This window comes from Pteronotus mesoamericanus, unplaced genomic scaffold (genome assembly GCF_021234165.1).
Source record: "Pteronotus mesoamericanus isolate MK-2021 breed Mesoamerican mustached bat unplaced genomic scaffold, CSHL_Meso_final contig_84, whole genome shotgun sequence".
NCBI lineage: Eukaryota > Metazoa > Chordata > Mammalia > Chiroptera > Mormoopidae > Pteronotus > Pteronotus mesoamericanus.
Genome location: NW_026555267.1, coordinates 6,166,252 through 6,237,367, shown reverse-complemented (window position 1 = coordinate 6,237,367; position 71,116 = coordinate 6,166,252). Strand labels below are relative to the sequence as shown.

The 71,116-nt window shown below is 42.7% G+C and overlaps 2 protein-coding genes and 2 pseudogenes across 7 annotated transcripts; 1 reads left to right on the top strand and 3 right to left on the bottom strand.

Annotated features, from left to right (window-relative positions):
- Positions 1-11,947: 11,947 nt before the first annotated feature.
- DGKE (diacylglycerol kinase epsilon) lies at positions 11,948-37,136 on the bottom strand. Of its 6 annotated transcripts, XR_008530160.1 has the most exons (14): positions 37,026-37,136; positions 35,980-36,455; positions 28,359-28,518; positions 26,650-26,769; positions 24,073-24,216; positions 23,646-23,803; positions 23,219-23,270; positions 20,808-20,921; positions 19,696-19,767; positions 18,460-18,587; positions 18,128-18,239; positions 17,319-17,542; positions 13,085-13,735; positions 11,948-12,735 (listed from the first exon to the last, which is right to left on the bottom strand). XR_008530160.1 is itself a non-coding variant. In XM_054585439.1 (13 exons), exons 2-12 carry the CDS (start codon positions 36,432-36,434, stop codon positions 17,363-17,365), a joined length of 1,695 nt encoding a protein of 564 aa, XP_054441414.1. In that variant the 5' UTR covers positions 36,435-36,452; positions 37,026-37,136; the 3' UTR covers positions 11,948-13,735; positions 17,319-17,362. The 6 variants fall into 6 exon arrangements, 5 of the variants coding, with proteins under 5 accessions (XP_054441414.1, XP_054441417.1, XP_054441418.1 ...); XM_054585439.1 differs by having other exon boundaries at positions 11,948-13,735; positions 35,980-36,452; XM_054585438.1 differs by having other exon boundaries at positions 11,949-13,735.
- On the bottom strand, positions 21,748-22,800 carry LOC129080165 (RNA transcription, translation and transport factor protein-like; annotated as a pseudogene).
- Positions 37,137-49,497: 12,361 nt separating the features above from the next.
- CUNH17orf67 (chromosome unknown C17orf67 homolog) lies at positions 49,498-66,655 on the top strand. The gene is made up of 4 exons (XM_054585536.1): positions 49,498-49,552; positions 50,386-50,486; positions 64,258-64,395; positions 66,616-66,655. Exons 1-3 carry the CDS (start codon positions 49,498-49,500, stop codon positions 64,372-64,374), a joined length of 273 nt encoding a protein of 90 aa, XP_054441511.1. The 3' UTR covers positions 64,375-64,395; positions 66,616-66,655.
- Positions 66,656-69,756: 3,101 nt separating this feature from the next.
- LOC129080240 (ferritin light chain-like) lies at positions 69,757-70,264 on the bottom strand (annotated as a pseudogene).
- Positions 70,265-71,116: the final 852 nt, after the last annotated feature.

Sequence of the window (71,116 nt, the reverse complement as noted above, 5' to 3'; positions counted from 1 at the left end):
CGGTCCTTGGATATTCTATTCTGTATTTTTTTCTCTTCTGTCTTTGTCCTCTTTGCTTTTTACTTCTTGGGGATTCCACTGATATATTCTCTAGCTCAGAGATGTTTTCCTCAGCCATGCCCAGTCTACTAATAAGCCCATCAAAGTCATTCTTTATTTCCACTACAGTGTGTTTAATCTCCAGCATTCCTTTTCAATGCCTCCATAGCACTGCTTCCGTTTCCCATCTGTCCCTGCATGCCATCTACTTTATCCATTGAAGCTCTTAGCATATTAATCATCGTTGTTTTAAATTCCCAGCCTGATAATTCCAACTTCCCTGCCATGTCTGGTTCTGATGCTCTGTCTCTTCATATTGCATGTTTTGCCTTTTTGTATGCCTTGTAATTTTTTCAGTTGGCGGGTTGGCCCTCTATCCACTGAGCCACAACCAGCCAGGGCCTGTTTTCTTGCTAGTCATACTTAATGTATTGGGCAAAAGGAAGTGCTGTAAATAGGCCTTTGGTAATGTGGTTGTGAGGTGTGTGTGGGGCGGGTGCTCTCTTCCGCCCTATGATTAGGTCTCAGTCCTTTGGTGATCCTATGCTTCCGGAGGGGGACTTTCACAGCTGTTTCCCAGTGTTTTTCCTCCCCTCCCTCAAGTGGGGGCAGGATGGCTAGAGTGGGCTAGAACTGGGCATTTCCTTCCCCCCAGGACCATCAGGCTCTGATATAACCCCAGCAGGCTAGCCCTGGCCAGTGTGCCTCACTTCGTTGGAGGGTCATCCCATAACAAAGAGTTTGCGGGTTTGATTCCCTGTTGGAACACATAACCTAAGTGGCAAGTTGGGTCCCCAGTCAGAGCACCTATGATCCCAGGCGTATCTGAGAGGCAACCAATTGATGCGTCTCTCTCGTATCGATGTTTTGCTCTCTCCCTTCCTCTCTCTCTAAAAAGCAGCAGAAAAAACACCCCCAGCAGGCCAGGCTCCGGTGAATTAGTTTTTCCTGAAAGCAGGCCTTGTTAAGAAGAACAGAGTGCTTGGGCATATTTCAAGATGGTTTCTTTTCCCCTCCCACTGCTGGAAGCTTGAGGGGATTTTCCCCTAATATTTATTGTGGTAACCTAGGGAGCTCTTGGAGGTAAACCTCACAATATGGTGGGGGTCCCCTGTCACTGGGCCTCAGCAATTTCTCCATCAAGACTCAGGTGTTCTACCCTGGCAATGGTTCCAGAAATGATTTCAGCTCTCGTCTGTGGTGAGTCTCTGCTCCAGAGAATCTCCTGATTCCCTCTGTTGTCTGTCTCTTTCTCCAATCTTGGGAGCAGCAGTTTGCCCTGTGTCCTTCTCTTGCTTACAAATCCATGAAGAGTTGTTGATTTTTCAGTCTGTTCAGCTTTTTACCTATTGTTAGGATGGAGTGGCAACTTCCAAGCTTCTTACTTGCTCAGCTGGGAACTGGATATCCATGATTTCATTTTTCATTCCGTTAAAAATTCTTTCTGTCTCATGTATTTCTATTTTAGCCTATTGGTTATTTATTTATTATTTTTCAATTACAGTTTACATTTAATTTTATTTTATATTAGTTTCAGGTGTGCAACATAGTGGTTAGATGATAATATAATTTATGAAATGATCCCCCCAATAATTTTAGTATCCATGTGACACCATACATAGTTACTACAATATTATTGACTGTATTTCCTATGATATACTTATATCCTCACTCATCAGTTATTTAGAAATGTTTAGTTTCCCATATTTGGGGATTTTCCAGATATCTTTTTGTTGTTAGTTTAAAATTTAATTCCACTGTGGTCTGAGACTATACTTTGCATGATTTGAATTGTTTTAAATTGATCAAGTTTTGTTTTATGACTCAGGATGTGATCTAGCATGGAAAATATTATACATGTATTTGAAAATATGTGTATGCTGCTACCATCACATTCTGTAAATGTCAGTTGATCAAATGGGTTGATAGTGTTGTTCAAGGCTTTTCTATCTTTACTCATTTATGTCTATTTGGATCAATTATTATGAGAAGGGTGTTTAAATTTCTGACCAACATTGTGGAGGTGCCTATTTCTCTTTGAAGTTTCACCAGTCTTTGTTTTATGGAAATTGAAGCTCTCTTATTATTAAGTGCATATATATTTAGGATATTTATGTCCTCTTGGCAAACTGACCTCTTTATCATTATGAAGTAACTCTTTTTATCTCTGGTAACAGTCTTTGCTCTGAAAACTACTTTGTCTGATATTAATGTAGACATACTAGTGTGCTTTTTAAAATTTATTTATTTATTTATTTTTAGAGAGATGGGCAGGGAGGGAGAAAGAGAGGGAGAGAAACACTGTTCGGTTGCCTCTCTTATGTGCCCTGACCAGGGACTGAACCCGCCATCCAGGTGTGTGCCCTGACCAGGAATTGAACAGGCGACCACCACTTCACTTTGTGCGATGACGTCCAACCAATTGAGCCACACCAGTCAGGACCATACTAGCTTTTTTTTTTTTTTTTTTTTTTTTTTTTTAATTAAAGTTACCATTAATGCTATTTCTTTCTCCACCCCTTTGGCTTTTAACCTGTGTCATATATTTAAAATGTACGGTATTTCTGATAGACAGCACATATTTGGGTCTTGCTTCTTTATGCAATCTAATGATCTATTTTAAATGAGTTAGCTTATACCCTTACATTTAATGTAGCTGGAGGGGGACAGAACAGGCCTCCCCAAGATGTGCTACATTGGCATGTGTATTATTTTCTTAAATTATATTTTATTGATTATGCTATTACAATTGTCCTGATTTCCCCCCTTGACCCAGCACCTTCCACTCCCTCAAGCAAGCCCTCCACCATTGTTCATATCCGTGGGTCACATGTATAAGTTTTTTGGCTACTCCATTTCCTATGCTGTACTTTACATCCCCATGGCTATTCTGTAACTACCTATTTGTACTTCTTAATCTCCTCACCTCTTCACCTGTTCCCCCACGCCCCTCTTTCATCTGGCAACCATCAAAACACTCTCTATATCCATGATTCTGTCTCTGTTCTTGTTTGCTTAGTTTGTTTTTTAGATTCAATTGTTGATGGATATGTATTTTTTGCCATTTTATTGTTCACAGTTTTGACCTTCTTTTTCTTAAATAAGACCCTCTAACATTTCATATAATAATGGCTTGGTGACGATGAACTCTTTTAGTTTTTTCTTGTCTGGGAGACTCTTTATCTGCCCTTCAATTCTAAATGATATCTTTGCTGGGTATAGCAGTCTTGACTGTGGACCCCCACTTTTTATGACTTTGAATATTTCTTGCCAGTCCCTTCCAGTCTGCAAAGTTTCTTTTGAGGAATCAGCTGACAGTCTTATGGGAACTCCCCTGTAGGTAAATAACTTCTTTTCTCTTGCTACTTTTAGGATTCTCTCTCTCTCTCTTTAACCTCTGGCATTTTAATTATGATGTGTCTTGGAGGGGGCCTCTTTGCATCCATCTGTTTGGGACTCTGTGCTTCTTGGATATTCATGTCTATTTCCTTCACCAAATTAGGGAAGTTTTCTTTCATTATTTTTCAAGTAAATTACCAGTCTTTGTTTCCAATTTCTTGCTCTTTCTCTCCTCCTTCTAGCACCCCTATGATACAAATGTTGGAATGCTTAAAGTTGTCCCAGAGGCTGCTTATACTATCCTCTTTTTTTGGATTCTTTTTTCTTCTTGTTTTTCTGATTGGTTGTTTTTTGCTTCCTTGTGTTCCGTATCATTGATTTGAATCTCAGCTTCATCTACTTTACTGTTGTTTCCCTGTGAATTGTTCTTTATTTTCAATTACTCTATCCTTCATTTCTGACTGGATCTTTTTTTATACTGCTGAGGTCCTTACTAAGTTCCTCGATCATCCTTATAACCAATGTTTTGAATTCTGCCTCTGATAGGTTGCTTATCTCCATTTCATTTAGCTATTTTTCTGGAGTTTTGATCTGTTCTTTCATTTTAGACAATGTTTCTTTGTCTCCTTGTTTTGGCAGCCTCCCTTTGTTTGTTTCTATATATTAAGTAGAGCTGCTTTGACTCCCTGTCTCGGTAGTGTGGCCTAATGTAGTAGGTGTCCTATAGGGACCAGTGGCACAACCTCCTCTATCACCCAAGCTGGGTACTCAAGGTGCAGCGTCCATGTGGGCTGAGTACACCTTCCTCTTGTAGCTGAGCCTTGGTTGCTGTTGACAGAAAATGGGAGGGATTTACCCAGGCCGGTCAGCTGTGAGGATTAGCTGTGACCACTTACCACCAACCTCCACCCTCTGTGGAGGATCAGCTGTGTAGAGGCAGGGTGGGGGTGTTCCAACATGGTCTGTAGCTGTTCACTGGGTACACTGGCCCTGGGGTTTCCCAGGTGGTATAGGCCAAGTTCAGCCCCCACCTGTGTTTTGCCCGGGAGCACACTGCCTGAGCTATAAACCAATCTGAGATAGCTGCTATTTGTGCTGGGCTTGGAGATTCCCAGGTGAAGCCAAGCTGTGAATCTAGGCTGGCTGCTGCTAATGACGGGCCTGTGGCTCACTGAGGCCAGCTGTTGATTGTTGGACACCACTTGGGAAGGTGTGAAGCATGAGCCAAGACCAGCCATTCATATAGGAAAGCAGCTTGGATTGGCCTGTCAATTGGGTGGGACACAGTCTCTTGGGATATCTGAGGCAGGTAAAACAGTGTTAACCAGGTTGATGGAGTCTCAGATATGGCACCAGCTTGCTGGCTGTGTGTGCGTGTGCATGTGCATGTGCGTGTGTGTGTTGCGGGGCGGGGGTGGTGGTGGTCGTTAGAATAGGGACAATGGCCTCTGCTTGCCTTGATGCCAGACACATGTTTCTCCCCTTGTGCCACTGGTGTCTTTCAAGCTGCTATCCCTGTGTTGGAGCTCAGAGGGAATGAGTCTGAATAGGTGAGTCTGTGTGTGGGTTCTTTAAGAGGACCTGCTTGGAGCTCCAGCAGTTTCTTCCACTGACTCAACCCCTAGTGGTTTTTGTAGCCAGAAGTTGTGGGAACTTATATTCCTGGCACTGGAACCCTGGGGTGGTGGCCTGTTGTGGGGCTGGGACTCCTCGCTCCTGAGATATCCCTCCTGAACTTTTATCCATCCTACATGGGTGAGGGACAAGCCCATTCTGTGTCTGTGCCCTTCCTACCAGTCTGGATGGATGTGATTTCTTTAGTTCTGTAGTGGTCAGACTTCCATTCAACTTGATTCCTGATGGTTCTACGTGATGGTTGTTCTATATTGTAGTTGTAATTTTGATATGGTTGTGCAGAGAGATAAGCCACATCTGCCTATGATGCCATTGTGACCAGAAGTTGGCATGTGCATAATTTTGAACTGAAGGCAATTGATACCCTGCAGGTTCATAAGAGACTTTCATTGCTCCCTTAAAGAATTTAAATTGGGGGCCTTGCCCATAAAAACTTTTTATGACCTAGTTATAGGGCAGGGCAAACATCTAATTACTGAACATTTGCTCATCTTACCTTCCTGTGAATGACCTTCCTATCTTTAAAGTCCCAAGGCATCTGGCCTCATCCTTACTTCTGATTGCCATATATAACTCATTTTAACTTTCTGTCTCTGAACCTGCCATATATATGGAATCCTCTGATTCTCATGTATGTGGAGTTCCCATATTACATATGAAATTAAATTTGGTTATTTTCTCTTGTTCATCAGTCTTGTGTCAATTTGATTATTAGATCAGCTGAAAAAACCTAGAAGGGTAGAGGACAATTTCTCCCTCTCCCACGTAACTAAGCATGTAGAACAGGAAATAAAACTATGGTAATATATGGAAAACAATATGCCATGATTCTCTCAGTCTTTATTTCACCCTTGAACACTTACTTACCAATTTCAGATTGGCTAGCATCTACGTTAATTTACTGTTGTTCTGTGAAATTACTGTTGTTTTACTCTTGAGGATTGGGGAATGTTCATATGAAAAAAGCTACTCAGTTTGCTCAATTTAACATTCATCTTTATCTCTCTGTGTAAAAGATTCATGGGCATACAAAAATAGCATTTGAACTTCAGTGCCAGTGTCCATGAATAATATTGGATCATTAACCACCTGATGCTACTGGGACTACCAGATGCAATAACCTTTGAAAAGACACAAGGAGTGGTGTTACTTGTTTAGAGCCCAGAAACTAAATTCTTAAAATGCCAAACCAAAGAAATGCTCCTTTAACATAAATTGCTTCTTATAAAAAAAATCTCAGAAACTTATTCCCACTTTATAAAGCTTTCATTGCTTATCTGAGAAGTGATACCTAGAAGTGATACTTCTTTAAGCCATACCTAAAGAAAAGGCTCCAAATGCAAACTGTGCTGTTTCCTTTCTGGGAAGTTTTAAAATAGAAATCTAAATTTATTAATGATATAGGAAGTGCCAACTCTTTTCAGTTAGAAGTAGGTGCCAGCCATGTAATCTTAAAAAACTTCTGTGAAATGTAAACAACAAGCTCCTGCATTTATTTCCCTGTTGTGGGTTCCTGCACAAGTCTGCACTATTCTAGGAAAAGCCCTTTGCTTCTAATAGAAACCCCACCTGTTAGGCGGGGTGGTTTCTGTTCTGCTTTTTTACACCGTAATGAGTCACAATGAGACACTGCTCATTGTGTCTAACCTCTTAATATATCTCAAGTAGGGTTTCTTTAGTCCACTCTCACAGTGACTCACAGTGACCTTTCATCTGTCACCTGCCTGGAAGGGACTCAATAACCAGAAATGAAATACAGTAGTGCTAGGCACTGTTGCACACTTTTGGAAAACGACAAAGGGAGGGAGCACGCAAAGGGATCATGCTTCACCTGATGGCAAGACAGGGAATAAAAGAAGGTGCAAAGTAGATGCTGGAATTCTGTTCCACAGTTGTCTCTTTAGTATTTTTGATCTTTCCCTTTCTACGAGGTAGTTCCTTTCTCCTGTGCTGCCAATTATGCCCCTGTGTTCCTTAAAAAAGTAACAATATTTAGTAATAAAAAGCCCCCAAACCTCACCAGCCTGCTTCATCTGGTGTAGCCCAAGGTACTGTCTCCCCAGGTTATGGGTCATCTTCTATAGATCTATGTAGGATGACTGCTCTGCTGCGTGACTTGTCCTGTCTCCCTGTCTCCCCGTGTTAGTATGTGCAGACCCAGGGAAGGGTCCCAGGACTGAAAACACGCCTCCATAAGTGGAGGACAGGGAAAGACTAAAGAAAAAGGCTGGCCACTCCATTCTGGTAATTAATAGAGTTTTTAAAGGGAAACTTACATATAACGTATATCTTGGGTGATTAGAAGATGAAATGGATCCCTGTGCTTCTAGGCAGGTGCCAAAGAATTATACATAGGGTAAAAGGTGGAAATCGTGTGGGTAAGTCGTACGTGAATGCTAGCAGGTACATACAGGAAATTACATGCTCAGTCAGGTCAAGGCAACAGCCTCTTCCCGGAGCCAGCATGTAGTGGGAGGCAGTGGAAGGGCACTGACTTACTCAGAATGAACATTATGATCAGATAGTCTCTAAGGGTGGCTTTACTGGCAAGCTATCTCTGTTCTGATCCAGGTCCAGCAGCGGTTACGTCATGGAACATTTTCTCCTTCACAGCGTCTCAAACTATCTGTGGTGAAGAATGAGGTGTTTTGTTTCATTTTTTAAAAATGTCCAATACATACATCATGTATTGATATTTTTAAAAATACAGAAGAAAATGATGTGAAAAAGACATACAAGTCGCATTTTACTATGATTAGATTCAATAGTTTACTGTCACTATAGCTATAAAAATTTCTGAACTCTTACTCTCTATTTGTGCACTTATTTCCTGGTGGATTGAAAGCAAACAGTTCCTGGGCCATACGTTGAGCAGCGCAGCCATAAAGGATACCCGGAAAGTGAGACCCAGTGGGATTGATGGGCTTCTTGGGACCAATCAGCCACAAGGGAGGAATGATCACAAAGTATGAACATGCCCCTTTGTTGGAGTCTTTGGTTGGGGACACTTTCCAGAGAATGAGCCATGAGATATAGGCAGGCACCCTCTAGGAGCACACAGCTTTGCTGTTTGTATGGCCCCCCTATGGCTGCAGTGCCTCAACGACTTTATTTGTTCAGACTGCTGAGTGTCCCCCGCCATTCCCCTAGGCTGGAGATTGGAGGCTGAGAGTAACTATTGCAGAGCTAGTGTTCCATGACACACAGAACAGGATCTTCGCCAAAAAAATTTGAAATGCTCGTTAATTGAATGCAAAGATGAACAAGGTAAGCTCTCTGTCCTCAAGAGTTCAGTGTTTAGAGCTTTTTCATAGATTAATGTACTTTTCTGTCTACTTACATGAGAAAAACGCTGTGTATTTCCTAGTCCAAAACTCTATCAAAAAATTAAAAATGGCAATTTGTAACACACTCAGCCAATCAAAAATCTCTGAATTCCTTCCAGAAGTAATTTATCGGTGCATGATCAGTTTCCTCGTGTGGGGAGTCTCTTTGAGGGCTATATCATAAACCCTAGCACTCCTAGTGCCCAGCTTAATGGCATGCCTGCCTGCATTCAACATTGGTTTTTTAAAAGATTGTATTTATTTAGAGAGAGGGGAGGGGAGGGAGGAAGAGAGGGATAGAAACACCCATGTGTGAGATACATCTATTGGTTGCCTCCTGCATGCCCCCGACTGGGTGACCCCCAACCCAGGCATGTGCCCTGGCTGGGAACTGAACTGGAGATCTGTTGGTTCGCAGGCCAGGACTCAATCCACAGAGCCACACCAGCCAAGGCTCAACATTTTTTTTTTATACTGTGGGTGGTGGCTGTGTGGATGAAGAAGCAGCAGCAGTGATGAGCAGCTGTGGTCAACATTTAGCTCCTAGTTACCAATCTATAAAATGGAGTTTATAATGCTTACCTCGTGGAACTATATACTCTAAGAGATAAAAGTAAGTAAAAGCAGCTGGCACAACACTCAAGTGCTCACTAAGTGTGTGTTGAAGCTGCTTAAGAGGTCAGAACATGGAATTGTCAGGCGGTTGCTTAGGTAATAAGAGAGCTTTCCTTGACTTTATCACAGTCGAGCACGATGATTCATGTTTAAAATTATTGATCAGGAAAAGGTGCATTATGGTTGGCATCATTTTAAAAATAAAGCAGGAAGGTGAGCAATGAACTTTAAGTTATTTCAAAAAATTTGTAAAACTGGACTTCTGGGTAAAGATGACAGAATGAGGCTGGACCACAGAATCTCCTTCCTCTAATACCTAATGAGATGAATGAGAACATTTATACGCTGTAAAATGTTATGTGAAATCCAGATCACAGAGGATAAGACCCTAACGATTTATAAAAATTCAAACGGAAGGAAATGCACATTTTTTGCTAGATATATTAAGATGCCTTCATTCCTCCCCCTATCTCCAACTAAAATTACCATGTAACCCATGGAAGACTACAGGTAATCAGTTGTTGCCAAGCAATATATAAAAATTAGATGACAAAAGTCTAAGTTTCTATCTTTTTTTAAAGTATATTTTACTGGTTAGGCTAATACAGTTGTCCCAATTTTTTCTCCCTTTTCTCCCCCTCTGCTCTGTATCCCCACACCCTCCAGCATTCTGTCCCCGCTTAGTTCATGTCCATGGGTTGTAGATGTAACTTCTTTGGCTTCTCCATTGACTATGCTATTCTTAAACTCCCCCTGGTCTATTTTGTGCCTACCAATTAAGCTTCTTATTCCCTGTACCTTCCCCGCTCCCTCCCCGCCCCCTGCCATTCTTCCCCTCCCTGCTGATAACCCTCCATGTGACCTCCATTTCTGCGATTCTGTTCCAGTTCCAGTTGATTGCTTAGTTTTTGTTTTTGTTTTTAGGTTCGGTTTTTGATAGTTGTGAGTTTGTTGTCATTTTACTGTTCATAGTTTAGATCTTCTTTTTCTTAGCTAATACCTTTAACATTTCATATAAGCACTTGGTGATGATGAGTTCCTTTAACTTGACCTTGTCTGGGAAGCACTTTATCTGCCCTTTCATTCTAAATGATACCTTTGCTGGATAGAGTAATCTAAGTTGTAGGTCCTTGCCTTCCATGAGTTTGAATACTTCTTTCCAGCCTCTTGCATGTAAGGTTTCTTTTGAGAACAGTTGATAGGCTTATGGGAACTCCTTTGTAGGTAAATGTCTCCTTTCTTCTTGCTGCTTTTAAGATTCTCTCCTTATCTTTAATCTTGGTCACTTACTTATGATATGTCTTGGTGTGTTCCTCCTTGGGTCCAATTTCTTTGGAACTCTCTGAGCTTCCTAGACTTCCTGGAAGTCGATATCCTTTGCTAGATTGGGGAAGTTTTCTTTCATCATTTTTTCAAATAAGTCTTCAATTTCTTGCTCTTCCTCTTCTCTTTCTGGCACCCGTATGATTCAGATGTTGGAACATGTAAAGTTGTCCCAGAGGTTCCTAAGCCTCTCCTCAGTTTTTTGAATTCTTGTTTCTTCATTCTGTTCTGGTTAGATGTTTATTTCTTCCTTCAGTTCCAAATTGTTGCTTTGAGTCCCAGTTTCCTTCCCTTCACTGTTGGTTCCCTGTGTATTTTCCTGTATTTCACTTTATAAAGCCTTCATTTCACTTTGTATAGCCTTCATTTCTTCCTTTATTTTGTGTCTGTACTCAATCATTTCTGTGAGAATCCTGATTACCAGTGTTTTGAACTGTGCCTCTGATAGGTTGTCTGTCTCCTCGTCGCTTAGTTCTTTTTCTGGAGTTTTGATCTGTTCTTTCATTTGGGCCGTATTTCGTCGTCTCAGTGCACCTGTTACATTGTAAGGGGTGGAGCCTTAGGTATTCACCAGGGCAGGGCAACCCACGTGGCTACCTTGTGGCACTGTGTGTGAGGGAGCGGGGTCAGAGAGGAAACAGTGCTGCTTACTCAGCTCTGGGCAGGCTTTCAGTTATTTCCCCCGCTTTCCACTAGTGAATTGGGCCCTTCTGGTGCCGATTCCTGGGTGGGTGGGTTTGTGTACATTCTAGGACCCTGTGGGCCTCTCCAATGAACTCTCCTGTGAGGCTGGGAGTCTCTCCAGCCACTGCAACACCCACAGATTTTTACAGCCAGAGGTTTTGAGACTTTAGTTTCCCGTGCTGGGACCTTGGTTTGATGGTTTGTCTGTCTTGCTCCCCAGTTGTTCCTCCCAGGTTACCCACATGTGAAATGTGGGAAATCCCATCTGCCAGCTGCTGACTCACCACGTGTCCTCTCTGCCCCAGCTGCCTGTCTCTACCCCTCCTACCAGTCTGGATGAATGTTTTTTCTTTAACTCCTTGGTTGTTGGAGTTCCATGCAATTTGATTTTCAGGCAGTCTTGTTGTTTTTTGTTCTTAAATTGGTTAACCTTCTTTTGGTTTTGCGAGGAAGTGAAGTTTCTACCTATGCCTCTAACTTGGCTGGAACTTGTTTCTGTCTTTTCTGGAAGGATTAGTTCTGTTCACACTGCCCCTGCTTTCCTGTCGTCTGTGGGTCTCCACACTCCTCCTGCCTTGTTCATCTAAGCATTGGAGTTTGCAGCCCCTAGGTGGGCATTAACTTTGAGTTTATAAAGAAAATTGAGGCTCAGGCAGAACAAGTAACTTGCCCAATGTGAAATAGTGGCAGAGGCTGGGTTTTCAACCTGGATATTTCAAATAAATTCTGTACTCTTTTCACTGTACTGACTGAAAAGGAGATGAATTTACCTCATTTATTTCACTCCACTTCTTTGCTGTGCCATGAGCCAGTCTTTAAGTGTGGGAATGTATGTTTCTCCCATGTATCACTCGTGTGTATATGCTCTGTGCCCCCTAGGCTACAAAAGCCATACAAATTATATTCTCCTTTCTGTCCAAAAGTATCTGATCCAGAATGTGCTGCATATTGTATGTTTGTCCAAGGACCATATTCTGTGAATCTAACTCAAAGCCACTTATTTTCTCATTGTTGTGTCCCAAAACAACACTGAATCATATTTTTTTAAGTGCTGCATTTTTAATTTTATTAAGAAACAAGCAAACACCTTCAACATATCAAATGCTTTAATTCACATTTCTGTCTGTAGGCAATGACCACAATATGGACCCAACACAACAAAAGCAATTAACACAGGATAATTACATGGTAGGTACAGAGCTCTGTGGCCAGAGGGATATGAAGTGCAAGAGGCCGGCTGGCTTCTTAAGTGGAGCCTTACAAATATCTTCAGTACTGTAGGATCAGAGATCTGATTCAGTTCACCTGCAAGTGATCAGGACCATGGCCCGAGCGGCTCTAAACTTCCATTAAATAGAATTACAAATCAGAGTGCCAGTTTGCCTGCAGGGTTCATTTGAGCACATCAAAGTCAAGAGAAAGACTGTTGGCAGAGCCCAGAACTGGAGTAATGAGAGCAAATGTCCTTTTGAGTTGCTGTCATCCAACTATACAAAGGCTGTTCCTTGCTCCAGGGATTTTCTCCTGATAACACAATCTCCTCCTCTGATCTTGATGCCAGCTTGCCTGGACAATGTGAGAGGAACAAGAAAAGCAACCTAACTTTCCAGCTCTCTCTCTTCAATATTCCACATCAGTCATCAACAAGTACCACATGCTGGAAATTTCCAAGATCATAGTTGCTCTTCTGTTAAGTGTGTTCTGCTTTGACACTGTCCTTCAACGGTGAGGTAGCCCAGGGTCTCCTTGCAGTGATTGAGTAAGTGTCCCACGTCTACGATACATTTCAACGTCTGTATTAGAAGGTGCCTTTTAAAAAAACTCTTTCTCCAGACCCTTGGAATGTACCTTTTCGAGACCTGCAAGCCTTGTGCACTGACTTCAGTCAGGGCCTGGGGGTGAACCCGTGCGCACATACCTACGTAACTAAAATTAACTAAATACAGAGACCATTTCTACACTTTACTAAGGTTAGAAATATGAGGAACAGAGGCTCAACAAAATGCCTTTAAAACTTGTGAAATAGCCAAGTGACCATATTCCAAACAGCAACGGAGACCTCCAAAATATTTTCACCAAAACATATGAGGTTTCTGAATTCGTAAAAATCAGTAGATAATTACCCATGTGATCGTCATTATAGTAGTAGTAACCAAATCCTTTGAAAAAGGGTGGAATCTCTTTTTGAAAAGAAGTATTTTATTTACTGAAGTCTTATCGGGACCAGCATGGGGCGGCACTGACTGAAGCGAGGACGCAGGAGTCGCTGGGCATCCGCTCTGCTGGCCCCCGAAGCACTGCCTGTCCTCCAAGACTCCAATCGTACATGGTTCACACCCCGTGGTTCTGCAAAAGAATCTGAGGCCACCAATTTTTATGTAATAGAGTTGAAAGAAATACATCAATTTGGATAGGCTACGGGCAAGTTTTTCCAAAGAGTTCCTTTAAAAGACAGATTTTTGGGGAAGAGTACAGTTCATGAAGAAAAAACAGCTTTGAGAACATCCAACTAATTCAATTTTGCTGAATTATATTCATCTGGCAAAGTCCTGGGTGAGCATGAGGTAGACCAGTGGCTTTAAAATTTCAGTGCACATCAGAAGCACCTGAGGTGCTTACAGATGAAGCCGGAGGTGCCTCTGGTCCATCTCCAGACATGGATTCATGAAGTCAAGTGCTGATGGCCTACGCCTTCATACTTGCGGTGTGCTCCCAGCTGGTTCTTATGGCTGTAGACAGCCTGCAGATCAGAAGTTGAGAGGCAGGAGATAGGCCTTAAAGGGAAAATTTGAGAAAGGCAGGGGAACACTTTTCAAAACCAAAACCAAAACCACCTCTTCGGTCTTGTTGCTGAGAAAACACCTTCTTCATTCAAATTGTGATAGAGTAACAATAACTACTTTTTCTTTTTAAATTTTTAGATTTTTAGAATAAATCTACCTACATTCCGTTGCCCACAACTAGGTAGAATGAAAAGAAATTCTGACTATGAAGTGCTGGTTCTTGCTTCAATATTATCATTTCAAGGGAAAACCACACAAAACTGTCATCCATTCTATTGAACTTTTCGGCTGAACAAGAACAAATTATGTATTTGGATCCACACAAATCTGTAAATTAATGTAACCTTCAAAGTTTTCCAGTTAGTGCCAACTTAAAATTCCATAATATACATTAAGTACAATTTTACTTTGCATTACAAATGCAAACTATCTTTTTTTTTTGACATGCTGGTAGTTTTCATTTTTACAGTGCAAAAAGGACCTTAAAATTTCTGAGTCATGATATATTTTGTAATTCTAAGTAGGCAAACAGATTTCAAAAAGCAAACACTATACATGTTTCTGACATACCTTAAAAAATAAAAATAAATAATTTTGATTATAAAATTTTTATAAACATTAGCTCCATTCAGCATCCATAGCCTATTGTTGCAGAAAACCTAAAACACACTTAAGATCATGTGATCTTACCATTAGACAATCGGCCTTTTAAAACACAAGTCAGTCTGATTTTTATTAAGTGTAACAAAGCACGGAAATTATCGCCATTTAATACTTATATAAGGGATCCATACGAGCTGCCAGGTGTCAGTATTTAAGCCACTAAGTTTACCAGGAATTAGGAATGCACAATATGAGCACAGTGAGAGATGAGCGAGATCAACACAGACGTGGAGATATGCTTTACTTCAGATATTTCTTCCTGAGAATACAGATGCTATTATTTAAAAACAATCAAGACAATTTTAAATGGATCAGGAAAATCTTATGGCAAATTATCTTTTGTAAAGTGAAAAATCCCTAGTAATGTAAACAATTGCTACCCTAATATATAGCTTGCGAGTTGTAATTATGTAAAACAAAACACATGCCTATACTTGTATTTGAAATGCTGGGTAAATGTGCCGAAAAAGTAAATTCTGCTAAAATAGAATGTTTTCTAATATGGTATTCTGAAATAACTTTCCTAAATAAATATTAAGTCTGAATGAGTGAATAAGGGAACAGGAAAACTTCATGAAGCGTCAGTAGGGGGAAAAAAACCTCGCTGGATTATGAAAACTGAAAAACCAATTTGTTTAAATAAATGACGGTGTTGTATATAAACCTATTTTAAATCCAATGTAACATTATGGATAGAGTACAGTTTTAACAATTAAAAAAACTACATAGTCATTTTATTTTAATTCTGATATTCCCAAATTAAATATATACTTTGATTCTATAATTAGCACTCAGAGTTATATAACAGATAAAATACAGTCAAAAGCACAGTGAATTTAACAGTATACAAGAGTTGGCAAAAGTAGGTTTGCAGTTGTTCGTATGGAAAATAAAACAATTAACAAGTAATACAAGGATAACTCTGTTTTGCATACTCACAACTGTAAACCTACTTTTGCCCACCTGTCTTTGTAAAAGGTAACATCTGGAACAATTCTGACCATGGATTAAAGAATAAAACCCATTATACTCAAAACATGATCAACTCACAGAAGAAAATCTATAAAACTCTCCCATTACTGCAATAGGTATGTGAATAAGGTGAAAATAGGTCTACTCACAAAAATCTATTAGTACTAGAATCTAGCATTTCCTGTTGAGATCTGGAAGAGGTTAATTTGAGCAAAATAAAAGTATTCTATATAATGTACTACTGTATACAGTGCTAGGTTGTTCCTGGGTCTGAAGGTGGCTGAAATTTAAGTTTATAGCAATTCATGGATGACAGATTCATAACAGATCCTTAAGGAGAGCTAACGTTATTTTGGGGGATACATTTTAGTCTTCCAGAGATTGGCGTTGTGAAAGACCACTGAGCACACAAACAGGCCGTTTGTTAGGAAAACGGCAGGCTGGAGGCCCAGGGGTCTGCGCCCAGCCAGCTGACAGGAGGGAGCAGGCTGGCTAGCAAGAGAAGAGCACCCCCTAATGGGTAATTGCAAGATTAGCCCTTCAATTAAGTTTTGTTTTTAAATTATATTTTATTACAGTTGTCCCAATTCTCCCCCCGCAATAAGTTTTTGGCAATTGAGGGTTGAATAAGATAACAAATCAAAACGTTCAGAATCCAAAAGTAGTCTGTCCAAACTTTCACTGCCCCCAACCCCCTTTTAAATTGAAGAACATTTCTGAAGGATGAGAATACCTGTCAGGAGAATTAAATTATGGGTTTTAATTACTTAGTTAATAGGCTACATTTCTGTCTGTGACTAGAATTTATGTGATCAACTTAACTTATTAAATAAAGTCATATATTGTAAACATTAAACACAGGTTACCACAATAAAGAAAATAAATAAGTAAAAAAATATATCTCATCTTAAAATAAATACGATAGAAACATTTTAGCAGAGGATTCTGTCACTTCCCCAAGGAGAAGCTACGTTAAGTACTTTGGCTATAAAAGACTACTGTATTCAAACTACTGTAAGATCACTGAATTTTTAAAATGTATCAATTATTACTGAACTGTTTTTGATACTTAATACAAATAGGAAATTTTCTTTAGGACACTTTTTGGATTGCTGATACTGTCCTTTAAGGAAAAGAGAAGTTGGTGAACTGTCCAGCTTCGAACCTCTAACTTTCAGTCCAAAGTCCTCTGAATGTTAATTTTTACCAATTCCCCTATGTGGTTCTGTTTTGGCCACCCTGGGTTATAAACAAGATGGTCAATTTCAGTAGCTCAAAATGGTCGCTACCAGGGTTAACCAAACAACATCTGGGGGTCCAAAAATGCTCTCAAAATAAAAATTATGATAAAAATTGTTGAGTATTGTCTTTCTTTTACATTTGTCCTTTTAGGGTTTCCTGGAAGTAAATTATTTTCCGATCCACTTGGTGCTGGGCTGCAGGAAGTCTTAAGAGGCGCCCTGCAGGAAGGTGCCCTGCGATAACCATGCTGGTCGGAAACCAGCCCTCTCCTTTCAAAAGAGCAAGTTAATTTTTCAAATGTTATGATGCCACCACATTAAAAATTAAGACGGAAGTGGTTTTCACACCCTCATCTGGCTGGATGTATAATGTGTTCATTAAACGTGTGGTGCAGGAATAAGGAAATGAGGGGCATCTTTCTGTGAGCCTCACTAAAACATAAAGCTATGAAAAAAACACTTCACCTCCATGTAAAGTTCTGTGACTTTTTAAAATGAGTACTATATGATCAAAGTGTTTTGTTAGAACAAAAACAAACAAAACAAAACAAAAACCCCAAACAGGCATTAGTAAACAACTAGATGTTTGGCTGTTTTTGGAATGCTATTTACAGAAATGCATATTCATCATACTACCAGTGACATTAAGACTAAATAGTTGTTAGAGAATCTCTGCTTTTGGATGGATATGCATTTACGTGTTTGTGAGGATTCCATTGTAAGTTTTCATTTCCTCAGCCAGCTACTCGGCTTCCTTCGCGTCCTCCTGATCCGAAGTACTAGAGATGTCATCATCTGTTTGTTCTCCAGAGAAATACAACATCAGTGCGTGCGTCTTGTGAGTTATGGTGACAGTGCAGGGCCCTTGGGCCCAGGGCTCCCCGTCCACCTGCATCGGCATCATCGAGCACTTCAAAATCAGCTGGTATCGGGGAACAAAGAATTAGAAAAGAGTCAGTCCCGAAGAAGTTCCAGAAGGTCTTCCTCCTTAATAACATCATCCATGGTCCTTTAGCCCTCCTGAGGGACATTTCTTAGCATTTCACTCTGAGAAAATTAATCTGAATATATTTTTATTCCTTGATTGTTTGCGGGAGGGGTGTCCAACCTTTTGGTGTCTCTGGGCTGCGCTAGAGGAAGAAGAGTTGTCTTGGGCCACACATTAAATACATAAACACTAATGAAAACTGATGAGCAAAAAAAAGGTTTTAAGTAAATTTACAATTTTGTGTTGAGCCACATTCATAGCCATCCCGGGCCTCATGTGGCCCGGGGGCTGGACAGCCCTGGAGGGATTCTCTTCCACTGAATGCTTTATTTCTTCAACTGGACTGAGGGCCGTATTTCCTGTTTCTTCCCCATCCCACTCAAGCCCTGGGGGAGGGTGATCAATAGCATGGGCTGTAAACCACTGTTTAGGAAAACTACGGTGTGTGTGTATTTTTCTATAGATCAAGGGCTTAGAAATGGACTGGGACAGATTGCCTGGTAGGGCTGTTTCACCTACCCGCACTGTATGTGCTTGTCCTATTCGAAAAGGATTTGCCAGTTTCACTTGAATCTGAGCACAGTGGAAAGACCCATATACACCAACGACTTCCAACAAACCATCATCATGTCTAAAATTAGACAAAGAAAGTATGAATCATACAATGCAACAGAATGAAATCAACCACATTAGGACAATTATTTCAACACAGGTGGACCATCAACTTATTAAATTTTTATATTAATGAAGTATACAAAAAAGGAAATCTGAGGGAAATGAGTCTATGAAGAACAGACTGCTTAAAAGCAGAAAACACTGGCATAAAAATGATAGATCGCAAGTGTACATACCTGGCTAGGGGGTAAGTCTCATCTCCCATCCCTTCCCACAGTCTGCAGCCGCCGCCCCAGTATCCAATGTTCAGAACTATAATACCTTCCAGATTAGGCAGTTCTACTCGCTCACCATCCAGTTCTAGCTTTAAAGAAATCCAAGCAGTTAGTTACTACAGGGAACATGATTTGCAGAGATATCCTCTTAGAATCCACATCCATTTGCTTAGCCCACAGTAATTTTCACCTCCTTTTTCACTTAGCTAACTCTTAATTTTCAGATTCCAGATTGTCACTTCTTCCAGAAAGACTTCCTTGTGACAGTCACTATCCCTAGACACTTTCTCCAGCCCCTGGGTTTATGTATCTCTTATTTGTTCCTGTAAGACAGCATGCTTTGTGATGCAGTTTAAATGTCTTTCTTCTCTCTAGACTACAACTTAGCGAGAATGAGAGATTTATCACTGAAACCCCAGTACCTAGCATGGTGCCTGGCATTTTGTAGGTGGCTTCACAAATATTTTTGTATAAATAAAATATCAAAAAAAATAAAGCGCTGCCTCCCATGCTTCACTGTCCCAATGCTCTCAAAGCCTAAGACAAAGGGAAGTGTGATAAAGCAGAAGGGATCTTTTTAAATGGAAAATCTTGCCGTTCTGTCTGTGCTGTGTCTTCAAAGGCTGTGAGGTCTCCCCTTTTTACTTATTTTACTAGTTCTAGGTTTCTCTGTATTAATGTCTTTGTCAATGTTATTAACCATTACACGTTCTTTTTGGAAGCAAAGCAAGAAATATACTCGTATATAAGACTTTGCTGTATTATAATGTCAGGGTTATTACACCAATCAGTTATCATGAATATCCTATTTTTACTGCTCATAGAGTTTTGTTTTGTAAGAGAGCAATGTTACCACCATTATATGAATTAAACTTAGGGTTTAAACTTCCTCTGCGAGTCCACGATGAGTCAGGCCCTGTGGCAGAAGCTTCACATTAGTCACCATCTATGAATGGCAACTGTTAATCACAGAGTTAAACAGACTCTGGAGTTATATAAATCTGGCTGAAATCCTGATTATGTGTGTATTTGGGCAAATTACTTAGTGTAGTGGGATAATGTGTATAAAACAGTAAAGTGTCTGGCACACAATGAATATTCCATATATGTTAGCAAAACAGGTCAACAGAAAATTTGGCATTTTTGTTTAAAAGAAATGTTCACAATCCAGAGACTACCTAAACTTTAAAAGCTTACCTCAACTTTTTTATTTAAGTCTTTACATTCTTGCACTAAACAATCTTTGGTTCCGTAGAATAAGTAAACAGCCTAGGAGAAATGAACAGAAAATAAGATGTTAAAGCAATCCAACAAGCTTGTAAGCAAGAAAGGGCACTGCACCAAAGGCCCTGACTGAGCGCGGAGTCACGGCTCCTGCCGGAGGGCGTGCTGGGCCCTGCCGGGAGGAAGGGGTGCCGTTACTTTTGAGTTCAGCCTGTTTTTCCGGGGGAATATGGGAGAGAGGTGGTTTGTGTCTAAAAGGTGTTTTCTCCCTGTCAAAAAAAGGGTACATTTTATACAGAAATACTATATTAAAGTTAGAAAATTCCACCTTTTTCTAGAACTTCAGATAAGGAATACAGATAAATCTAGCGAACATTTCATAATTACTCTTGAATGTAAAAAAAGGTTGATGGGAACACTGAGAATGTTGTTAATTACCAACTGTATAGACAGCAAAACTTATTGCATTAGTACCCATATTAATAAAGAAAACTAAATTTGAAATATTTGAAAAACAGAACCAGGAATAAAACTGTTTTGCATTTAATTTTCACATCCTATTGCTCCATCACAGTCATCAAAAGAAAACATTCTATAACAAAACTTCCACCACAGGAATCAACTCTACTAGAAACCAGAGCGATATTCTTGATGAAAAGCCATGGTAAACAAACTGCTCCTTCTCTTATCTTACCTGCCTTTTCAGGTTTCTTCAAGCCAATGAAATTTATTTTTCCATTAACAACTTCACCAAAACTGTATCCTGCCTAAATTTTCTTTTCATCATCAGCTGCCATTTAAGTAAGATAAGCCACTGAATATTCCACTTAGTTGCCCTCTAAGCAAAATGTGCTGTAAAACATTCCAACTTTAAATTTAAAACATTTTGTCATAGTTATAAAATACTTTAATAAAATACACTTAAGGATCTAATTTGGCAGTCTTACACAAAACAGAGTAGGTCAATGTTTCCACAAGTTAGTTCTATAGCTTAATCTACTTCAAAGGGTGCTAGATAGAATGGAACTATTGATTTTTTACTGTACCTTTGGCATAAGCCGGAAATGTTATTTTATCCAACACACCTTATTAAGAATTCTGCTAGAAAACAGAGATGGTGCCTTCTCACGATGAGCATGAAAATTGAGAGCCATGAGAGCATCTGGTCCCACAGAAAAATAGTTGTTCATTGTGAATTCCTGTGGAAGAGGTAAAAATGAGCCCCAGATTACGCTTTGGTCTAAGCCTACGTCGTGCATTCAATATGTACGTCTCAGTCTTTCATAAATTTTCTTTATGAAAATTTAATACTTTCTGCATTTATTCTTCGCATAGAGCTATTTTATTATGCTATCCAGTAACATTATCAGAAATAGAGCTTGAGTTCAAAGGCTGACAATTCATAGATACAAATTTCCCTTTCCATTTCTGTTTAGTATGTTACACCTCTGACCTTCACAACTAGAATGGCCCTACTTTGTGTCCGGGATTTCCACTCCTGTGTTGCGTATGTCAGTCTCAACCTAGGCTCTTGGGACCCCCCCTTAATTTACTTGACCTCCAAGCCCAGCCTGGACTCTTCCGTCTGTATCTCCAGCTCTGTCTTGCCCCTGAGCAATAAGCCTGAATTTCCAACTTCTTGTTCAAAGCACCACAGCTTCAAGATATGCTCAAAATCTAACTCATTTTCTTCCTATTCAAACCTGAAACTCTATTTTTCTTTTTAAAATTTTATTTACCTATTTTTGGAGAGAGGAGAAGGGAGAGAGCAAGAGAGGGAGAGGCAATGGGTGGATGTCTCTCATGCACCCCAATCTGGGACCTGGCCCGCAACCCAGGCATGTGCCCTGACTGGGAATCGAACTGGTGACCCTTTGATTCTCAGGCCAGTGCTAAATCCACTGAGCCACACCAACCAGGGCTGAAACTCTATTTTTCTGTTAATGTCATTTCTATACATGCAAGTCATAAGAACTAGGAATCTGGTAGTAATATGTATGTGTTTTCTCTCTTCCCCTAATACCAATCAGGTGCCAAGTCTTGATCAATTCTACCTCTAAAATGTCTTTGAACTGCCCTCATCCGAACATTCCCCTTGTTTTGCCCTCATGCAGGTGTTTACGCTATTTTCACACTATCTCCATTTTCCCCAAAGCATCTGTTGTTCCTTCTACTTTCCCGAACTTTATTAAAGAAGCAGCAACGATGGTAAATCTCTAGAACATAGTCAGTTCTGACATTCTTCCCTTGAAAATGTGACGTTTGATTTTGAAACACATACCAGGATGTACATGGTTCCCACCTGTACTAAGTAGGTAAAAGGCTGAAATCCTAAAATGTTCATCTTCCGGCTTTCCCCAGTCTGTGGTCTTTGGATCAGCAATCATTGCCTCAACAGCTACTATGACTTCAATTAATTTTTGTCTGTGGTGCTCTGAGCTCTTCTACAGGCAGCAATCGCAGATTCTGAGCAGCTTCATTGAGAAGTGCATCTCCCATGTCCAAACCAAGACTACGCTTGTCTAAAGCAGCAGGCAATTCCCCCTACTGTTTGATTTACTTTAGCAGCTGCATCCTGTATCAGGGGCTCCTGGATCAAGATGCGAATTGCCTTAAGCATTACCAGGTAATCATCATGGCGCTGAATCTGAAGGTCGGCCAAGGCCATTACACCAGCCTTAAAATGAGGATTACTTATATCCAAGTGGATCAATGGCTCTGCATTTTTAGTGGCATTGTTAGCATTTCTTTTTATTACCAGGTTTAAATCTAACAGCTAAACCAAGAAACTAGCCAATTCCTTCTTGTCGATCTTGAATCTTGAAAGGACAGCTAACACTTTTCAAAGAACTTGGTACAGCCACTGCTATGGACATTTCTTAAATGACTTTTGTCTTCAGTTTTATAATGTCTGATTTTCTGGTCTTCTAGCCAAATGATGAAATTTTAAAATTCCGTTTCGCCTTTGCAGTGGAAGCCAGCAGGTGTGGTAGTTGAGGGCCTCAGCTTGCGTTGGAACATGGTCCTGGCTTCTCGCTCCAGTCCCCTGGGCTCCGGCCAGTAGAGGAGAGGCGAGGAGCTGGGGGCGGCGCAGGCACTGGCGATGTTGTGAGAGCCAGAGCATCTTTTTAAAAATACAGGTCTGCTCTCTCTGTATTATTTGTTATTTGCCTGGAAAATCTTGATCCTTTCTCTGTTGATCTAAATTGTATTTACAAGGACCACTCACATGTGACCTCCCTGAAATCATCCCCGCCTGACCTACCGGGTCAGCACCGAGCCCCCTTGCACCGGTTCGCCCCCACAGCACTCTGTAGAGTCTGAGCCAGAAGCTGTGCTCAACTCTGCAGCACATGGGGTCTCTTCTGCTCCATAACTAGCTCCCTGCACAAAGCACCTCAACGACCCTGTGCCCACGACAGGCCCGGTCTTGCACAGTGGAGGCACTTGGTCATGTTTGCTGAAACCACTCCCAGCTCAAGCCCCGAATACATACCTTGGGTTTTCTCAGGTTGTAATATCCTTTATTTGTTATTTGAACTTTCCATCTGAAAAACAGAAGTTAAAAAAATTCGTGATTATTTCCAATTTATTGCCAATTAACTATAGTTATCACTAATCAACTCTGGATGCCTGGGAGATGAGGTCCCTCTATTAAAACAACATTTGAAAAATAAGCACATCTAAGTGAGTATGCAAATTTTGAGATAAGGATTCAGCCTCATTTATGACTTCAGTCCTTATATAACAACAAAATATTACAGCAACAAAATAAAACACCAGTATCTATGCAAAAGTACAACTAATGCAGTCTTTCATTTTTACATACATTTAACTTTATAACTTACCCAAGACTTCCTTTATAAACCAAACAATGTTCTCAAAACTCAAAAACTTACTTTTTGTGGGGAGGTGTAACTTACCTGTCCAACTTTATTGCATCTGCTTCCATCACATTTCTTAAGACCTGTGCAACTGGGATTTCTCCTGCATAACCTGTACCCCAGCCCAGAGTATTGGATAGGTCGTTGCCTGTTCCCAGAGGCAGGACCGCAACCTGTGGAATGTATTTTTCTTGTCCCTAGAATATGGAAGATGGAGCTTAGATTTTTCTCTTCCAACTATTTGTATGGTAATAAAATTTGGTAAAACAGAAAGACCAAAGCAATAAAGATACAAATAAAACAACTGCATGCCGTTTTGCTAACGTTTATGCTAACTGCTTACTCATTGTATTTCAAATTGCAAATGTATTCTCATATTCATCTGCTTAATAAAAAATATTGTATAATTATCTGAGAAGTGCTTCTGCGAAAGGCAAGTATCCAGCCTAACTTATAAAGCTGATACCTTGATCTTCATTTCATCAACTGCGTCCAGGACCCAGCCCACAGTCCCGTCCCCTCCACAAACAAGCACTCGAGCTGAGTAATGAGGAAGAAGCGTACAAAGTTGCAGGGCTTTGATCGGAGGAGTTTTAGTTACATCAAAAACCTAGAAATGAAAGAAAAATGGTTAGCTTTATCCAGACTGTCCTCCATTTGTGAGCATGATTTTTCTCTAGAGGAGTGCAGACACAGCTAAGGAACAACACTGGCTACAATGCATTTCTCTTTAGCAATATGCCAGGCTCTAGGTCCGGCTTTCCTTGTTCTTCATACCCTTTCTACTTAACAGACATTTATACAGCCTACAAAGTGATACCCCTGGTAAGTCCAGCACCCACCTGACACCATACATGTTTATTACAGTATTACTGACTACATTCCCTATGCTGTGCTTTCTATCCCAGTGACGATGTTGTCCCTGTCAATCTGAACTTCTTAATCCCTTCATCTTCTTCACCCAGCCCCCCAACCCCCTTCCCATCTGGCAACCATCCGTTTGTTTTCTGTATCTATGAGTTTGTTTCCATTAAGCTTATTTATTTGTTTTTTAGATTCCACATGTAAATGAAACTACATGGCATTTGTCTTTCTCTGACTTATTTCGCTTAGGATAATACCCTCTAGGTCCATCCATGTTGTCACAAATGGTAAAATTTCATTCTTTTCTACGGCCAAGTCATATTCCATTGTCTATATACACCACTTCTTTATTCATTCATCTATTGATGGACACTTAAGGTGCTTCCATATAATGGCTATTGTAAATAGTGCTGCAATGAACATGGATACATATATCTTTTCAAATTAGTGTTTTGGTTTTCTTCAGATCAATACTCAGAAGTGGAATTATGCCAGACTCTTTATTCATTGTGGCTCATACTGACACTGACTCTACAAATCACAAGTAAGCCTCACTGTATTGACCAGGAAATTGAGGCATAGGAAGGTTAAATAACTTGCTTACAACTCTCCTGATAATTAAGTGCTGCTACACAAATGCAGTCCTGTAGTCTGTCTATTACACAACACTCCCTCTTTCCTGTTCAAACGAAGCCAGAACGTGCTAAGTGTACTTTTGACAAAGATGCTAGGATCGTTCATATCTTTTAATTCTGTAAATGGTCTGGGAGAATATTTTAAAAGATGAAAATAGCATGTAAAGGTTTCAACGTGATGTTATGTATAACCGTACAACCTTAGAGACAAAGTCAACCTCCAACAGTGGTAGACTGGGTAAATATATTATGAGCTATCCATTTGATTAATTATCTTAGTCAATACATCTATCATTAGGAGGCCTATGTTGCAACGTGGAAAAAATTTTAAACTTTTAAGTAAAGGGAATGCAAATCTGTGTCTAGATTACTGTTCTAGGAGTGTTAAAGTGTAAAGCATAGACAATCCATGGAAAGGACATGGACAGATGAAAACATCTTTTTCCCCGTGGTTGTCTGTGAGTTTCGTAGCTCATGCTGAATGAGTCCCTGGTTTATTTTATGTCATTGGGCAGATCTCATACTAATCTCTTTTTGTCTTTAAAAAAAATTTTTTTATTGTTTATTCCATTACCGTTGTCCTACTTTTCCCTCTTTGTCCCCCTCTACCCAGCCCACCCCACACTGCCAGCCAATCCCCACACCGTGGTCTGTGTCCCTGGGTCTTTCATATATGTATTCGATGTATTTTTGTGGGAAAACCGCAGGTGGTTTTCTTTCCTTTTTTATTACTTTTATAATTTCAAGTTGTACAATGTTGAAAGGGAAAAATATAAATTGTAAAGAAAAAGTTACTGCCTTTCTGATTGTTGCACAATGGGTGGTTTAGTTTTTCAAAGCAGAAGCTGCTAGCATCAAACGTCAATCTTAAAGGCATGACCCTTTTATTCTGATTTTTTAATTGAGGTATAATTTACAGAAATGAAATTTACCCATTTCAAGCGAACAGTGAATGGCTTTGGTTAAGTGGACTGAGTTGGGCAACCAGCCCACAGTCCCGTGGAGAACTCTCGTCACTCCAGTGAGGTCCCTCAGTGTCCACGTGCAGCCCCTTCCGGTTTCTCAGCCTCAGGCAACCCCTAGTGTACCCTCTGTGTCTACCGATTTGCCCTTTCTGGGAAGATGGCATAAATCAGATCATACAACATGAGCCCCTTTCATCTGGCTTCTTGGACAGTTGGGTTGTTTCTACTTTTGACTATATTGCTGCTATGAATGTTTGCATAAAAGTCTTTGTGGGACATATGTTTTCATTTCCCTTGGGTAGATTCCTAAAAATGGGATTGCTGGGTTATAGGGTAAATATTGGTTTAATTTTTAAGAAACTGCCCAACTGTTATCTAATGTGGCTGCAACATTTTATATCCTTACCGTGAGCTCCTCTTTCTTAATATATTCGAATGGCTTTATACTTTTATAATTATTATTCTGTCCTATAATCAGGTGATATTGGTTTAAAGCATTAATAACCATTACAACTTAGGGAAAATGAAAAGCTGAAATGAAAAGATTAGTACAGAAAGGAAGGTTCTTTCTTTAGTTACCTGGACTGGGTTTAGAAGAATCCTGAATTCTCCCAACAGTCCTTCTCCCATGTTAGTTCCACTGCGAGAGTTGGCCAGGATTATTAATGGAGTCCACTGCTTTCCAAGCTTAGAGGCTAGCTAAAAAAATTAAGGTGAGTGAAAAGGGTCACATAACTCAAAATTGGTGAGCAATAAATTTTTCACTTCTTGGTAACAACAGTGCTGTAATTTGCTGAGAGAAAAACAGCTATCCCAATACACTCAATACAATATAAAAATGAATTCTAAGAATGGAAAGGGACCTTAGAGATGAACTAATTTAACTTCCACTTAATGTCTCATCTCTTCTACATCATTCTAGATAAGTCCTCCAGTGTATGCTTGGATACTTATATGAGAAGGAACTCACTAACAAGGCAGCCCATTCTACTGATAAATTACTTGAAAATTTTGACTTAAATTGAGTTAAAAATCTGTCTTTCAATAACTTTTATTCATGGCTCTAGTTTTGCCTTCTGAAGCAACTAGAAATGATTCATTTGTTTTCCCATGTAACTGCTGTGCTCAAACATCTGAAGCATAATATGTTGTATTAGTCTTGTCTTCTGGGCAATGCATTTCAAGTTCTTTCAACTTTGACTGCCCTTTCCTGGATGTAGTCTAATATATTTTAGTTTGCAATTTTTTTTTTAAAGTGAGGTACTCAGAAGTAGATTCAAGAATCCATATTTGTACAAAGCCCAAAGTCAAGTGAAGTTAACGTTTTCCAACCTAACAATTTCTTTCCTTTCCCCTTCTCCTTGTGGATGTAAACACTAGTGGAGATGTTCTGTGTTTTTTCTTAGTGATTCTCACCCATTGTGATCTCAGATTGGCTTAAGATGCATAGGGGTTGTACGAAGACTATTACTTTCAGGAATCATTTCTACAGTTCTTACATAGGGGTTGTACACTTAAAAATATGTATCACAATGACATTAAACATAATGTTTTTAAATTTTAAAATGCTTCTTTCTTTTGCAGAAATATTGACAAAGATGCCATTTAAGACATAAAAATCCTAATTTGGAGAAGACACAATTTAATTTTAAAATAGTTCAACTATTTTGGCATGTTAAAAGTAGAAAATGCAAATTTTTATAGTTATTCCTTAAGAGCTACATAAAGACTGAGAGATATATTCACATCAATTTTTAAACACAAACTGCAAAGTGTTGCCAATAGCTTTAATGTTCAACATTACTTGCAGGACTATATAATATGCAATGTAAATGCACCTCTAGGCTCCTTACCTAAAGTTCCAAATGGAAAAATTCTTCTAGAACAATGTGTGAGGAGAATTTATGTTTTCTTTTCACTGACAATCGTCATGAATTCCAAACCCAGCTGCTTATCAGAATTATCTGAGAACCATAAATAAAAAAAATGGATTCCTGCGATCTACCCATTAAATCAAATGTGATGATGGAGGTAGATTTAAGAGTCTGTGTTTTTAAAAAGCTCCCGAAGCGATTCAGAGGCAGGCAGTGATTTAGAAACCACTACTATAACATTTCCACTTTCCTTTTAGACATGAAAGAACACAGAGCCAAAATTTGTGGCACATCTCTAGGAACTGGGTAGGGTTTTATGGTTTCCCACAATGATTCTACTCACATACATGCAGTTTTAATTGGCTTAAGCAACTTTCTGGAAATCAGTTACAGAAGAACAAATAAACTGATTACCATTGCATAACCTGTTTTTTTGTCTTTACGCATCTGATTAATAGAGGTTAAGTAACTTGGTGGAATGATGAGGTTTTTGAATTCTCCAAAATCACACTTTTCATTCTTTAGGCTATTTTTCATACACTCATCATGGACTGTTTTCTGACACCAAATGCACCTGAGGGATGAAGAAACAAAGATGATAATTTAAAACCATAATCTTACTGATCTGCAGAGCAATCATTTTTGTCAAAAAAATTAAAACAGCAATTTCATCCCTATTGAGCAAGTAAAATGTGGCAAGTAAAAGATTTATAATTGTATCTACATACTGAAAATAGAGTAATACAGTTTGACCACACTTGGCAGTTTCACAGTGGTTCTTTTGGTCTAGGGCCCCCAAGATCCTTTCGCAGCGTCTTTGAAGTTAAAATCATTTTAATAATAATAATGTGTTATTTTACCCTCATTCTCTCAAAAGTGTACAGCGAAGTTTTCCAGAAGCTGTAGGACATGTGGTATATCAATAAACTGAATGCAGAAACAGATAGGAGAATCTGAGCTGACTTCTAAGCCAAAGAAATGTAGCAAACGTGTAAAACAAATGTCACTCTTTTCATTAGATTTTCATTTATTTTATTTTGATAAAAATACAGTATTTATGCTACCATGATCAATCTTTGAAAACAAGTATTAAAACAAATTCTCAGTTTTAATTTATATCATTGTAAATATCATTGTGAATAGGTATAAACCACATAAACAAAAGCTGATCTACAACAATAGTTCTGTGTATTATTTATTTGTGTTTTGGTTGAATTAAGTTCATGAGGCCTAAAGTCCTTACTGCTTAAATGCCCCACTGGCCTGGGTCCTCAGGGTCCAATGTGAAAATACTTTCACTTATATAACCATCCGTGAATACTAGTAAATACAGTAAAGCAGTCCATTTCTTGATAGTTCATACAAAGCTAATTGATAAGTTTGCCTGTGAAATACAGACAGAAAACATGTGCATTCAGATCTGCCTCTATGTGTGGAGCCATAGGGTTTCATTCTACGGGTGAAACCAGCAGGGAACAGTGCTGGAAAAGGTCCCAGGTTTCTACTGTTAATCTGCTCAGCAGTTAATCCTCTCACAGATAAGGCAGCTCTGACTTTATGGACAAAAGCAGGCTGGTTGGAAATAATGGTCATAGTTAAATGACTTAAAACAAAGAGAATAATTACTCTTTCACCTCAAGAGCAACAATCTTGGCTTTCTATTTTAAGGTTGTTTTTTCCGGTCGGATGTTCAGATTTGTCAAGTAATTATTCCTATTTACTGCTGAAAGAGTTATCTGCATGATCTGTTAAAGAGAAAACTCTAAAATAACTTGCATGATAACCTTCATCGATAATTGCTTTCAAACTGTAAAAGATTGCTTGTGCAGGTGAAGTATGGTGCCTCCTCCCACTGCTCTACTATTAACTTTATAACAGTATGCTATCGTTGAAAATAATCTGAAAGGATACCCAATGAACCATTTCACAATGGTTTCCTCCAGGAAGACAAGCGGGACTGAGGGAGAAAAACATTCATTTTTCACTCTACTTCTTTTTTAAATTGCTTGCGTTTCTAAAAACCAGAATATATTCGTGAACTACCTGTATTAATTTTTAAATTGTATTTTAAATTAGATAACATCAGCTTATGTTTGAGAAAGACCTAAAATAAAACTCACCTGGAGATAGCTACTCTTAACTTTTCTGATGTACTTACTCTTGGTTTTACAGTGCATAAATGTCTGGTTTTCAGGTTAGCGATTTCATGTATAGATAACTGGAAGTGTTTCTTTTCTTCCCACATTGTATCATGGATATGGGCCCATGCCATTAAATATTTTTTAAAAACACGGTTTGTAAAGAATGAATAGTGTCATGGGGATATACCATAATTTATTTAACCCCTTTTCTTTTTCTTTCTCCAAACATTCAGATAGTTTATTTTTCTAAATAACATGATGAACAACCTTAAACATAAATGAGACTATTTTTCTGGACTCTTAGAAGTCAAGTTACTGAATTACATTTTCCTAGGGCTCTTAATATGTCTGTCCAATATGCTTATCGGTGCTTAAAGGTATCCATCATATGCAATACTTGTTCATTAGGACCTAATATTTTTTCTTTGATGAGATAGAATACTATTTTGTTGTTTCCACTTGGATGTCTTTGACCACTAGATGAAGCTGAATTTTTCTTTCTCCTTCTCTTCTGAATTTAGTCATGCCCTATATTTTAATAAATGCATACACTTTTTATTTGTATAGGATATCAACCTCTTTCCTGAAGTATTTATTAGTTTTCTTTTAAAGTTAATTTTTAATGTACTTATTTTTTAATTTAAGTATATTTTGATTATGCTATCACAGTTGTCTCATTTTTTTTTCTTCCATTTATCCCCCTCTGCCCTGTACCCCCACACCCTCCAGCATTCTGTCCTCCCTTAGTTCATGTCCATGGGTTGTAGATGTAACTTCTTTGGCTTCTCCATTGCCTATACTATTCTTAACCACCCCCCATCCTGTCTATTTTGTACCTACCATTTATGCTTCTTATTCCCTGTACCTTTCCCCTCATTCTCCCCTCTCTCCCTCCCCACTAGTAACCGTCCATGTGATCTCCATTTCTGTGATTCTGTTCTAGTTGTTTGCTTAGTTTGCTTTTTTTTTAGGTTCAGTTGTTGATAGTTGTGAGTTTGTTGTCATTTTACTGTTCATAGTTTTCATCTCCTTTTTCTTAGCTAAGCACCTTTAACATATCATATAATAAGCACTTGGTGATGAGGGACTTAATTAACTATCTCATCTGGGAAGTACTTTATCTGCCCTTCCATTCTAAATAACTTTGCTGGATAGAGTAATCTTGGACATAGGTCCTTTCGTTTCATGATTTTGAATACTTCTTTCCAGCCCCCTTTTGCATGTAAGGTCTCTTGAGAAATTAGCTGATAGTCTTATGGGAATTCCTTTGTAGGTAACTGTCTCATGTCCTCTTGCTGCTTTTAAGATTCTCTCCTTATCCTTAATCTTGGTCATTTACTTATGATGTGTCTTGGTGTGTTCCTTCTTGGGTCCAATTTCTTTGGGACTCTCTGAGCTTCCTAGGCTTCCTGGAAGTCTATTTCCTTTGCCAGACTGGGAAAGTCTTCTTTCATTATTTTTTTAAATAAGTTTTCAATTTCTTGCTCTTCCTCTTCTCCTTCTGGTGCCCCTATGATAGTATGTCGGGATGTTTAAAGTTGTCCCAGAGGTGCCTCAGCCTCTCCTCATTTGTCTGAATTCTTTTTTTACCTTCTTTTCCAAATTGTTGATTTGAGTCCCGGTTTCCTTCCCTTCACTCTTGGTTCCTTGTATATTTTTATTTCACTTTGCATAGCCTTTACTTCTTCCTCTCTTTTGCATCCGTACTCATTCATTTCTGCAAGCATCCTAATTACCAGTGTTTTGAACTCTGCATCTGATTGGTTGTCTATCTCATCATTTAATTCTTTTTCTAGAGTTTTGATCCATCCTTTATTTGGGCCATAGTTCTTTGTCTCGGGGCACCTGTTATGTTGTAAGGGGTGGAGCCTTAGGTATTTGCCAGGAGGGGCAACCCAGGTTGCTGCATGGTGACACTGTATGTGGGGGAGGGGTCCGAGAGGGAACAATGCTGCTTGCTCAGCTCTCACCCTGCTTTCAGTCACTTCCCCTGCTACCTGCCAGCAAATTGGGCCATAGGCGCTGGTTCCCAGGTGGGTGGGCTTGTGTATATTCTAGGACCCCATCGGTCTCCCCAGTGAACTTTCCAGAGAGGCTAGGAGTTTCTCCCGCCACTGCAACCCCTACAGCTTTAACAGCCAGAGGTTCTGAAGCTTTAGTTTCCCATGCTGGAATGCTGGGTTGCACATTCTGTCTCGCTCCCCAGTTATTCCTTCTGGCTTATCCTCATGCAAATGTGAGGCCTGTCTGGTCTGCCAACCACTGCCTCACCTGCCAGGTCCTCACCCACCTGGTCTGTCATCTTGCTGCCTTCCTCTTTGCCTCAGCTGCCCATCTCTGCCCCGCCTACCAATCTGGATGAATGTTTTTTCTTTAACTCCTTCGTTGCCGGCCTTCCATACAGTTCAACTTTCTGGCAGTTCTGTTGTTTTTTTTTCTGTTTTTTAATTTGTTGTCCTTATTTTCGTTGTGCGAGGAAACAAAGTGTATCTACCTACGCCTCCATCGTGGCTGGAAGTCCTATTTAAGATTATTTTTTTCATAGATCTATATTTCCCTTTGTGGTTTATTTAAATGCTTTTAAGCTGTAAAGAGTTATACTTCTGCTGCCTGATTTTCTGAAAAAAATTTTATTGGAAAACAGCTATACCTATTCTTTTAAGTATTGTTCACAGCTGGTTTTGTCAAGTTAACTAATTATGATAGACTATATGGTCTGCAAAGCCTAAAATAACTTAGTTTTGGCTCTTTACAGAAAAAGTTTGCCCATCCCTGTTCTAGAAGATGATTTGCTATTTTCCAGTGTTTTGGAAAATTAATAAAGTAAATAAACACATACCATCAGAACAAGAAATATAAAATTTAAGATCAAAACAGACTAAAGCTGACAATGTAATTACCTTCTGAGAGTCAGAAGCTTTATTTCAGGAATCACTGTGTGTGTGGGGGGGAGGGGTGTCTGGAGGGTAGAGTCGGATGTAATGAAGGCCGGCCTCACAAATGGCCTTATAAATAAAAAGGCGCCTAGCATTTTCTTAATGAGAAAGAACGCAATAAGGAACAAAGGTTTATTTTCAAATGTAATGAATACTTACAAACCTAATTTCCTATTTTAGTTTGGAAGAGAGGTGAGAAGAAAGAAAGGAGGTATAAGGAAGGAGCATTAAGACACTCGGTGTAGAAATACTTTGTAGTTGCTGGGATGAGAGGCAGGAAAACACAAAAAAAGAAAAAATCTACAGGAAAATAAGAATCCAGCACAGTGTGTGGCACAAAATAGATACTTACAATGTGAAAACTAATAATGACTGATTGAGTATAAATTAAAGGGTCTTTGTCACTTATCTGCAGAGCTTAACTGGGCTGCAGGCTTTAAAATCAGGTATCACTTGTCATTACAGCTCTTTGAAATGCTAACTTGTTGTACAGTATTCATTGTTCATTTAAAATCTCAGACTTTCCAAGAATAGGAGCCTCCATACTGCTTGATAAAATCCAGAGAGAGACAGAGACAGACACAGACAGTATGGTCTGTGTTTAAAAGTTCTAAATAGATAGTTATCTTGTTTCTCTTTCTAAAATACTTCATTCCCACAGAAGGTCATAGCTGATTGCAATCCTGAATAAAATCATTGGCTAAAATAAATCAGAGCATTACAGAATATATACCACTTCAGGACACTGTGCTCTTTTCTTCTGGGAATAATAACCTTTCCTAAATTACACAGAGGCAATTTCTACCATGGGCAAAAGGTTCTAGCATGCTTAGAACAGACTGCTCAGTACTAGTAAGAACAAGCTACTGAGGAAACAGAGCTCTATCATCACATTCACTGTGCTCCAGGGGGCACTGAGGGGACACAAGATCAAGGACAGGGGCTCATGTTTAAAAAGCTACATAAATTCAGAGGTAGTTCTGCAACTTTAGAATTACCTGCAGGGCCTGTTAGAGCCAAGATTGCTCATCCCCAGCCCAAGTTTCTGATTCAGTGGGTCTAGGGTTGCCAAGAAAAATAAAAGATGCTCAGTTAAATTTGAATTTCACATAAACAAATAAGTTTTTAGTATAACTATGTCTCAAATATAACAAAAATTTTATTTTTATTTCATTTGCTAAATCTGACAACCCTAAATTTGCATTTCTAACAAGTTTCTAAGGGATGCTGTCGCTGCTGCTGGTTCCGGGGACTTTATTTTGGGAACTACAGGGAAACAGGATATTATGTCATCAAGAAGGAAAAATTTGGGGGCGGGAGTGAGTAGATCATCAGGCAAAGGTTTCTAGAGGAAAGGGCTCGAAAATGGTCAGTAAGAAAAAGGAAACCACAACCCACCTGATGTTGCTGGTACATGAAAGATTAATGTAGGTGGTGGCAGGTAAGACTAAAAGGACAGGCAGGGTCCACAGAGTACGAAGGACTATGTTAAGCACGTGGAGTTTACACTGAAAGACCATCAGTGTATTGGAAGGGGACAATGGAAGGGTTTAAAGCAGAGCAGAGACTCTGTCTGATATGAATTTCTAGGAAGGTCATTTGGGTGGAGAATATAAGCACTATGTTTATTTGTGAAGGAGTATTTAAAACACAGTTAAGATACTTAGAAGCTGTTTTTTTATCTACTTCTGCATAACACAAAGAAGGGAAGGAAATAAAACAATACTCAATTCATGTCTTCTTTCCAACTAATCCCAACTCTTGAAGGCTAACGTTTACTTACAGAGAGAATTATAAAATTTAAAGACATTGGTAACCTCGCTTTCGCAGATACCAAAAAGACAACATCTAAAGTTGAAAGACAGCAAATAAAAATGAATGGTCACAAAACTCAGTAGTTGTTTAAAATAAATTTTTTGGAAAAGTTTTCTTAAGTTTAAATCTGATAGTTAAAACTATTTAAAATAAGACTGAACAATAGGTGTTGACTTAGTGCTCACACTAATTTAAAAAAAAGGATTTTTAAATAAAGAAAAAAACCAGACAAAGTCACTTGCTATCTAGCACCAGCTATTTCAGTTCGTAAACATGTTTAGAGGCTGTTCTATTTGAAATAAAACCCTTCACAATGAAGACGTCCAGATTTAAGGCCGAGACAAGGCTACATATTAATAGCATTCCTAGCCCTGTCCAAGGGGTTAGAATTGCTGGATGCTTGTTCTATTTTATCACTGAGTACAATTCCTTCAACTGTTAAATGAATTAGAATAGATGATCTGCAAAGTAGCATCCCCCTTTTATTACCAATCTCTAACGTGACCCTCACCCATTTTCAGGCAATATTTAAGAACATAAACATGTATTATCCGGTGTGTATTTAAAAGCCATTAATATACTCTTAGCTTTTAGTCACAAAATCTCTTAAGATGCTACATGTCCTGAAAGGCCACTGACAAAGGTGCTATATGTCACTATAACACTGATACCTATATTTGAAAAAGGTACTTAAAGTGTTGCTTTGGAATGACACTTGTTTTCCTTGTACATTCATAACACAACACTGAGGACGAATCAAGTCTTCCAGCTCTAGGGAAAAGCTAACTTGCCCATACTTCATTTTTTCTTATGTAAAATGGAGATAATAGCAACGAAAGCTAAACTGTAATACAGTGGCCATGAGGTATGCAGCCCTTAAGAGACTTCTGGATTAAAGTTGAGAGCCTACAACACGGCAGACTAAAGGACAGGTTGTCTGAGCAATGCGGCTACATCATCTCAGCATATGACTATTGCAAAGCTGCCCTGTTTGTACGATACCAGGAATGTTTATTAGCTTGTTTCCTCCACGTACGCACTTCAGGTCCTTTGCCGAGATCAAAGCAGGCCTCGACGCCCACGCCCTGAAATCCTGACTCCTAATGCATATTGTGGGACAATCAGCACCCTCAAAGGCCGTACCTGTAATCGCAGAGCTTCGGCTGACTGCCGCACTGCTGCTTGCAAACCACACAGTAACTGCACAGGGGGACGTTGCCCCGGATCCAGTGGTGAGGCATGCTGTCCAGGGCCCTGCCGTCGTTCTTGAGCATGATCTCCTTGCACTGGAAGCGCTTGTCGGCCTTCTTGAGGCAGCCCTCGTCGACGCGCAGTCCGCAGCAGTCGCAGAAGGCCCCCTGCAGGATGTGCTGCGCGCACACGCAGCAGTAGGTGGGATGGCTGAACAGGTCCGTGTCCCGCCAGCCGTGCTTGCTCTTGCGGAAGATGTCCCTGCGGTGCAGCTGCCGGCGGGACCGCTGAAGGCTGCACCAGAAGGTGATGAACACCGGCAGCAGCACCGAGCACAGAGTCCATAGGATCAGGTGCCCGTCAGCAAATAGGCCCGTGTAGGGCTCCGGCTGCTTCTCCCCTTCCATCTTCTCCAAGGACGATTCCTACTAGAAAGACACAGGCGCGTCCACCTCCAGCTCGCTGTGCCCACCCTACCTTCCTTCCTGCTTTCAGGGCAGGTGTGCTCAGGTGGCTCCGCTTATCCGGGGAGAAGAATGTACACCATCTTCCCCGTGGCCGGACCCAAGGCCTCCCGTTCCCCCGGCCCGTGGATCTATTGCGCTGAGGGGGCGGTGCCCGGCGCGGTCACGCGCGGTTCCCTCCCTCCTCCTCCGGCCCCTACGGGCTCCTCCTGACCTCACCTGCACGGGACTGGGAACAGCAAAAATTTACTGGTTGCCCCCGCCCCGCCCCCCGCGAGCAGCCCAGGGGTCTAAGCGCGATGGCTCACGTGGGACGCGCAGCGCCGGCCAGCGTCCTTAACCGTTATCCCACACACTCCCCTCCAGGCCGCCGGGTCGCCAATAGACGCATCCAGCCGCTCTGCTGGGCTCGGCCCCCTGAAGCCCCCACTGCCCACTGCCCTCCGCCCACCGCCAGAGCAGCCCTGCTCCCGACCCCTTCGCTACGCCTCCCCGACCTCGGCCTCCGCGCCTCCCCCGCCACTGCGGCCCTACCTCGTGTGCTGCGGGGGCGCGGTTCCAGGGGGCCAGGCCTGAGCCGCCCTCCCGCCTGGGCGCAGCCTCGAGCAAAAGCCCGATTTCCGATCTGCCAGGGGCGCCTACGTCAGTGAAATGCGGAGACAGCCCACAAGCCCAAGGAGCTGGGTGGGCGGGCACCACGGGGGGCGGGGCCTGCGGCTTGAGCTCCAGAGTGGGGCGGGGCGGGGCGGGGCGGAGCGGAGGTGTGAGGTGGCTGAGAGGGCGCAGTCCTGAGGGGGCGGGGCCTTGGGAAGACGGTGGGGCTGGGTGAAAACAGCGGGTGGCCGAGGGCGTGGCTTAGGGAGAACAGTGGGCAAGAGTAACAAGAAGGTGGCGGCATCGGGAGACGGTGGATGGTGGAGCCTTATAAATCTGCAGCCCCAGAACGTTCTATCTAGTATGAGGGGACAACTGTAACTGAACAACAGTACAAAATTTTTAAAAGTTCTAGTGTGAATGATTTACAATATGAGTAAAGCTTATCAATGACCTTAAATCTACCCTCCCACTGGTGGAGATGGGAGCTGGCAGTTTTGAAGGTTGAAAGGTAGAAAACTGGCAGTTTTGAAGGTGTAATATACTAATAAAATGGGACAATCCATGTCAAAAATTGACATGTCACCTGAGCTCTTGCTAGTCATTAAATTCATACTGATGGAAGGCCTACTATGTGCCAAGCACTGTGCAAGGAGCTCCAGCTCTCACAGAGTGCCAGGCCTGTTGAAACAAGATGCATTTATTAGCCCTGCTGATAACGCCCAGCTTCCATCTCTGCACTTGCTAGGCACCACCATGAGTTTAATAATCCCCATTTTCCAGATGAAGAAAACCAAGGCACAGACCAGCTGAGAAACATGTTTGATGTGACAAAGCCAGTGAGTGTTGGGACTGAGATCACTTTGTTTTAAGTTGGTCACCGAAGTTAACCTTCAATCTAAATTAAGCCATCAAAAAGAGGCTTGCTTTACTTTTGTTATTTCTCTAAGAAACTTGCCCCCAGGGATCTTGTTAACATGTAGATTCTGATTTCCTTTCTTGGGGAAGGAGCCTGGGGTCTACATTTCTAACAAGTGACTCTGGTTTAGCTGGTAAAGTATGTAACAATTGGGATTCTGAAGAGGGAGGGGAAAGTGTGATGAAATGGGAAAAGTGTTCGATGGCATGGTCAGGCCTGGGATCGGGTTCCAGCCCTCTGTCTTCCTGTGCTTTGTCAGTTCACCTCTCTGGGCCTCAGGTTCCTTGTTGGTAACATGGGAGGGTTGAACGAGATCTCTGAAGCCTCTCTACTGCTCTGGTAGCCTGCTCTGTATATGGAATTTCATTGTCTTTTATATCCTAGTTGAGGCAGAGCCCTTAAATCAATTTAAATTTGAAAAGGTAACAAGAGAATCTACTTTTAAAAAGTGACATTAAAAAATTCCTATTATAGAACATTTGGAAAATACAGAAAAGTAAAAAGGAAGAAAAAATAATCATTCGTCTCTCACCCCAAAGACAACCTATGTTTGAACATTTGGTCTATTTTCTTTTATTGTTTTCTATGAAAACCTTGTTTTACTTTTTTGTATACATAATTTTGATAATATAGGAGATATAGTCTCTCTCTGGCTATTTTTTCATTTAACACTACAAAATAACTTTTACATGTTTTTATAAACTTGTGTTTAATGGTTGTTTAATATTCCATTCTATGACAGTGTTGCAGGTGGGCACAGGTAACTAGGTTCTTGGTGATTGCAGACAAAGAATTCCACCAAACACACAGAGAGTTAATAGCAGGAAGAGCAGATTTATTAAATGATAGTACACTACACAGAACATGGGAGCGGGCCAACTCTGAGCAGAGAGTGACCTCAGGGCCTGGAGGGATTCTAGTCTTATAGGGCAGATATTTCCTGGCTTGTTTTGGCGGGATTTTATTGTGCATGTACAAGTAAAGCCACTGCACTTGTGGTCTCCCATGGTTTTCCTTGACTGGCCACTGGGGAGGGGGGGTCCCACAATGTTAATTTATTATAATACTATTATAATGAAGCAAGGGTCCTGTAGCACCTTCTGGGCAGGTGCGTTCATGATTCCCCATCAATCAGTGCTTTTCCAGAAAGCAGGAACAACCGGTCTTAGAACAGGATCTCTGTCCTGGGTCAATGTCCTTTATTTTAGCCCTGGGGCACCTCTGGAGTTTCTTCCCTCTGGACTATCTCCTGCCTCAACAGTTCATAGTATATATAACCTTACCTCTGTTGTTGGCTATTTAAGTTGTTTCTAATATTTTGCTATTTTATGTACCTACTCTGTTTATGGTTTTCCCCTTAGATTCTCATTTATCTAAAGAGTTTAAAAAGTGTAAAACTTATGGAAAAGTTTATAACAATAATAGTCTCTCTTTGCTAAATGAAAATTATCAGGGAAATTTATCTGTATGGGAGCAGACTAATAGATAGTATCACATCTGTGGAAAATACTTTTTAATTACCTCCACTAAAGGTAATAGTAATTATAATTATTATAGCCAACCTGTGCTGTCTGCTCAATAGATCCTAGGCACTGGGCAAAGTTTGTTATTGTCATTTTACACATGAAGAAGGCTTGCTAGATATCACACAGCAAGGAGTCAACTGAGTTGGGGCTTCGAACCCAGTCAGTCTGATGCCAAACCCTGCAAGGCTCTCAACCCAGGTAGGTATTTGAAGGTGATCTTTGACCACTTGCATCAGCACCATCTAACCAGGCCTTGACCAGGTCTCTGGAATCAGAATTGTAGTGGAGCTAGGAAACTATCTCCTTTTCTACAGTTTCCCCAGGTAATTCTCTTATTAAAATTTTTTTTTTGGTTTGAATTTTGAAATATATGACACATACAACATATTTTATAAAGCATATGCACAGTTAAAACATAATAAACGCCTGTGGACCCACCACACACTTTAGCTTGTTGGACATTGAGGGAGGAGGAAGAGAAGGAGGCAGGAGGGAGCCCAGCCTGGGTTGAAGTCAGCTGGGAGGAGACCCTGAGCACCCTGCGTCCTGCCTGCTGCAGGGGACCCTGAGGAGCCCTGACTTTGGGGACAGACAGCACACAACAAGAAGGGGCCTCCAGAACCTGGCGTGACAGCCAGGTACACCAGTGACGAGTGGGGAAAGAATCTCAAGCAGCTGCAGCCACTCTTGTCTGCGAAAACGCTGGCTCCATTTCCAAGGAAAACCTGCTCAGAAAAACACAATTACACAGGGACACTCACATACCATGGCCCCATGGACTGATGACTTTCAACATTCTCAGAAACCTCCCTGCACTTGCCTGAAAGGTGATGTCATTGGAGTTTGTTCCCGGCTCCCTCAGCAACCCAGCCTTATCTCTGCTTTGCATGGTCTCCTGGATCCACAGGGGAACATTGTGCTTCACTTAAGATAGCAGAGAACGATCTAGATGACTGCCTGAATTTTCCCTGAAGCGCCCCCCCCCTTCACCCGCTGGGTTCTGGGAACATGCTGAAGCTTCTCTGTGAGCCATCAGGGCACCATCAAGTTGACTGAACTTTCCAGTTTCTAGAAAAGTAGTATCAAATCACCCTAAAAGGCGCCCATTTTAAGGGTACAATTCGATGACTTTTGACAAATAGGTGCATCTCTCTAACCAGACTTCAAGTCTTCCAGAATGTGCAATTTCTGTGGGGTTTTGAGCCTATGAGTTGAACACATAACATGGCAACGCTTTCTAATCAGTGAGCAAGATAACTAACAGCCACCAGGGAGGACCGGCATTTGCTGGTCAGACTGTAAGAGAAACCTTTGCCTAGTTGGCGGATGGAACTGGAAAGCGAGCCCGTGATGCCAGTTCGCCGTTTGGAGCCACATATCTTTCTGAAGTGCCTTTTTAGTTATCAGAACCATGGGACCAAGTGTTAAGAGCAAATGAACTTAGAACCAGGCTTCTGAATTGTTGCATCACCAAGTGTTAACCAAGATTTTCAAAAACAATGCAACACATTTAATCACATTGCCACTCACTAAGAATATTATAATCTGTATTTGAGCGAGAGCATATTAATTGTATTGTTCATAAATAAGCCACCAAACTAAAGAACATCGGGAGCCGCTCCTGTGCCGATCTGATGGCTACCCCTCCTCCTGCCTTCGGGAAATTACTATCCTAATTTTTGTGTTCTTCACTCTCTTGCTTTTCTTTATAGTTTTACCACCCCTGAAAGTATCCCTAAACAATGTAGTTTTGTTTAAAAAACAACAACAACCAAAACCTAGCCCCATCAGGAAAGAGCAGTGAAACCACTAATGCATAAAGGCTCCCTGGAAGAGATACGCTGAGAGGGGTATGGGCGGAGTCAGGATCCAGAGTCCCAGAGAAGGTCCCAGCGCCCTCCACCACCCCCCCGGGGAAATCAGTGGGCAGGGTCCTGGGAAGATTGCTAATCACAGTGGGGACCAGGAAGCAGGGCTGTAGTTTGAATGTCAGGCAAAAACAGAGCTGGGAGACGGGTTGCTTTCTATTTTGCCTTCTTAGCGCATCAGGGCCTCCCTCAGGTTTTTGGAAAAAGGTCACATGACACGCTCCTCGGGGCCGAAGGAGCGTCTCCCGCCGACTGTGGGGTTAGGGGAAGGGAGTGTTACCAGCTAATGGCCATCAAGATGCACAGAGTACAAATACAGTGTAATCTGTCCCAGGTGGAGCCGGGCAGTCTGCGCTCCGTGTGTCTGCGCCTCACGGTGCCGATGGCATCTCGTGTCAATCCGGACCGCCTGCCCTCTGTGTCGGAGCACAGCGGTCATCCTGAAGTTCCCTTCACCACCCTCCTGTTCCTATCTCGTTTCCTAGGTCTGTGGCTTCCTCTTTCTTGGTAAATCCCCCCCCCCCCCACTTTTTTGGGGGGAGCACATCTGTCCGTAACTTTCAGAGCAAGGGTACATGGGAGGCATCATTTTGAGTCCCTGCATGTCTATACATTTCTTCATTCTACCCTCCACACTTGATTGTTTATCTGGTATAGAATTCTAGGTTGGCAAAATCCTTCCCAGCATTGAACACATTGTTTCATTATGGTTTGCTGTTAATGTTGCTGCATAGATGGCCGAGGTTTTTCTGATTCCTGAGCCCTGGCATGGGACTAGTTTTTGCTTTCTGGCAGCTTGTAGAATCTTTTTCTCCAGTGGTCCGAAAGTTCACAGAGGTGAGCCTGGGTGTGAGTCCACCTCCGTCTGTTTCGCCAGGTTTACTGGGTCCTTTTAGTCCCGCAGATCATGTTCAGCTCTGGAATTACTTTGTTGACTTCCTCTTCTCTGTGACCTATGTTCTCTTTTTCGATACTTCTGTTGTTTGAATGCCAGACCTAGATGGTCATCTCTACTTCTCCCTTTTTAAAAAAAATAGGCTCTATTTTTACAGCAGTTTTAGATTCCCAACAAAATGGAGTGGAAAGTACAGAGTTCCCATGTATTTCTTACCCCTTGTCCCCACGCATGCACAGCCTCCCCAATACCATCTTGTGGCACCCAAAGTACATTGGTCACAATCAATAAACCTTCATCAGCACACCGTTGTCACCCAAAGTCCATGTGAAGTTCACATTAGGGTGCACTTCCAGTGTTGCGCATGCTACGGATCTGGGCAAATGTGCAGGCACATGGGTCCATCATTGCAGCGTGACGCAGAATCGTTTCCCTGCGCCCAGATCCGCTGCTCTCCGTCGACTCACCTTTCTCTCCCCTCTAAACTCTGGCAGCCACTCATCTTCTGATCTTTTTACTGTCTCAATAATTTTGCCTTTTCCAGAATATTGTACAGTTGGAAGTATACTGTATGTAGCCTTCTCAGATTTGCTTCTTTCACTTAGGAATATGCATTTAAGCTTCTTTTTTCATGGCTTCGTGGCTCATTTCTTTTTAGTGCTAAATAATATTACATTGTTTGGGTTGTTTATCCATTCACCTACTGACGGACATCGTGGTTGCTGTGAATAAAACTACTGTAGACCTCTGTGTGCTGATTTTTGTGTGGGCATAAGTTTTCAACTCATTTGGATAAATGCCCTCTTTTAAATTTTTTTTCTTGTTATTTTTTTTTTAAATCTCACTTGCTCTCATTTCACTTTATTTTTCTAAAAAAAAAAATTTTCATTGAGCTCTAACCTCAAATCTTTCTATTGAATTTTTAATTTGTATTATGTTTTTTAATTTTTAAAAATATTTTTATTTATTTTCTGAATATTCCTCTTTATAGCACTCTGTTCACATTTTGTGAGAGCAAAACACTTTCTCTTATCTCTCAGAGGACATTGTTAGTGAGTGGTCACTGTTGTTTGCCATCTCAACTAGCGTCATCTCTGCCCCCAGTTTGCTTTTTCTTTGGTTGCTTTTGTCTTCATTTTCCACCTCCAATGTTTTCTCTGAGGTCTCGTGAACCTCCAGGTGACTCTGAGGCACCTTCAGGTTTGAGAACTGCTGCTAGAGTGTCTCTCAACCTCCCTGAAGCTTATCTCTGCTGGGTTCCCACAGAGAAAAACAACATGTCTCAGTATTTTTCCCTTGAAGAACCAGGGCTTTTCTCTCCCACTTAACGGCCCAGGACTTTTCCTGAACAAAATGTAATATGACAGTAGCCTTAGAGGCGGTTTGACAAAGTATTCCGTCCACACCCCACTCCCCTTGTGTTTATTTGTACCGACTCGCAGCCCTGCACCCTTGCCAGGGCTCCTGCCATTCCTGTTTAGGTTGGAGAGAAGTCTGGCACCTGCCATCAGGAACCTGATGTTGACCTTGGCGCTCCCTCCCAGCTGGGCAGACTTAAGCCGATGTCCTGGTCCTGAGCAGAAATGACAGCCCTCCCTGGGAAGCTTGTTGTAAGCCGGGAGGGCCCCTGTGCAAGGTCAAACTGCCTTGCCATTGTATTGCTGCTGCAAACAGGAAGGTGTGTGTTTGTGTAGAGCACAGAGCACATGAAAAGGGAGAGGGAGCCCAAAGGCATGGGGTGTGAACCCACAGAGGGGAAATCAACTCGTATTTAGAAGGGGCTATATTTTCTTTTCATATAAAGATGCAGTTTTATCTCAGCACCATTTGAAATCATAGACCTTCCTATGTATTTGATTAATCTCTCTATCATTTGGTCATTCTAAAGGTATTTACACACTTTCTATCATGTACCTGAGAGTGGGGGGGATGCATGTATAAAAAAGGGTGATTTCATAAAGAGAAGAAGGAAAGATAATACCAAGGACAACAACAATGGTTTCCAAGTGTTAGATCCTTATTACATTTGTCAAGTACTTTACATATGCTTTCTCTTTTAAGTCTCAAAATACGCCAAGGGGTACGTTTTATTATAATTATCATTCTTTTTTTTTATAAATGAGAAAGAGTGATTTGGACAGTTTGCCCAGTATCACAGCTTCAGTGTAACACAGCTAATAAGTTTCAGAGCCAGATTCAAGCGAGCCCAGGTCTATTGATGACTCTGTAGTCCACAATCTTGACCCTCATACTACACGACCTGCACGGTAGATAGTTATTCACTTTGGAAGTGAGCTCCTGTCTGGGAGCCTATGATTAACTTAGACCCAATAGCCTCAGATTTGGACACACTAACCATGCCAGCAGACCCCCTGCGTCAGTTAGCTGTTGTCAGAGGAAAGGCGTGTAACGAACCACTCCTAGACCCAGTGCCTTAAAATAACAGTGCTGTAATCTGAAGGATCTGCACGCTGATGGAAGCTCTGCTTCAGGCTATGATAGCTGGGGGTCCACGGGGTGAGGCCGCGCTGGCTCGAGTGGCTCTACTGTAAGCTGCACATGTGTAGAGTTGGTTCCTTGCTCAGGTTCTCTCCCTGTGAGGTGATTCTGGGACTCAGCTTGAAGGGGCATCAGGTAGCTGGGGGAGGCTCTTTTGGTAGCAGTCGCAGAAATGCAGGAGGGCGCGTCTAACTGCGTGAACATGCTTCATACCCCTATTTGTGTCATGTCCACTACTGTGCCACTGTCCAAAGCAAGTCACTTGGTTGAGCCCAAGGTCAAGGGGCAAGTCATATGGCAAAAAGCATAGGCATGCAGTGGTGGTGGTGAAGAACTGATACTATTAATTCAACCTACCACAGCTGCCCAAATCTAACAGCTGCCTGCACAACACGTTTGTAAGCTAATGTGTGCATGTGTGCACATGCAGCTTATGGATGTACTGCTATAGAAACTATGAAAGAATTATACGCACATTGTAAAAATACAGAGTTTAGAGGCTAGTGGGGGAGGTAGATTGTAAAAATAGGTAAAAACAACTACAAAAAGGAATGTTAGAATTTATTTAATTGACTCTGGGCCTAAAGAATGTGAACACATGATAAGTCTCTTGGGATAGATTCAACATCTTTCCATAGTTAAAACAAGATGTTACCTTCTTCTTGAAGTTTCTTTAGCTCACAGAATTTGAAATCACGTCTTACCCTTTTAAAATAGTATTCAGTGTGGCAATGTTGAGAGATCAGTGATGTCAGTTTTATCGCTGACCCTTAAACATCTGTGCAACTTGAGAATTTGTTCTTTAAAAATATGGGGAAACCATGCAAGTGAAAACATTAGTTATGTTAGGGTGCTGTAAATATGGAAGGTAGCATTCTTTCTTTAAATAGTCTCAAATGTCAAATTGGCAATGCAGTTCTCCTAAGACTTAGCGTCTGATGAAGACCTTCAAATCAATTAAAACCATAGGAAAATAGTCTTAGACGCTGCAGCACCATCTTTTTCGATGTCCAGTGGATTCCTGGCAACTTCTAGAATAGTTAACCTTGGTGGCCTTGAGTTTCTTTCTCTTGGCCTTGGTTGTCCCTGGTCCTGCTCTTTACTCTGCCACCTTGTGGATTTTTTTGGAATTGCATCTTCTCCTGTGAGCCTTGCGGACTCTTCTAATTGAGATGGCTGCTGCTTTTCCTGGGCCAAAGGGTAGGGTGTAGAAGAGACCTCTCTCCACCAGAGTAACACATCAAGGTGGCTTTGCTTTTTCAGTTTTCCTATAGTCCCCCCTTTTGGGACAATATCCCCAGGGACCAAGCCAAAGGGCATTTGAATGGCCAAGCCAGTATTACCCTTGAAGGGCTCTTTCCACCTGAGACCTCAAACCAGCATCCTAGGGTGGGATACAGGCCCCTTATTTTCTCCATCAGTACCTCTCCAGTCCACTAGAGGTTTCCCTCTCTCTCTTCCTTCCTTCTTTTCTTCCTTCCTTCCTTCCTTCCTTCCTTCCTTCCTTCCTTCCTTCCTTCCTTCCTTCCTATTATGAAAGTAATACAAGCTCAGTTAGAGCTTACAGTCCAGTGGAGGAGACAGATTTTATGGGCCCCGCACGCTTCTGCTGCGCCACTCTGCTGGCCAGGAAGAGACAGATTTTAAAAAGTAAACAGACAGACAATATTTGCATGTTACAGTGAGTGCCATGAGATGGACAGTAATGGTGGTGGGGGCAGGGAGCCTTTGTTACATAGGCTGGGAAAGGCAGGCGTTCCTGAGCAAGGGAAATTTCTAACTGAAACCTGAAGGATGAGAAGGATCTAGTGGTTAAAAGAGGAAGAGCATGTGTAAAGGTCCTGAGGTAGAAAGAATTTGTTAAGTTGAAAGTAACTAAGTGGCTAGATTGGAGTGAGCTAGAAGGGAGTGGTCCAAGTGAGGTTGCAAAGGGCAGCAGGCACAGGGAATACAGGGTCTTTTCTTTTAACTGAATTTATTGGGGTGACATTGGTTTACAAACCATACAGGTTTTCATGTGTACGACTCAGCAAAACATCATCTGTGCGTGGCATGGTGCGCCCATCACCCCAAGCAAAGTCTCTTTCAATACAGGGTCTTGTAGTGCGCAGTAAGGATTCTGATTTTGTTCTGAGTCCAGTGAGAAAATAAAGAAGTATTCTCTTTTTTTTTCTCTTCAAAATAGTTTTTATTCAACAACTGCAAATAAGGGTAATATTCAAAGGAGACTAGTAAACCTCATTCTGATAAATAAGGCATTTCAAACCTTAGCAAAAAATGACATTGATGTCGATGTTGCCCTCATTAGGTTTACTCCAAAAACTAGTCCAGTGTTGTCTCCTTACTGGCAGTATTGCTTCCTGACATTTGTTACGTAGGGTCAATAGCGGTCCAACAATATTAAATGGAAAATTCCAAAAATAAACAATTCATAACTTTTATTTTATTATTTTTAAAACATGTAAGCTTTATTTTTTCCTTTTTTAAAAATTTTATTTTATTTTTCATTTATAGTTTGCATTTAACACTTTTTTGGTATTCGTTTCAGGTGTACAGCACAGCGAATAGACATTCATACAGGTTACAAAGTGAAGGAGGATTCTCAAGCAGGGAAGTGAAGAGGTCCAATTTATATGTTATATTTCTATTTTCAGAAGATCATCATTGCTGTTGCATGGAGAATGGACTGAAGTGAACAGGGAAGGAAGCTAGGAGACCATTTGGGGGCCTGGGTGAGAGGTAATAGAAACCTAGACTTGGCGGGTAGCAGTAGAGGTGGAAGGATCTAGACCATGGTGGTCAGTATGGTATTAACAAGCCACATGTGGCTACTGAGCCACATGCAAATGCAAATGCAAAATACACAGCAGATTTTGAAGACTTGGTACCAAAAAAAAAAAAATTGTAAAATATCTCATTAATAATGTTTATCTTAATTACATGTTGAAATAAGATATTTCATGTGAAATAAAATAGAAAAAATTTTACCTGATTTTTAATTTTTAAAAATGTGGCTAATAGAAAAATGTAAGCTACACATGAGGCTTGCATTCATGGCTCATATTATGTTTTTATTGGAAGCATCGATATAAACAAAAATTACTGAATTAAAAAATACTTTATAATAAAATTACATCAGACACTAGAAATTTCTAGCTAGGTCTAAGTTTTTTTTTTTTCTGGTCCACAGAAGATGTTTATTTGTTATAACAAAACAATACAGTTAGCATTTGATCCAATCACAAGGAACAAAAGGAATGAACACATTGACAAGGGACCTATAAAACCATGATGTTTAATGTGACAAATATGTGTTTTTAAAATAATACCCCTAAAATTCCTTAGTTATTGAAAACTGTATAAACACAGAAGGATGTTAATAGCAACAGAATACCTAAAACCAAACATCTCATTTGGGGCACATTAATACACTAGGCGACTTTGCTAACAATGCATGATCTTTTTTCTTGCTTACGATCCCTTCAGACTATATATCAACAGAGTAGATGGAACATTTAGATTTAGTATCAGTTACGTGGCATTAGTATAAACACAAGACAACTACAGACACTGGTGTTTTTTTGAGCATGCCAAGGAACCACACACAGAAACATCAGATCATTTCTCTGAATTGAGGATTTTTATCATGAAGAAATGCCACATACCTTCCAGGCATATTCTTCTAATACCTTTATTTAATGGTCTCTTCACGTGATACTGGTAGGTGATTTGAATTTAAAAGGACTTCAGCTTACTGAGATTTTATTGTCTTTGTAAAAATAGCAAGTGTGGAGTAAGGCTGCTTATGGTCTTATGACAGCATATTGCCCGAGGCTCTTTTGGGGCTTCACAGGAAGAGTGCTAGGCTTTCGAGACAGAGGACCTGGCTCTCCTTCAGCATCCGTAATGTGTGACTTTGGACGTGATTCCACCTGTCCGAATCTCGCCTCCTCATTTGTGACGTGGAGATGGAGCGTGGTGAGGTGTACTAGCTGCCGTGAAATTCATACTTCATCCCTCATTTGGATCACACCCCACAGGATAGGTGCTTTTTTCTCCCTTTTTTACAGGAGAGGAAACTGAACTTCAGAAAAGATAAGTGACTTATTGAAGGTTACATTGCTAGAAAGAGGGGAGGCCAGGGTTAATATTCTGGATACTAATAGGATATTAACCCTGGCTTCGCCTCTTTTCTGGCTCCAAAGTCAGCTAAAAAAATTTTTTTTCATCCTCTTTATGCCCCTTGCTAATTTCCCTGGCTGCCTCTCAGTTTATGGAGAAAGCTGAATTAGATTGGTGAATGAGCTTTGGAAAAATGTCATAAAATATGCCAATGTAAGAGATTATTAATTCCCAGTGAAACACTAGGTGCTACACTGAAGCTATAGATGAAAATGCAAATTACTGGATGACGACGTGTATACATCTGTTTAAGTGACATGGATTTCACATGTTTTCTCAAATTCCGGCTCTGAAAGTCTTAACAGAGGGATAACTTCCTGCCCTGGGATGAACATTTATAGGAATTCAGAGGAAAATATTTTCGTGGTCATATTAAAAACTCAAGAGTCAGATGTCCTTAGCATCAAACCGTAAGTGCTATTAGTCAAAGCGTAAACAAGCCTTGGGCTGGATGCAGCTTCCTTCAAGTAGGCGGGCTCACCGAGAGGGTGATCATTCCACGGCTGGCGAGGAAGGAGACGGGATGAAGACGGTCCTGGTGCTTGCGCTCTCCCTCGCCTTCCTGACTCTCTTCTCGGGTGAGCATGAGCTCCGAAAACTCATCCTCCTTCTATGCTCACATGATAAGCTGAAATAAGTCTATTTTATGTTTTTAATGTGTTTTTTTTCATTTCAAATAAGATGTGTGTTATTTGTATAAGTATATATAAATGTATGTGTAATAATTTGATATTTTTTTCTAAGAGCAGGCTTCTAGAATTGCCATGATGAGGGAAAAGTTCTTTTTTTATTTCAGTGTACATGAGCACTAACTCTCAAAAGTGCTGATAAATCTTCAACTAAACCTTTTTTTAGAGTTCATATGAGATCACCAACATTTGGTAGACATATTTGATGATACTTTTTAGAGTTTGTGTGTGATTATCAAAACTTAATGTGATGTTATCATTGTAAGATCTTCTCTGAGGGACCTTGTGTAATGTTGATCAGTTTAACCTGATCTTGTCATGGAGTATCTTCCAATAACAACTTTGACTTGATCTAACGTACTGGGGAATTAAACCCCCCCCCCCCCCCCCCCCACAAAACAAACCTAAGGGGTGGGAAACACATTGACCAGAGAACTGAAGAAAATGTGATTTAAAAAACATTGAATTAACACCCACTTATAAAAGAATGGGCCATTGCAATAGGTAAATATGTTTAAGCTGTGTAGACTGGTTCTGAGGTAACCGTATTAGAAACAATTTAGAAATCCTCTCTGAGCCGTCTGGTATGCCACGTCCTTCGGGACAGGTCCCCGTGAAAGAACTTTTGTGTTTTGTCTGAAATTGAACTTGCTAATCACTTGCCTTGCACTGTGAACTCAAGTGCCCTCAGAGTCCCTCAGGCCCTGTCCTGACTTTTTCAGGGGCCTCCCCGGTTGTGACGGAAAAGGAGGCCAAACAGCTCCTGCGGTCCAGGCGCCAGGACAGGCCAAGCAAACCCGGGTTCCCCGACGAGCCCATGCGGGTGAGTGCTGGGCTCAGGCTATTTAAAGGGAAAGTGCAATCACTCAATCTTCCTTCCAAACGAATCCAGACTGAGGGCTGGCCCCAGCCCAGGGGGCGCTGCAGGATCGAGGTTCTGCTGGAGACTCGGGCATAAGGTGACCTCAACCTCTCACCAACGCACACCTCACCAGCCCTTGAAGGGCAGGTTCCTTCACCTACTGCTCACACAGTATTTAAAGTGCAAAGAGTGGGGCTCATGGCGCAGCCCCAGGTTCTGAGTCGGCTGCTGGGTGTCACCCCTGAAGGGGGTGCTAGGGAGCTATGCCTGTAGCTGGTGCAAACCCACCTTCGCCCCCTTCCGCTTGGACACCGGGCAGGCTGGGCCAGCGCCCTTGCTCAGCGACACTCGTTCTGGGCAGGCAGAATCTCTGCTCCTGCTGCCTGCGCGGTTCTGCCCTCACCTTGTGCCTCTGATTTTGGCCTTGGCCTCAGCTCTGCCCTGTGGGTTTGTGGTACCTGCAGGCCGCACCCCCCCTCACTTTCCCCCATCCCCCGCCTCTATCCTGCCATTCCTGGTGGGTGTTACTAGAACCTGCCACGCTGGCTCCAGGCCAGTTCGGGTCTGGCTTGTCCTCCCCTCGCGTGGTGGGAATAATGACATTCCTGTTATTCGTGTCCCAGCCAGGGGACGGTGAGTCACGGTGACCCAGGCGCAGCCCGCGTGCCTGGGAGGCCGCATCTGCACCCCACCTGGTCTCTCACCCTGTGCGCCCTTCAGCTGGGTCCCGGGCGCTCCCTCTTTCCAGGCGTCTCCGTGTCGAGGTCTAGAGGGATCTGTAACAGCATTTACATTCACTCCCTGAAGGATCATGTGAATAATTTGATTCGCTCACTCAAAGGCTTTTATTTCGATGGTGTATCACACAGTCATGAAGAATCCTGACTGTCTGCGTTCGAATCTCCTCCTTTTCTAACTGTGTAACCGTGGGGACGTTTCCTTACATTTCTGTACCTCGGGACCCTCATCTAAAAAACGGGGTAACAACATATTTATTACTTACATTATAATAATAATGATATATAACAATGTAAAACAACTACTTCATGAGGTTAATATAAAGTAATTCATAGTAAGGACCTTAAAACAGTACTCGGCAAACAGCAACTCCTCTGTTGAGCATTAAGTACCAGGGGCCAGGAAAGGTGCAGAGGCTGCAGGTAGTTGCCTGGGTTTTTGCTCAGAGCTCGGTGGCTTTGTTCTCTTTGGTGGAAGAAATCAGAGGTGGCCCGGACTATCTAAGCGCAGGGAGGAAGGGCACTGGGAAGTGGCCAGGGGCAAGGCCAAGAAGGATTGCAGTCCCCTAGACTTTGCCTTGTGTTCAGGAGAGGACAACGGAGGGATTCGTCAAGCAGGGGAGTGCAGACTGGGGCTTTACACAGATGGTTTGGGAAGCAGTAAGAAGAGCAGAGGCTCCGGATTGAAGTCTGGGGACACCAGTGCTCAGAGGTGGGCAGAGGGAAAGGAACCTGAAGGGGCTGTGAAGGAATTCGGGGAGGTTTAGGGGGAACCCAGAGAGTATGGGGTCAAGCATGGGGGAAAGGGGTTGGGAGGGGCAGGCATGGGTGTGGGCAACATGCCTGGCTCCAGGGTCCCTGGGGGCTCTAACTGGTAAAGGCAGCAAGGCGCGGTTCCCAGGAATCAAGGGGCCTCAGACCCCTGGCTCCTTGGTCCCTGTGCCGTAGGACATGAGCCCCTATGGCAGCTCTACCCGCCAGCCCCTGCACCCCCTGTCTTCCATTTTCGACATTGACTTGGGTAGCTGAGCGAGGCAATGACGGGCAATCGCCACAGAAGGTCCTCTCAGAGCAGCCTGGAAGGCCCTGGCTGTTGCAGCAGAGCTGACCGCCATGCTGTGCTCCGTGGGGGCTGTCAAAGGACTGCGCAGGGAGAGACGTGATTAGAGCTGGTTTACAGGATGCAGCCTCTGGACGCTGGCCTTCAGGCATCTGTGCACGGCGCATGGAAAGTGACGCTTTTGGGCACACTGTTGCACCCCCTTGCCATGGAACCCGGGAGACAGGCAGGTGGGCTGGGACAAATAAGCAGAGGGAGTGATCTCTGGGGACCGTGCGTGCCCTTGGGAGCGGAGCCCGGAGCCTCGCATGCTCACCATCAACTTGAAATTACGAGAGATGACTAAGCCGCCTTATTTCATTTTGCTTTTCCCCTCTGAGGGACCGTGCAAAACAAAGCCTTTTTTGAGAGGGAGGGGCACCAATGAGGGGGGACGAATGATGCTTTGGGGAGGTATTAAGGATTCAAAAAGAAAATAGGCGTGAGGATTTGCAGTGGTCTCTCCCCAAGTGTACCTGTTAGGCAACTTTTCTCATTTTGACACTTGGCTTAAATATTGGCAGATGTTGGCTTCTGTGGAATTACAGGCTTCTTAAGGAAGCAGGTTCAGGGCTTGGACTGTTTCAACCAGATGTATGTGGCTGATTCCCTGCAACGGATCTTCTTTTCTGACTGTGTGGTGGGAGGGACAGAATGCTATCAGAACCATCGCTGATGTGCCCCGCGTTTGGGAAGGGCCGGCTTGCACCCAGAGGAATGTGAGCACTTTGTTGGCACCTTGCTGGAGGAAGGTAAGGCCCCAGCAGTGGTGGGGAGGGAGACCAAGAGGGAGACGTGCTCTGGGGACAAAAACAGAAGGGGTTTTGGATGTGTAAAAGCAGCTGGGGAGGAAGAGGATGAAGGGTGCCACGGTGGGGGGGGGGTGATGGGGGATGGGGGGGCAGGCGGAGAGAGAAAGGCAGGTGGGAGGATAAGGGCTCAGAGACATTCCCTGGGGTAGGAAGTGGATGATACAGTTATTTGATGACAAGGCCTGACATTGAGTTTGCAGTTGTTTCCTGCTTGGCACCATTATTATCCTCTGCAGCCTTCAAACCTTAGAAAAAGCCTGCTAGACACAGCAACCTTGTGTTAGTGGTTCTTTGGGGGAGTGAGGGATGGCAGGTGTGTGGGGTGAAGGTGGCTGACGAACGACGAAGGAAGTCACTCGAGTCTGGAGGCTGTGGTGGTGGAGAGATGGGCTATGAGACGAATTCAGGAGGAACACGGCCCCAAACCTTCAGAGGTTTGGGGGAGCAGGGGTCTAGATGTCACAGGAGTGGGAGGGGCACTCCTGGCAGACTGGGATTCCAGCGGGACATTCCACCTGGGACATCTAGGTTTCAGGTCTGCCGATTTGGCCTCTACCTTAGGACTCACTGCTTTGGTTCATGAAGACATTGTGGAGTGCTCCGGGGCATAAGGAAGCCTCAAGATCCTAAAAATTTGCCTGGGGAAAAACTGATAAAGACGAGGCTGTGTGGAAAGAAGGAAGGGCTGGGTTTGTATTTAGAGGTAAGAAGGTGGAAAACATATTCTGAGCTTCTCCTGAACATTTCTTCAGTCTTGACTGTGTGTATGTTGATTTTCAGGGTTTGGGTCTAAATTCTTGTGACTTAAAATGTGGTCCCAGACTGGCCTCTGGGCTTCGCGGAGCCTCGGGATCCTTCCCACAGCCCCTGAAGGCGATGCTGCCCCGCCTCGAGATCCCTGAGATCCAGGCACTCATTGAAGTTTAAGAAGTTCTGTCCTAGACAACTGCAGAGGTGCCACTTAGCCTCTGTTGCTGTGGCCCTGGGGACCAGGAGCCAGTCTGTGGTTGCTTTGTTTTGACACAGTTGATCTCCCTCCCTTCCTTCCTGTGGGCGCTCTCCCAGGACACCTCACGTCCACCCCCTGCTTCTCCTCCTGCTTTGTGGTTTCTGCTGCTCTGTCTCTTTTGCTAGATCCTTAGCCTCTGCCAGTCCTTTAAACATCTAGCATCCCAGAGCTCCGTCCTCCACACCGCCTGGTCCCGAGAGCTTATGCGTCACCTCTGCGCTGATGGCCGCCCACTCCTGTCTCCAGCCTCACCTCTCCCGTGAGCACCTGGCTCCTGTTACAACTCTCCACTCGACAGTTTGCACTGGAACATTTAATTGTCAGTTCAGGCCTAACAGCCCCTAGTGGAATTCCTGATCCCACCCTCACACAGCTGCTGCCCTTGCCTTCCACACCGCGGCAGGTGTACCGCCTCCTTCCGGTCGAGTGGACCCCAAATCCAGGCTCGGACCACCTCGCACCCTCCACTGCCACCGCCAGAATCCCTAGAGTGGACTGAGCAGTACTGTCTTACCCTGACTCCTGTTTCCTGTCTGGATCCTCAGCATCTGTTTTCAACAGAGCAGACGCAGTCAGTTCTTAACAACGTACACCAGGTGCCCCCTCCCCTGTTCAAAACCTTCCAATGACTTCCTGTCTTGCACCAAATAAAATCCATAGTCCTACAGTGGCCTACAAGGCCCTGGGGGTCTCTGCTCCCTCTGTCCCCGTTACAGCTTGCTTTTCTTGATGCAACAATATGATGCATTCCAGCTCATTTTTAACTGGAGCACAGTATTACATGTATTATGGCATGATTGGCATATTTGCGTCCCCTCACCCCCTGCAATTTATAGGTTGAAATCCCAACTCTGAAGGTGATGGTTTTAGGAGGTGGGGCTTTTGGGGGAGCTGAGATCATGAGGGCAGAGCTCTCAGCAAATGGGATTGGTGCTCTCATATAAGAGGCCCCACAGAGATCCCTCTCCCCTTCCACCATGTGAGGACACAATGAGACTTCTGTGACCCGAAAGAGGGCCCTCACCTGCCCATGCTGGCATCGCGATCTCAGACTTCCAGCCTCCGGAACTGTGAGAAATAAATGTCTGTTATTTAGAAGCCTCCCAGTCTGTGGTATTTTATTGCAGCAGCACCAAAAACAGACTAAGAACTATTACAACTTAGTTTATTCAGTTCTTCCTGGAACAATGGCCATTTCAGTTATTTTCATTGCAGACGAAGATCCTTGCACACATGCGTAATTTACTGGGTTTGATGATAAGAAAAGGTATCGCTGAATCAGAGGGTACTGCTCCATTGCCAAATTGCCGAACTGCCGAAGTGCCTGGACCCGCTCCCACCAACAGTGCCTATGAGAATGCTCACTTCCCCAGGTGCTTACCAGTACTTGATGTTCTCAAACATTGCATGCAAAACTTTCAAAATGGAAAGAAATACAGTTTTGAAAGAAAACTCACCTTATCCACTCCTCTTCCTCTCTCTATGTGTATGGAGGCATGTTGCCAAATAATAATGACCATATTTTCTCAATGATAAGATTTGGGGTGACTTATACTTTGAACTTTGTATGTTGTGCCGTTACTCAGTGTGTTAGTTTCCTAGGGCTGCCAGAAGAAAATACTGCAAGCTGGTGTGCTTGAAACAACAGAACTTTATTCTCTCACAGTTTGGGAGGCTAGAGGTTTGAAATAAAAGAAAGAGTTGGCAAGACTGGTTCCTTTGGGGGCCTCTGAAGGAGAGTCTGTTCCATGCTTCTCTCGTAGCTTCTGGTGGTTGGTGGCAATCTTTGCTATTTCTGGGCTTGTGGCTGTATCACTCCAATCTCTGCAGCTGTCTTCACATGGCCTTCTTCCCTGCGTGTTCCTGTGTCTCTATTTCCTTCTAAGGATAGCAGTCATTGGATTTAGGGCCCATCTGAATCCAGTACGACCTCATCTTAACTTTATATCTGCAAGACCCTATTTAAAAATAAGGTCACATTCACAGGTTCTAGGCAGACATGAATTTTAGGGGGGCATTATTCAACGCGGTACACTCCACTTTTATTTACTTATTTAAAAGATATTTTATTTATTTATTTTTAGAGAGAAGGGAAGGGAGGGAGAGAAATATCAATGGGAGAGAGAAATACCAATGAGCTGGCTCTTGTACGTGTCTGACCAGCACAGAACCCGCGTGGCAGACTTGTGTCCTGACTCAGAATCAAACTGGCGGCCTTTCGCTTCGTGAGATGATGCCCAACCCAAGGAGCCGCACTGGTCAGGGCTCCATTTTTATGTATAATTGTCACAAAAGCAACAGAGGAAAGGGGTTAAGATCAAGGTAGCAGATTGCTGGGTCTGAATCTCAGCTCTCTATTTCCTGGCTATCACATCTTGGCCAAGTTGCTTGAACTCTCTTAAGTCTCAGTTTTCTCATCTATAAAATGGGATATGATAATAAAACCCATCTCCTAGGCGTATTGTGAGAGAATGCATGCAAAGTGCTGAGCATGGTGCCGGATATTTAGTAATAATGTCAGCTCTCATTCTTCTTCTTTTTTAAAAAGACGTTTCAAAGGTTTATTTTATTTTCATTAGGGAGGGGGAAGGGGTGAGAGAGAGAGAGGGAAAGAGAGAGAGAGAAACACTGATCAGCTGTCTCCGACAAGTGCCCCCTCTGGGGATCGAGCCCACAACCTGGGCATGTGCCCTGATCAGGAATCAAACCAGCGACCTCTCAATTACAGGCTGGTGCTCCCGCTGACTGAGCCACCCGGGCCAGGGCTCTCATTCGTCTTGTTTTTTAAAAAGCAGCAGCTTAATAGATTATTTTTCAAATATAACAAAATAGAAACCTCTGTGGCTCCTCGCTGCTTGTAGGTTGAAGGCCAAATGTTGGCCTGGGAGACTAATCTGCCTTGAGCCTTCCCTCTGCCCCATTTCCTGCTGCTCCTCTAAGGCTGTTGCGCTCCAGCTACCCAGGACTCCTGACTGCGTTTCAACTAGGCCAGTTTCTCTAGGGTCTCTGCCTCTTCGGTCTCTGGTCTCAGCATCTTTTCGCCAATGATTCCCTTTGCTTGCAATTCCTTTCTCCATTAGTTCTGCCTGCTGCCGTCCTCTGCACTCTCAGTGTTACCTTCTCTTTTTCCCCTGATCGACCCAAACCTCCTAATACTCACAAAACAATACTACATATTTAATAGGTACATCTATATGGATATGCATGTCTAGAAGAAAGTCTAGAAATATAATCAGTTGAGTATTACTGTGTCATCACATTGGGGACACTAGGATTGCAGGGGGTGATCTAGGGAACTCTATGTTCAATGTTTAAATTTTAAACAACAATAATGTGTTCATGTATTAAAATTTAAGCCATCTGTACTTATTGTAGAAAAATTGGAAACCAAGAAAGAATCAAAAGAAGAAAAGAAAATCCGGTGTAAACTTACTCCTTCCCCTCGGAGACAGACAGCCTTGCCATTTCTGGTGTATTTCTGTCTAGTCTTTGTGTGTATCATATTTAAAAAGTATGCTCAGATGCTACCATTTTGTATCCTGACTTTTCTCTTGATATTATAACATACACACTTCCTCCTATTATTACAAACCCTTTATACCATAATGATACTGAATTACCCTCATTTGTTAGGTAGTTGGAGCATTTCCACTACTTTTCTATTATAAACAACACTCTGGACATTTTTGTTCTAAAGCTCTTTTGATATTTTTAGTTCTATGCTAAGGATATAATTCCTGAAAACAAATGACTGGATCCAAGGATATGAATAATTTAAAAGCTTTTGGTGTTTATCATCCGATTGCTTTCCAAAAGGTTAAACGCCCCCCCCCCCGCCCCCCGCCAATTTATTCTCTTGTCCTCCAAGAGGGCGTTTGAGTGGAGGTTCTCAGGTAAAACCTTAGGACAGGAGCATGATCATGGTGCCTTAAATGGGAGGCCAGCTGGCCACTTCTGGGGAGGGATGACTGGGCTTCCCGAGGGAGGGATGGGGACCAAGCAGGAGGCGTCTGTATGGACACCTTGGGGCTATTCACTGGCATTAGAAACCTATGAGAAGAAGCAGGTTGTCTGGGATGATGGTGTGTGTGGGGTTCTTCTCTTACAGCACCTGCCTTTCTGCCTGTCCCTTCTGCTCTTGATGCCCCTGCCCTATCACCATGAATTAGACAGAGCATCCCTCCTGCATCGTGCTCCCAGCACAAGCTTGCTATTTTTGACTTAAACAAACAAACAAACACAACACAACAAAACCCTCTATCTCCCCACTAGACTGCTCTAAACTACTTGAGCATAAGGACTGTTTCTTTCACTTCTGGGTCCCCAGCCACAAGCACAGTCCTTGACATTTACTAAATGCTCATTATACTCATTTCCATTCCTTTCTTCTCTCAGCGGAGACATTTGACAAGACATAACTCTGCTGCAATACCTGGAGATTGTTGCATAGGAATCTTTCCTATTGCTTCCCTTAAATTCATTAAATTTTTCTTAATTGTCTCAAATTTTAGGAAAGAAATTATTGGCCAACTGCTGGGGTGAAGCATGGAAATTCTTCAAAAAGATGACATCCCAGCTAAAATTATGTCTTTCGTAAGCGCTTGTGTGTCCCGGGAATATGCTTTCCACTTTGGCCTGCCTGCCTTTGAGGAATGCTCTTATTGGGAAAGTATAAATCATATTAGCTTTATTGTAAGTAGTCTTTGTAAAATATGCTTTCATGTTTAGCCGCTTGACAAATGTACGTAGTAATTCCATTACCCTTGTGTTCTCCATGCTCTCAAAGACGAGTGTGGAGCGACTGAGATGTAAATCGTGCCCATCACTGCTCTGCCTTCTTTGAGGGCTAAGCTCTCCAGGGTCCCGGTACAGTTAGCTTCAGAGCCACCCTTCTGCCTGTGTGATCACCTTGCTTTCACTAATGAGCAAAATAATCCCTCCAGATGTTGGTGGATGTTTTATTCCATGCAAATGTCCCTGCAAGGATTTTGCCTTCTTGTGAAAAGTTCCCTCTTTGATAGATAAGCTCTCCAGTTTATGATTCTCAGCTTAGGTCAGGTTCTGGTGGGCATTTCATTTTACTGTTACTCCACTCCGATGCCATCAGAAAGGAGCACTTCCAATTTCTGCTCTAATTACTGAGAAATTATTTACTTCCATTATTACTCTCGGCATTGAACATGGAACACGGATATTGGTTTTTGTTGTGTTTTCAATTTTTTCCCCCTTGACGAAAGGAATCTAAAAAAATTAAACTTTATTTTCCATCCAGCTCTTCTTTCTTGATCCAGGAACATTTGAGATTATCATTAATGCTGGGTCATTTCTAACTCAGCCAACACAATTGTTGAATTTGTGGTTTTCAGCAGATTTGCAGTTTGGCTTTTCATCTTTGACTAATGATTGCTTGTAGGCCTTTGTGGCATATTTATTTTCCTAACATTTGAAATAAATAGTGAAATGTCATGGAAACCAGTGCTTGTTTCTTTCTCTCTCTCTCTCTCTCTGTGCATTTTAGTTGTTTTTCTGCAACTATGATTTCAGTGGCTTAGGAGTGTGCAATACATATGTACATTTGGACTTGGCCATTATAATGGGCAGATTGACACAGATGTTGGGGAACCTTCCAAGGAGGATTTGGTAAGGTTATGGAGAAAGAACAGTCAATTCATTTATTCATTCACTCATTTGTGTATTTTGTCCGTGAGTTTTATTGAAGTCTTGTGATGTGCCAAGCACCAGGTATACCTTGGTCGCTATCACCAAAAAGACAGCTGGATGTTGGCTGAGTGGGACAGGGATTAAATGAGTAAGAATGCCATGAGCATATGCTTATAACGGGTATATAAATGCGGTATGTCAGTGGTGACATTTGTTAACATCACCACCTCGTCAGCAAAGTCTTTAAGTATCGAAAAGTTTTCAGGCTTGTGGGAGTAAATACAACTTTTCTGGAATTCTGAGTTCCCCTGGGAAGCCTGACTTTTTATCGTTATGTGACAAGTGCAGTCTGTTGTTTTCCTTGAAGGGACAAGCTCACCTTCTTTGTTTTTGGGAGGATGTTTGCTCGACGCACGCATAAAACAGCTAGTTCACTCCTTCACGCCAGCCCCCGCCCTAGTGCTTTTCCTCAAGAACACCGTTGTGCTCACTCCCGCAGCCGGCACGCTTCCTGCCGTGTTGTTTTGGCTTGGTTTGCCGGGGTGTCCGTCAGTGAAACTGACATTTGAAGAACATTTTATATTTATTTATGTGTTTTAACCTGTGAGTCTGTGATGGTGAAGGCTGCAGTAACTAGTAGGATGGTTGGCCCACTGCCCTGGCTTCTGCTAGGGCAGCAGTTTTATCCATCAGTGTACACACTCAGAAGGCAACTGATGTTTTAGTATTACCCTAAAAATAGTTTTGATCTCATGGACCCCCAAGGAGAGGGCAGACCACACGTTGAGGCCTGCTGCTTAGTCTTTTGTTCAACAGGCATTTATTGAAAATTTCCTGTGGATTAGTTCATGGGAGAGATGTTCAATGCACAACCTTAAGACATGCTAAGGTCTTTCTAAATTTTACTTATTTATTTATTGATTTGAGTGAGAGAGAGAAAAGGGTAGGGGGAGAGAGAGAGAGAGAGAGACATCAATTTGTTGTTGTACTTATTTTATGCATTCATTGGTTGGTACTTGTATGTGCCCTGACAGAGGATTGAACTTGCAGACTTGGAGCATAGGGATGACACTCCAGCCACCTGAGCTACCTGGCCAGGGTCTGGCACAGAACTTTATTTGTATCATTTCATTGAATCCTAGCAATCCAATGAAATAAGTGTTAGTGTCACCCCCATTTTGCAGATGGACCAACTGAGACTGTAGTAGAGCAATATCAGCAGGGTCTGGCTTTGAACCAGACTCTGACCCAGACCTCTTAGCCTTTCCACCATGCTTCCTGGCAACATGGGTTCCTTCAGCGTACTGCTTACAAGGAACAGTTGAATAAGTAAAGCTTCGTGCGAGGAAGTCTTTGTTTCTTATTAATAAGGCTCCACATTGTCTTCCCGTTCCTTCCAATTACTATTCTTCTGGCCAAACACTCCCCAGAGAGGGCAGGATGGGGCAGGATTCAGTCCAAAACTCACAACAGAGTCCAGCGAGCCCCCAGGGACATCACTGCTAGGTCCTTGCGGAGTCTTCTCACCGTCCACCCCTGCCTCAGCTGCCCCGGAGACGCCCTGCCCAGGCCTCGGGGTGCATTTTGATGAGTTTAAAGAAAAACAACAACAATGATAATCAAAACAAATTCAAACTGCATGGGCCCTAGGGGAAAAGAGAAAAAATTCAGGAAAATTGGATACCTCCTAATTCATTCTTTTGCAGTCATTAAAAATGTTAAAAATAGCTATACTTAATATAGAATGCAGAATTCCTAGAGGATTTTCTAGACACTTAAAAAATTTAAATTTCTAAACTGGAGTCTTTATTCAAACTTTATCACCATAGAAAGGTTTTCATGATTTACGATTTTTATGATATCTATACACACCAAAATAACTTAATCTTTTACAAATATTACCAAATGTGACTATTCTCTCCCAAGGTGAGACACCACTTCTCTGATTAATAGCCTGCTTCTTAGGGTTACCTAAATATGTCTATCGAGATCTGTTTCATGCATACTTTGCAATGGTTTGTATCTCATAATTACAGCACCCAGATTTTCTTCAAGGGCATGCCAGCAACACATATCCTCCAAGTTAAAAATTATTCCTATCTCCATCTACGCTCTTTTGGGGAAAAAACCATCAAGCTTGCATGCTAGTATTGGAGCCCACCCACTAATATATGTGATGAGGGCCAGTCAAGTCCCTCCTCTCAGTCAGGTAGAAGTCACTGCTAAGCAGAGTGGCCAGGGTGATGCCAGGGGAAGTCCAGGGTGCTCTGGGGTCACAGGGAATCTGAGAAGGCTTCCTGGAGGAAGAAACATCTAAATGGAGGCCTGAAAAGTCAAGCTGGAGTGAGACAGGAAAAAGAGAAGGCAGAGGAGAGTTCCAGGCAGAGAGAAGAGCATAAACTCAGACGAGCAAGCACGGCCTCTTCAGGGAACGGTGGGGAGCAAAGCTCTTGTGAGTTGCTGGTGAGAGACGAGGCTCAGGAGGTGGCTGAGGCCGGTTTAGGGACAGTCTCACAAACCACATTAAAGAATTAGAACTTTGTCCTGAGCCGAGCAGGAGCCATTCAAGTATTTTTAAGCAGGGAAGCAACTTTTTTTTTTTTTTTTTTTTTAAATGGCAATAGGATAAAGATACAGACAAAAAGGAAGAGGGATTTTTCACTTCTTTATTTTACATAACTTCAAGATGGTAATATGTATCACTGTTGTAATAGAAATAAAACCAACAAAGCCATTTTCATTTTTAGTATTTTAAAAACTCACCCTGGTAAAAGACCTAAACAGACACCTCACCGAAGAAGATCAGCGGATGGCAGGCAGGCATGTAAAAAAGATGCTGCACATCGCCAGCCACTGGGGAAAGGCAAATTAAAACAACAGTGAGATGCTACCACACGCCTACTGGAACGCTTTAAGCCCGGAACACTGACCACATCAAATCCTGGCATGAATGTGGAGCAGTGGGAACTCTCATTCACTGCTGGTGGGAAAGCAAAATGTCACATGCAAAGACAGGCTGAGGGTGAGGGATGATGGTCTGTGTTTTGGTTTGGGTCCTTGAGTAGATAGAGAAGCTGCTCCCAGAGATGGGCAGCAACGGACACCCAGCTGCTTTTTCTGTGGTGACATGTCAGCCTGTAAGGCGGCCATGTTTCATAGAAATGGAGTCATACAATACGTGGTTCTTTGTGGCTGGCTTCTTTCACTCAGCATAATGTTTTCAAGGTTCATCCATGTTGTGGACTGGATCAGTACGTCATTCCTTTTTATGACCAAATAATATTCCATTTTGTGGACATATCACATTTTATTCACCCATTTATTCATGATGGACATTTGGGTGGTTTCTACTTTTTGATGAAGAATGCTTCTATGACTGTATGTGTTCAAGTTTTTCTGTGGTTATAAGTTTCCTCTTGGATATACAGTTTCTGGGTCGTATGGTGACCCAATGTCTAACATTCTAAGGAAGTACCGGTCTGTTTTAACAAAATGCCCCTCAATCTCTAGTAAAAAGTTTTTTTGGAGAGGTTTTAAAGTCTATTTTATTTGATAATAGTATAGCAACTTAAGCTTTCTTATACATATTACTTGCCTTTCAGAAAGGATGATTTTATACTAAATGCATAACTAATATATTATTAGTTGTGCCTGTTTTAAACTTTATAAAAATTGTGCCACACTATAAATGTCTTCTTGGACTTGCTGTTTTTATTCAATATGCTATTTCTAAGACTTGCCTATGCTGTTTCATGTAGCAGTAATTCACTTATGTTCACAGCTGTATAATATTCCACGGTATAACCCTACTATAATTTATCCATTCTTCTGACAATGATATTGGGCATGGTTCTAGTGTTTTGCCACTATAGATTTATTGCTGCTATGTATAACCTTCTCCACATCTCTTGATTTGAGAGTTACTCTGTTCTCAAAGTGAACAGCAGCATTGGCTCGGAACTTGCTAGAAATGCAAATTCCGGAGCCCTATCCCAGACCCACTGAATCAGAAACTCTGGGGGTGGAGGCCAGCAATCTGTGCTGTCTCAAACCCTCCAGGTGGTTCTGATGACATAGTTGGAGGAGGGACACTGCTCTAGGGAGGGACACTGCTCTAGGGTATAAACGCAGAGTAAGTTTTCTGCATCTCAGGCAACCAATTGTTTTCCAAAGTGGTTGGCCCCCGTTACATCCCTATGGACACACGCCCAGCTCAGCACTTAGGGTTGTCAGATTTCTTTATTGTGCCCACTGAGTGGGTCTGTCAGACTGGGCTCCACAGAGAGGCATGGACACGGTGGTTTCTCCTCCCTTGGTCTGGGGCGTCCTGTTTCAGAACCACAGCCGTACCACGCCTCAGCAGCTCGCCGTCACCATGGAAAAGCCTCTCTTCTCTGTGGGTTTGTTTTGCCAGGAGTACATGCACCACCTGCTCCGTCTGGAGCGCCGGGCCGAGGAGCAGTTCCTGGAGCACTGGCTGAACCCTCACTGCAAGCCCCACTGTGACAGGAACTTGGTCCATCCCGTGTAAGGGGCTCAGGACCAGCCTCCGGTACGTTCCTTCCTCCAGGCCTTCTGATTTAGGGGGATGGCGGTGGACAGCATGTGCGTGGGCCCAGAGGCCCTCTAGAACGCGGCGATGGGGGAGACAGCTAGTTAGCTGGATAAAGGTTGTGGGGAGGAGAGAGCAGGACAGAAGAGATAAGTGGCAGCCAGGCTGCGAGGGGCCCGGGGGGACGCACAGGGGAGCCTGGCCCCCGATGACTCACTAAGAGATCCCCGGTAGGGGAGGAACGTGAGCCTATTTGCTGTCTAGAAAAGGTCACTCTGGAATACAGATCTGGACAAGTGTACCTTGTTGAGACTTGGGTCTGTTCAGGTTGGGTGAACAGCCATGGGCTCATCCATCCCAAACCTCACCACGGTCACCAGGTGCAGTGACTTCTTTACTGCCTTCCCAGAGCCCTCCAGGCTGGGGACATGCCTCATCCTCTTCCTTTTCCTCTGGGTTTAGTCTTTCAGTCCCCCAACAGGACTGTTCAGCATTCTCAGCACGCGTGCGTGCTTCCCCTCCCCCATTCCTACAGGAGGAGGCCGTTGGAGTCTTCCCTCCCCCTTTCCAAATCCTATTACATAAAGTAGCAAATCCCTTCAGAGGCTAAGCCTAGTGAATATCAGTCCTCCTTTGTCACTTGTATGGAGGAAGCAGGACAGGATAGAATGCGGCAGTTTGTCATCCCTGGTTAAGAGAAATCGAATGTCCTTGCTTTTTTTTTTTTTTTTTTTGTGCTACTGTAAATCAACACAGGAACACTCCCTTTAGACTACCGCTCTTCGTAATTTTCAGGGTGCTTTCACCTAAGTTCTCTCATTTGAGCCTCTTGAGGCACCGGTGTCATGACTAGGCATGCATTTTATAGAGGCGTTACCTGAGCCTGATTAAGTTACAAATTCGTTCTAGGCGGTCATTGGAGTGGTCATTGGAACCGCTCCAGTTCCAAACCCTTTATGTGGACGGTACCGCAGGGTCCTCTGTGAGTGTGTGTGTGTGTGTGTGTGTGTGTGTGTGTGTGTGTGTGTGTGTGTGGGGGTGGGGACTACAGTCCTCTGAGGACTTCCAGCCTCTGGAGCCTGTTCTAGGTCAGAGCTTGCCGTCCCCCTTGCACCGGGGACCTTGGTCTCCTGCGCTGAAAGTCCTTGCTTGGCTTCTTCAGAAAATGGAGCTGTGGAGTAGTTAGGAGCTCAGACTCTGGATTCGGTTAGACTTGGGTTCAGCTCGCTGTGTTCGTGCTCTGTGTGGCCTTAGGCAAGTCACCTACCCTCTCTGAGTCTCCATTTCCTCATTTCTAAACTGGGGCAATGGTGGTATCTATGGAGCCCGGCGCATAGCAAATGCCTCGCTGACTGGAGGCGCGTCTTACCATGGTGCAGGCCAGGCAAGAGGCGAGGTGTCGGGGGTGAATGAGCCCCGGGGCAGCACCCTCCAAAGGGCGACTGAGGCCTTTGCCTCCGGGCAGTATAGGCCATGCTGTTGAGCTGGGGGTGGGGTGGGGTGGGTCCTGGAAAACACAGGATTCCACAGAGGGCTTACTCCAAACAGCTCCACTTGCACAAAAACAAGGAAGCTGGAGGGACATGTCATCTTGGAAATGGGAGTCTGAAAGCATTCAGATCATGACTCTACTTGGGAAAAATGGCCCAACGTCTCTCCCAGTCTCCTCATCTGTAAAATGAGAATAGCGAGAGCTCCTTCCTCCTGTGCTGGTTCTGAGCATTAAAAAAGTCAATGCATGGGCCCTGGCCAGTGTAGCTCAGTTGGTTGGAGTGTTCTTCTATAACCAAAAGGTTGCAGGTTCGATTCCCGGTCAGGGTACATGCCTAGGTTGCAGGTTTATTCCCCGGTCCAGGTGTATATGGGAGGCAACCATATGCATATGGTTGTCAACCAGGTGCATATGGGAGGCAACTCTCTTGAGTAGATGTTTATTTCTCTCCCTTCCAATCTCTCTTGGAAAAGAAAGAAAAGAAAGAAATGGAAAATTGTCCTTGGGTGAGAATAAAAAGAAGTCAATGCATGGAAAACAGCGCTGCCCTGGTACATCATAGGATATGCTCAGGAAGTGGCAGCTCAGTGGCTGTTTCCTCCCTCTCCTCCTCCTCCTCCTCAGTCTCCGCTGTCTCCTCCCCGGCTTCTCTCCCCTGCTCCTTTTTTTTTTTTTTTTTTTTTTTTAACGTAACCTCATGTTAACATAATTTTCTCTCTCTTTTCCAGAAAGCCCTTTGATGAGCATGGGCCTGGGTAATGCTGAGACAGGATGAAGGTCCTCTTTCACTTATTTTTTCAGCTGCGGAATTGGATGTCTTCAGACCTTTCGAACTGTGGCCATGGCAAAGGTTGCCTTGGGGATTGCCGGCGAATGTATGTGCTGCTTCATTTTACTAACCTGCATAACTCACTGAAACCAATAGCTTAAAGCACAGACTGCCCCTCCCCACCATGGTCTTCCTATCAGGCTGGAAGGGTGGGCGGAACGGGAATCTCGCCCGCGGCTGATGGAACTGGACTTCCAGAGCATGGGGACAGGCTATCTGTACCACCTGGGGCTGTGGAGGGTTTTGGTCATCTTCTGCTTCCCTTCGTTTCTGCTGCAGTAAACATTAGTGTTCAACCTGCTTCCTGTGGTGTCTCCTTTCCTTTCCCTCCATGAGGAGAAGTAGTGATCCCCCCATTGTTTACCTTTGTGAGTCCAGAATCAGAAAACTCACTGTTCTGGGAATAGATGTGTGAAAATACAAACACCCAGCAATTTTTCATGAGAGGCAATTTTTTTTTTTTTTTTTGGTAAAGAGATGACTTATGCCAGGTCAGCTCTGGAAACAGAGCCATGACTTGCTACCAGGTGCCCACACTGGGCTTCCGGCCAAGGAAGGTGGGCGGCAGCCCCTGGATCCCCAGGGCGCCTCACCTGCCCACAACCCCCAGAATCAAAGGCTGGGCTATCCAAGACCAACGAAAGCAGAAATGGGAGGGTAAGGGAGGGTAAGAGGAAGGGTCTTAGGGAGAATCTGGCGTCCTCAAAAAAAGGTAAGAAGAGATGCTCATACCTCCTGAGCAACAGGGGGAGCGCCTGTCCCAAGGGAGCCCAGGTGGGTTTGTCCAGGAGGAAGTTACGGAACTTCTCAACAATGATGATACCAATATTTATTTTATGTGCACTCTGAGCCAAACCCTGTGCTAGGATTTTTTACGTACAGTAAATATAATCATTGCACCTATACTGTGCGGTAGCTGTGGTCATTATGCTCACTTTATAGGTGGGGAATCTGAGGTTTACAGAATTTAGACAGTGTACCAGTTTTCTATCTGGGCTATAACAAATTATTGGAAACTTAGCAGCTTACAGCAACACGAATTTATTATCTTACATTCTGGAGGTCAGAAATCCAACATGAGTTGCATTGAGCTAAAATCAGGCTGTTGGTAGGGCTGTGTTCCTCTCTGGAGGTTCTGGGGTGAATCTGTTTCCTTGCCTTTTCCAGCTCCTAGAGGCTTTCCGAATTCTCAGCTTGTGCCCCCTTTCCCCCATCTTCAAAGCCAGCCATGTCGGGTTGAGTCCTCAGATCATGTCTCACTCTGATGGTCTCTTCTGCCACCTTCTCCCCTCTTTGTAAACCTTTGTGATTACATTGGGCCCATTCAGATAAGCCAGGCCAATCTCTCTGTCTGCAAGTCAGTTGATTAGCAACTTTAATTCCACCTGCAACCTTAATTTCCTCTACCATGTAAGAGAACATATTTATAGGTTCCAGGGATTGGGCTGTGGGTGTCTTTTGGAAGGGGGCATTATTCTGTCTACCACGGGCAGTTCATTCAAGTTCATGCAGCTGGTAGGTAGAGGAGCTGGGATTGGAGCCCAGGGAGGTCCTCATGTTCTGGGCCCCTCAAATGCTCTGCACCTGTGTCCTAAACCGAAAGTCCTTCTGCTTTCAATTAAGTGGTTTGTTCAACTGTGTTTCAAGGGCTCTGGATGTGTCTTCACTGACACCATTGCGGTCTCACCTCATGGGGGCATTAGTTGTGTGCCAGACCCATTCCAAGAAAAAGAAATAAAATTAAATTAAATTTGACAACTCAATTTTTGTGTGGTTCAGTTTTCAGGTGGTTCAAATCTCTCTTTTTCTCATTTAATTAAATGCGGGCCCTGCCTTTTCTCTATCCTTGTCCTGTTCAGGTTCTTCTCTTCTCTGGCGGTTTAATAGATAACAGCAGTCACCTGGGGCCAGCAGGGAGCTTGCTGGCCATGCAAATTAGCAGGCCCTGCTTAGACCTTCTGAATTAGGAACTCCGGAGCTGCGGTCCAGCAAGCTGTGCTTCAGTGAGCCCTCCAGGCGATGCTGAGGCACTTGAGAGTTTGAGAGACACTGGGCGACAGCTTCCTGGAGCTACCTGGCATTGTGGAAAAACTCAAGGCAGAGTTGAGCAGCCTGGGTTCTGGCCCAATCTATTCACTTCCCCAACAAATATGGTGTTAGCATCTACTGTGTGCCTCCTACTGTTCCAGGTCCTAAGAACCCAGAGATCCAGAGATGAGCAAGATGGACAAGGCTGATTTTTTTTTAAAGTTGTAAAATTTATATAACAAAATTCATGACTTCAAATTTTAAAGTATAGAATTTAGTGGAATTCAGTACAGTCAAGTGCTAATTATGATATTTCGATCAGTGACAGACCACACACATAATGGTGGGGGCACAAGATTATAATGAGCTAAAAAGTTCCTATAGTCCTGTGACATCATAGCATCATAGCCGTCTTAAGATCATAGGGTAACAATGCATTACTCATGTGTCTGTGGTGCTGCTGGTGCAGACAAACTTACGACACTACGAGTCCTATACAAGTGCAGCACATACAATTACAGTAGTAGGCTATACCATCTATGGTTTGTTAAGTACACCCTATGATGTTCACACAACGATGAATTGTCTAACGATGTGTTTCTCAGAATGTGGATACTGTTGTTAAGTACTACCTGACTGTTGGGTAACCGTCACCACTACCTAGTTCCGAACATTTCATTGCCCCCCAATGAAACCTCTAATTTCTCCCTTCCAGCCCCTGGCAATCACTAGCCTGCTTTCTCTCTATATGGGTTTGCCTATTATGGACATTAGTGTAACTGGATGACACAATAGGTGGTCTTTTGTGTCCTGCTTCTTTTATTGAGGGTCTTTTTTTTTTTTTTTTTTCCTGCAAAAAGCTTTACTGTTTCCATTTGATCCAATGCATGGGAGAGGGCTTTGGGGTGCTTAAAAAGATGCCTAGTGGGTTTTGGGAGAGGCTCAGGCAAGAGCCAAACACCAGGGGAATGCAGAAGGGGTCTCTTCAAAGGCCTCTGGTATCCAGAGGTTGCTAGTTGTGCTTGAGGGTGAGCCTTTCAAAGAGATACTCACCCAGCCGCACCCGGGGCCTGGCCAGCCTGCAGAGGTGAGTCAAGTGGTCGCCCATCTTCTTGATGAGTTTCACCTCTTCATCCAGGAAGTGGTTCTCCAGGAAGTCATAGAGAGGAGGGTCTGTGTGGGTAGAACCCAGGGCATGCGGACCCCAAAGGGCTGGTTCACGTTCTTCTCCAGGGCCATGGTGGCTCCCATGATGTCCTGAGCCTCACCCCACTTACTGTGGGGTGGCTTCAGCACATCCTGGAAGAGAACAAAGCCCCAGTGCTGGCTTTGCATCTTGAAGAGACGCTCGGCTCCCTCTCCCTTCTCCTTGGCCAACTCGCAGAAGAAGTGGCCCACGCTCTCCAGAGCCACGCTGTCCCGGCCGAAGTAGAGGTAGGTGTCGGAGGCCCGCAGATGCCTGTCGCCTAGGCCTCCATCTTGGTGGAATAATTCTGATGCATTTGGGAGCCCATGGTCATTTGGCAATGAGGAGTTAAGGTCAAAGAAAATGGTGTTGGCTGGTCTTGAAGGCTGACAGATGGGGTGGTTCCAAAGATGGTGACTGGAAAAGAGATTAGAGGGTGGTTGGACGCTGGAAGAAAGGTTATCCCTGGGTCTATTGTGTCTAAACATTGTGGAAGCAAGAGACAGATCCAGGGACCCGCCCAGGGCACTGCTAGCATATGTTTTAAAGAGTCATCCATCTTGTAGAATGTATCATACTTCATTCTTTTTTTATGGCTAATATTCCATTATATGGATACACCACATTTTGGTCAACAATTTATCAGTTGATGGACATTTGGACAGTTTCTTTCCACCTGTTGGCTATTGTATTCATTCGGGTACACATTTTTGTTTTGAGTCTTTGTTTTCAATTCCTTTGGATAGATACCTTGGAGTAGAATTTCAGAGTCTGAAAAATTACATGGTAATTCTATGTTTAACTTTTTGAGAAACCACTGAACTCTTTCCTAGAGCAGCTGCGCTATTTTACATTCCCACCAGCATTATACGAGGGTTCCAAGTTCTCTGTGTTTTTGCCAACACTTATTTTTGTTTTGTTTTTCTTCAAATTATAGCCATCCTAGTGAGTGTGAAGGGGTGTCTTATTATGGTTTTGATTGTATTTTCCTTGTGACTAGTGATGTTGAGCATCTTTTCATGTGCTTATTGGCCATTTCTGTATCTTCTCTGGAGAAATGTCTATGTAAGTCTTTTACCTGTTTAAAAATTCAATTATTTTTGTTGTTTAAGGGCTGATGTTTTCTGTAGTGGCTAAGAGCAGAGCTTACTGCGGGTGAGATCTTGGACAAGTTACTGAAACTGTC

What these genes read in the sequence shown, in the direction of transcription:
- DGKE (XM_054585439.1), bottom strand. Translation starts at nt 36,434, where the DNA reads ATGGAAGGGGAGAAGCAGCCGGAGCCCTACACGGGCCTATTTGCTGAC. An exon ending in AAAAAACAGGTTATGCAATG is followed by an intron (nt 26,770 to 28,358) that starts GTAATCAGTTTA and finishes TAATTTTTTTAG; the next exon opens with CTAGCCTCTAAGCTTGGAAA. An exon ending in GATGCAATAAAGTTGGACAG is followed by an intron (nt 23,271 to 23,645) that starts GTAAGTTACACC and finishes TCTGTTTTTCAG; the next exon opens with ATGGAAAGTTCAAATAACAA.
- CUNH17orf67 (XM_054585536.1), top strand. Translation starts at nt 49,498, where the DNA reads ATGAAGACGGTCCTGGTGCTTGCGCTCTCCCTCGCCTTCCTGACTCTC. An exon ending in CTTCCTGACTCTCTTCTCGG is followed by an intron (nt 49,553 to 50,385) that starts GTGAGCATGAGC and finishes TGACTTTTTCAG; the next exon opens with GGGCCTCCCCGGTTGTGACG. An exon ending in TCCCCGACGAGCCCATGCGG is followed by an intron (nt 50,487 to 64,257) that starts GTGAGTGCTGGG and finishes TTGTTTTGCCAG; the next exon opens with GAGTACATGCACCACCTGCT.